Source organism: Mastomys coucha, unplaced genomic scaffold, assembly GCF_008632895.1.
Source record: "Mastomys coucha isolate ucsf_1 unplaced genomic scaffold, UCSF_Mcou_1 pScaffold20, whole genome shotgun sequence".
Lineage (NCBI taxonomy): Eukaryota > Metazoa > Chordata > Mammalia > Rodentia > Muridae > Mastomys > Mastomys coucha.
The window spans coordinates 1,055,612-1,127,700 of NW_022196903.1; the positions used below are offsets into that span (position 1 = coordinate 1,055,612).

Below are 72,089 nucleotides of genomic sequence, written 5' to 3' on the forward strand. Positions count from 1 at the left end.
TTGGAATTACACAGCTACTCCAGATGATCTTATTCTATGTGAGGATAATCCCCTTGCTTAGTGATTCATTTAACTACACCTTAATTCCTTAAACGATACCTGGCTCCTTCCAGCCATTGGTGTGGCTAAAATTCTGTAGCACATGGCTCATTGCCTCACCTCTCTCATTCTATTTCTCTATCCTGGATTCCACTTCAGGAAGGTTCCCTCACCAATAGTCTGCAAGATGATGTATATACTTCCTTCACCTTGATTTGGCTTCTCAGACAAACGTGATCCTTTGTATCCCCTCCAAACCTGTGCCCACTTCCTGTGCTGGAGCTTGTCAGCATTTTTGTTTGTTTGTTTGTTTGTTTTAGTTGGGTATTTCTCCTATTATTCTCCTATTCCAATACACAAATGCAACCTACAGGATTTCATACCATGACATCGGGAATGACGTGAGCTCCTTTACCTATCAATCAAGACCAACGTGAAGTGTGTACTTCAGACATAGGCATTGTCTATGAGACCCATTTATTTGCTGGCTGAGTCTGTATTTGAACTCCTTGTCTTCTCCTTTCTCACCATAAACATCCTCTTCTCAAATGTTCTTCTTTCAAATGCACTCTAGCTTCGGCTGCTTGCTAAAGCCAGAAACTGGGTGCTGCTGCTGGCACCCTTCTCTCCCCTCAGTTTCCACAATCAAACATCAGAGCAGTTTTCTTCCACCTCTAAGGTATTCCCTGCAGCTCAATATCTGCTCTCAATTCTAGCAGCACTCCCCTACACCGGGCTCCTCCAATTTCCTTTGAATTACTCCTCACTGGTTTCCCATCTCTGCTGGGCTCTCCTAATCATTCTTCCAGCATGTGGCCAAAGCCCTTGTTTTTAAAACATCCTTTGATGGCATACTTTCTCCACTCAAAATCATCCATCCATATACCCTCTCAAGGCTTAGAAAAACACAACCACCTAAATACAGCTTAAAGTTCTGTTTTAATATGATCTCTGTTAAACCTACCATTTTTTTTAGCTTCTCCTCGTTCTGCCTTTTGCCTTCACAATTTTGTCAAAATAAAGTGTCTCAGACTGACAATATTTCTAGTGCTTCTGTGTGCTTTTTTGTTTTGTTTTGTGTTTTTGTTGTTGTTAAGTAGGGTCTTGCTACATATCCCAGGCTGGCCTTGAACGTAAGATCTTGCTACCTAAGCCTTCCCAGAGCTAAGATTATAGGAGTTAACTAGCATACTCGTTCTCTATCCTCCTTATACAGGTCTTTATACGGAGGCTTGAATAAGATGTTGCAGCTGCAGAGAAACCTGACTTGATTCTGCCATCTAAATCTAGACCTCCTATAAATTCAGAACAATTTGCTGCACTTGGCTCCAGTTCTACTTAGACCTTCAGGGGAAAGAGAATGTCCTGTTTGGCATGATATGCACCAGGAATCTCCAGGCCTTCCAGAGAAATATAATAGCAGAAGGAAGGCAGCTGTCAACCCTGCTCAGCTTGCACCAGGTGCTAAAAGCTCAGGAGAACTTCTTTTCTCTCCTCTGAAAATGGTGCAGGGATATGAACACAGGAGTCCCCCCCACCCCCTGCCCGTCTAGCACCAAAGTCACAGAAAGCTCTGATTTTTCCCTGCTCTTCCCTCTCTTTTCTTACATCCCATCTGGACTAGCACAGTCAGGTCAGTTCGGGTTTTGTCTCTGTCCTCCCAGTTCCCTCAGTCTTGCCCCCAACTCTCAAATGACAACAACTAACTAAAAATGTGTTATTTTATCACATAAAATATTTAGCCAGTATCTAGAGGCAAGTATTAGAGAAGGTTAGAGTGTGACTGTCCCCAGTATGTGACAAAAAGTCTGTCCAAATTATCAATAACTGGTTGATATTTCTCTCTCTCTCTCTCTCTCTCTCTCTCTCTCTCTCTCTCTCTCTCTCACACACACACACACACACACACACACACACACACACACACTCACACATACACACAACACACACACATGGGAGGGGGAACAGAGATACAGAAAGACAGACAGACTGACAGAGGAAGGAGGTAAAAACAGAGGGAGAGAGAGATAAAGAGAGAGATGAGACTGAGAAGAGACAGAGATAAAGACAGACAGAGGGAGGGGTGAGAAGAGAAGGAGAGGGAAAGAAAAGACACGAAGACACAAAGAGACGGAGACAAAAGAGACAAACAGAGAGAGGGAGGGGTGAGAAGAGAAAGAGAAAGAGAAAGAGAGAGAGGAGATAAGATAGACACAGAAAGAAACAGACAGACAGATAGAAACAGGCAGAGAGAGGGACAGAGAAAAACAGGGAGAAAGAGGGCTCTTCCCTTGCCCTCACTGTTCTGTCTAGGGCTTTCCACCAAGTGCTGACTCTGCCGGCTGCAAACCCTGCCACATCAGCAGGGAGGGAGCCCTGCAGCATTTGGTATTTGCATCAGTTTTCTGGAATGCTTTACAAGTTATCAGTTCACTTCAGCCCAGGGTGGAGGGGTTTATGCACTTGTGTTTCAAACTTGGTTTCTCTCATTCTTAAAAACCAACCAAGTAGATTTGTCTTTTTTTTTTTTTTGCTCTATTTTTTTCTAAAAAGGAAAATATCCCACTTTCAAACACTGTTCTAGGCTTGAGACTATTGACAACCACAGAAAGCCACTGAGCAAAGTGGGGTGTTTAAGGCATTGAGTACTTAGTGCAAAGCAAGGGATTTGACTAAGTTGCCTCAAGGAGAGTTACCCAGTAACTGCCCTGAGGGACATTTAGGGGGTTTCTTTCATACACTTGTTTTCTTACGTACCTGAGTCTCTTGCTCAGAAATAACTCCTGACTTTCAGGAGCCTAAGACAAAGACAGGAATGACGGTCTCTAAAGGCGAGCCAGCACATCGGCAGAAAGGATAGCTTGTGCTTCTTATTAATGTTAAAAAAGAAAAGAAATCAGATGTGCAGTCTTGAAATGTTTTCTTTGCTCAGTACTTTTTCAAAAACCTTCCCCTCCACATTTTTCAAACAACAACAACAACAACAACAACAACAACAAAAAGGCTTTTTCACCTAGCCTCCAGGAGACTTGAACTGCCAGGGTGAGAGAATACTGAGGGGAGGGGCACCCACTCAAAAGAGAAGGGGAGGAGGAGGGGGGAGGGGTTGTGGGGGGGTGATCGGGAGGGAGGCAATGAGTGGGATTTAAAGTGAATAAGTAAAAACATAAGTAAATAAAATTAAATTTTAAGAAAATGCTTCTTAACTTGTCTCTCAAATCAGTGTTTTTAACGGGATTGAAATAACTTTGTTGAAATGTTTATTCTCTTCTACTTCAAGTATTTTTTTTTAATTTAAAAAGAGAAGCCAATTAGCAATATCCAGTCCCTTTTGCTTATAGCAGCTGCTGATGGAACTAACCTACTTCTAAAATCTTCCTAACCAGGAAGCAGAAGGGGGGAGGGGGGAGAAAGGCGAAGATTCCCAAGGAGTTTACCCATTCCTGCTTCATGAACATAAAATTTGCCTAAAGATACTGCTTTTGCTGTGACTTTGAGGCCAGAATGAGACTCTGAGTAGGTCTCTCCAGCCTCATGGTGGATGCTTGGCAGGCCAAAAGGAGCCTGGGGCCCCAGGGGAAGTTGGAAGACATTCCAAGAAGCTTTGGGAAGGAAGGAGCACTCACTATGTCTCTGCCACCATCCTGGACAGCCAACGTCTCCTACTCCAAGTTCTTCAGAGTCAAGGTCTCATCCCAAGGTGTGGGGGAGGGGAATGTGGGGAGAGGTTGCATCTGTTCTGGAGGGGACAGCTTGGGACGTTAAGGAAGAGGTTGTGTATGCCCTAGGGATGATGGGAGGTGTGAGGATGAAGGCAGAGATGCTTGGCAGTGGCTGTGGAAGGGGTCATGAATAGGGAGCAAGGCCAGAAAGGCTGGGTGTTCACTGATGTGTTATGTGGTCCAGGCTCAGCTGCTGGGTCTGGCTGGTAATTCTTGGGGGGGTTGGGAGGGGGCCTCTGTGCATGGGGCTGGAAATGGAGCTTAACCAAAGTAGATGTAATAATGCAAAGTTTATTTCTTGGTGCCTGCTCCCTTCCTCAGAAAGAGAGAGAAGAGAGATTGTGGGCACACAGGCCCCAAAGCTGCAGAAATTAGGGGACAGGAGCCAACCCTGAGAGGGTAGCTCTAGAGCTCGCCACGCTGTCAACCCCCACCTCTCACACCCCAGCCCCCTCCCCCCCTCCCCCCCAGCCTGCAGACGGCTCGCAGGGCACAAAGTGAAGCAGGCTGGACAGCTCCTGCCTTTTCATCTTCTGCCTCCAGGTCCTTCAACACCTGCCCCGCTGCCCTGGAGATCTGTAAAGTGCCCACGTAGGTGTCCTAAAGTGGTTCCAAACTTTGGAAGGGCAAGAGAGGGCGGGTGGCTGGGGAGGGCGGAGGTATGCAGACAGGGAGTCAGAGTTTCCCCTCGAAAGCCTCAAAAGTGTCCACGTCCTCAAAAAGAATGGAACCAATTTAAGAAGCCCTGTAGCCACGTCCCTCCCCCCTCGGCTCCCTCCCCTGCGCCCCCGCAGTCTCCTCCCAGAACTGAGGCCCGGGCCCCTGGCCCCAGTCCTCCCATTGGTGGAGACGTTTTTGGAGGCACCCTCCGGCTGGGGAAACTTTTCCCATATAAATAGGGCAGGTCTGGGCTTTATTATTTTAGCACCACGGCAGCGGGAGGTTTCGACTAAGTTGGAGGGAACGGTCACGATTGCATGCCTGCGCCCGCCAGGTGATACCTCCGCTGGTGACCCAGGGGCTCTGCGACACAAGGAGTCTGCATGTCTAAGTGGTAGACATGCTCAGCTTTGTGGATACGCGGACTCTGTTGCTGTTTGCAGTAACTTCGTGCCTAGCAACATGCCAATGTAAGTGTCTTCTGCTTGTTTGGGGGAGATGAAGGAGAGAGGATGGATAGATGGGCACCCTGATCTCAATAGAGGGAAAGTTCGCCCTTCATTTCACATACAGCCTGTGAGGTCACCCTCTGCTCTGTGGGGAAAACACTCAGGTTCATGAGGTATGAGAAAATACTTTAAAAGAATGAGTATGGAAGGCTTGAGTGTTGCCAAGAGTTGGGGAAGTTTTTCCCTTAAAACTAGACTGTTAGCCTGGATCTCCAGGTTGCTGAAGCTCACAAGGAGGCAAAGAATGTCGCCTCAAGATATACACCCGACTGACAGATTGAACGACTCAGAGGGTTCCATTCTTCAATCCGCAGAATTGTGCTCATGGTCACCTTGTGAAACTTGAGGCCTAGTTTAGGAAGCCCCTTAACAGAACAATACCAAACTCACAGGACTCCATTTTCTTGTGGGCGGCAGAGTTGGTCTGGATGACGTTGATGAAGATAATAATGAAAATACGCCCCCTGGAGGGGGTAAAGTACAAGAACAGGGATCAGGCCTTAAGCTCTAGGAATTCCAGTTAAAGACTTCCCAGGTCCATAGAGTAGTTTACCTTTCTGGGCCATATGTAAAGAACCCAGTCGATGTTTCTCGAGAAGCAGGCTTCTTCAGCCTGAGCTTTTATCTTCTAAATAGTAAAAGCAGGGTCCCAATCCATTACCTGGTCATGGAAATGGTAACTTTTAACTAAAATAAGCTCTGCTCACTTACACTTCAACATGTTCCCACCTATAATCAGACATGAAAACAACAGATGTGAGAAATATCAACTTTGTCCTGAGATTCGAGAGCCTAGAACTCTTCCCATGAGTCTCTTACCATGTGGCTTCAGATGAATCAATTGGTCCATTTTCTAAAATGTGCCAACTTCAAGGCCATATTCCATTTCTAGGTTGAATAACTAACTAGAATTTCCTGACAAAAGAATGAAGAAAACCAATTGGGTTTCACCTTTAAAAATGGCTGCCTAATTTAACTAGACAAAGATGTTGGCTTGATGAGGGTTTAGGAGGGCATGGCCACACCCAGCCCTTCAAAATCTATCCCCAGCCACATGCCTCATGTCTACCACAGCCTAATTTCTAATGTGTATATGTTCCCTTCATCAACTTTTATATACCCTCCAAGGATAGTAAGAAGTAATTGCATTGTACAAATTAATGTTTCAAGTTTATTTTATATGAAATCAGAGTAGAAGAGTGGACCCCCACAGAAAAATAGAGTAGACCTAGGGAAGTAGAGATTTGAAGGTCAACATATATCCTATTCAACATCCAACCACTGTGAAGAATAAAGGTTATCGAACACACATTGTTCAAAATGGCTCACAAACTGAGTAATTAAAAGGCAAGTTTTCAAAGCCTATAAAGGCTTACCAGCTTCGCTTAATTCAGGCAAACTGTTCTTCCTCCAATGGACACAATAAACTGAACATACTATGTAGATACCATTTATCTAATTTAACAGTGATTCTCATCAACTGCCCTTAAATGTGATTGCATAATGTGGCCCACTCTTCTGAGTGGTGACCATTTCAACAGATGTTCTCATTCCAAATGACACACTTCGTGACCACCAAATCCAAGCCAGTTTTAGGGGTGAATCATCCTGAGCAAATCTGGCCACAGTTATATACCACATTATCCTATAATTATTATACTGTAGGAACGAAACTCAACCTTTAAAGTCTTAGGGTAATTGTGGCAAAAAAGTGGGTATTTATTTTTCTCATTGTTTTTCAAGATTTTAATCCATGGTTTTCTCTTTATACAAAGCAGCACTTCTTAGGGAACAAATGGGATGCTTGTTAGTCAAATGACCTTCCCTAATTTAAATGAATTATTTATAGCAAAAAAAAAAATCAGACTCCTGAATCAATTTGCTTTTATGTATGTAAATTAGACCTTTGGGGAAAAGGGCTAAGTCACTTCAATGTTTTACGAAAAACAAGCTCAGCTTTAGGGTGCAGGCTCTCATAAGTTTTCTCAGATTCTTAGGCACTATTTTCTATCAGTTGGTAAGAGCCACCTATTCATCTGTGCCACTTCCTCCATAATTGCTGAGCTCTCAAGATGTCCTCCAGACATAGTAATGCTTCATGGCATTTTAAAAATAGTAAATAATTAACTACTTAATTAAAAAATATATTTACGTATCAAAACCGTAAATAAGTCACCACTCAGATCCCTGCTATGTTTTTTTTACCTGAGTAATTTGGAAGTTATTAGAATATTCTGAAGGAGAAACAGAAGGGATCTTTTAATCAGGTAAATCAACTGTATACGACCGAGTTTTGTTTCATTTGTTAATTACTGTTATTGATCTATGGAATGATACCAGTTGATGAGATGATACCAATAACTATTTCCCATTCTCTTCTTTCCTCAACAGATTTACAAACGGTGAGTAAAACTACTTTTAGAAGAAATAAGATCTTTGTACTTTTTCTTGATCACAGTGGTATTGTTTCTGGGGAGGGAAGTTGGCCAGTTTGGCTTCCGAAGGAACTTGTGAAGGGGTATGGTAGTAGGCCAAAGCTCTCTGGCTTCCAATGAAAGTACCCACCCCATTTTCTGAAGTGGGTGGTGCTAAGTGAGGCTAGTCTCATAAAACACCCATAGGGAAGAGAGAGTAAATGGGCCAGTGGAAGTTTGGGTTTTAGCACCAGCTACTCCAAAGCACAAGAGTGCACTGAGCTTGAGAGATTTTTGTAATTTCCGAGGATTCATTTGCAACGAATTATGAATAAATCCTTAGCTCACAGATTGAAATCACAACATAGTTACAGATAAGTATATACAATTGGTTTTGTAGATAACATTTTGTTGACTTGTAAAATTTTACATTTTATTTCAAAATATTACATTAAGATAATAGGAAAAGAACAATGCAGTATTACATCTATAGATATATTTATACATAATATCAAAATAAAGCCATTTTAATATATAGATGTATATATAATTCTTATAATAATCATTTATCTTTTCTATTCTAGGGATCTGTACGAAAGGTAAGAGGCTACATTTCTCTATAAATATCTGAAATTACCAAAATAATTTTAGTTAGACAAAATTTAATGTGAACTACAGAAAAAAATACTTTGACAAGATTTTACCTATATGAGTATGTATTCACCAAACCATAAAACAGAGTACTGTCAATTTTTGATGTAACAAAATTTTACTATCTTCCAGGTGCATCTATAATTACATTTATGTTATATGAATGAATGATTTACATACTAAAAGACTGTAAATATTTGTTTATATTCTTATAAGGGATGCATATTATATTAACTATAGATAGTAAATCCAAGCTTATTTTAAAGAACCAACTCTATAAATGTGTTGTGAAGGTATAATAAATAGTTTTTATCTATAACTATTATCTTATTAAAAGTACAATGGATAATTTTAGTTTGACCACTGCAAATTATAGCATTCTCTAGTCCTCCAGCTTCACAAAAAATTACATATAGTTTCAACAAAATCAATTCTCTGTCATCTATTGTTTTGTGCCAGGTCTTCTAGCTGCTGTTTAATAATATTTTAGTCAGATCAGCCTTAACAACTAATTGTTTTCAAAATTGGCTTGTTTGTTGAACATCAATTTCTTAAACATATGGCCCTTTGCCATTTTTGTCTTCTTTTAGGGCCCCACTGGAGACAGAGGACCACGCGGACAAAGGGTATGTGACTTTTAAACCATTAAAGGGCTTTGGTTCATATTTGAATAACTGCATATTAGAAGCTACAGAAGACTGACAATGTGTAAGATTATTTTGTATTCAGATAATTATACCACCTTTTAAGTAGATAATGTCCTGCAGAAGAAGTAAATTAACATTATTATATATAATCAATATCCCCTTTCAGTCAAGATTACTCTTTCATAAAAAGAAACACTATTACAGGCAGCCACATTCTTTGCAGGGTCCATTTTCCTTTGTTTAGTTTGGCCTGCCCAATACAGGTGTAATAACAATGTATCCTCGACCACAGAATCCTCTTTGTAACCTGTTTTGTTTCTTTGGAAAAAAAAAATCTCTGTATAGATTGGAAATAATTGTGAAGCAGTAACATGTTTCTCTCTCTTCATTCAGACATGAACATACCAGACTACTAGTCTATTTGCTACATTCTTGCTACATTTTGTTGATATGTGTCACTAAACCATTTTTGCATGATTTGCATTATCTAATAAATAGCTGCATCATGTATCGGTGGTGATAGGTGGACTTAGATGTGCTCTACTCAATGTATTAGCTGTATAATTGTATGGGATAGTTATCCTAACAACATGGATAGTGTTAAAGCAATCTCCCCATCTCTGTGATAAAATGATCTAAGCAGTTAATCTACTGTTCACATAACACTACTAAAGCAACTGGATACCTGTACAAAAGTCAGAAAACAGCTTCAATGTACACAGTGTCCTTTTATACAGCATGGAATCTGTGAAGTTCACAGAATCAGCTCCGTCATGAATTAATACTCAGGGTCTACACTGGCTTAGCTGCCATTTCTTATCTTTACACACCAGGCCTTAAATGTCCTCCTAAATGAAGCCTGTGTCACAGTGACAGATACAGCATCTTATATTTCTACCCTTTCACATCAACAAGTCATATGAACTGGCCTTAGCATGTGTGTTCTTAGGTCTCTTTTCACATGCTATACAGGGTCCCACAAGGTTGCTCTAATCCTATTTCAATTCCCTCTTTTTATAACAGGGTCCAGCAGGTCCCCGAGGCAGAGATGGTGTTGATGGTCCCGTTGGCCCTCCTGGTCCCCCTGGTTCTCCTGGTCCCCCTGGCCCCCCTGCCCCTCCTGGTCTTACTGGGGTAAGATATCTTATACATTCTTAACTTAAATCTGACTTTAGTGTCTTGCTCTGTTGGAAAAAAAGTGCTCACTGTGAAAATTTATTTTTAGCAGTTAAGGAAAAACTTCAATTTGGAAATTAGTGTATTTTATTCCATTTTCTTTGGTTTCTTAGTTTAAGGTTCTGCTTGCCCATCTTCTTTGAGGCCTTCTCAATTACAGACTTGGTCTTTGTGTTCACTGAAGGTAGCTGCAGCCTTCTGCACCATTATTTAATTTGGGGATTTAATATCTTTTATCAGTACAGCACAAATAAGAGGTGTTGCATTATTAAAGAGTTTGATTAGATTGAATTACATAAGTGAAGCCCCTGGTCTTAAGCAATTTCACAAACATCCAACCCTCTCTATTCTCCTTGGCTTGGAGACTGCTGAACCAACATTCAAAGCAGTTTTAGGTTTAATTTGCTTGAAACTAAATTGAGAAAAGTACATTTCCCTTTTTCATTAATATCTTCTTTTAGCTTTATGTCTTTGACAATGGTATGAGTGCCAAATGGCCTCACTGCAGGAAGGAAAACATATTTGCTTAATTGGTTAGCACTATGAATCAGATTCCTAATTCTAATACCCAACTGTATGTCAGTAAAATAAGACCTTTCTCTCCCAAAGATCTTATTATGATTGCTTATCTACTGGTTGCATTAAAAGCCCCTTCTTTAATACAGTTACCACTCGAAGAGAGATCTTTAACAGGGAAGTTATTACTGTGGACTATTTTTTAAAAGTTTAATCTTCTAAGGGACATTTTCATTTTCCTGTAACTTGAAAACTCTTTAGATCCCTTTTTGAAACGCCAGCCAGAACAAAGAAGGATCTTAGTGACTTGTGGGCTAGGGTAACAGCTACCAATACAGCATGTTCCCCTGAGCTCTGTTTCACTTGTGAGGGTTCTGGGGGACTCTGAGGTTTAGGAAGCCATCTTCCCTTAGCCTCAAAGGAGGTGATGAGTGTGCAGGAACAGATTTCTCAAGAACAATAAGAGTCTGAAGAATGAGAAGGGGAGGTTCTCCATTTCGGTCTCGGTGGGGGACTCAGCACAGAATCCTAAGTCATTTCTATTGAAACATGGCTCTCTTTTAAATAGTGTCAGGGAATTAATTAATTAATTAAAGTATTAAATATGATCAGAAAATTAATTGATTGATTGATTGATTGATTTAAAGAAGAATGGAGGATGGAAGTGTATGAGCACTGACCTATATACTCATGTGTGTTTTCTTCCCTCCAGAACTTTGCTGCTCAGTATTCTGACAAAGGAGTTTCATCTGGCCCTGGACCAATGGTAGGCTTGTCTCCTTTCATCCTAGAGGGGAAAAAGCAGCTTATGTAAGGGAATTCATGTTACATCTCACAATACTAATTAAGTTAAGACTCCCAAGGTTAGATCAAATGAAAAACAACTCCTTTTTCTACGTTTAAATATCAAAACTGAAGTCCAGGTTAGGAGTTTCAATTGTCTCTACCAACATGCCTCATAAAAAGAAGGTTCGATATCTATCTCTGGAAAATAATCTTTCGAAATACAGACCATAACTCAAGCAAATGAATTTAACTCAAAATATTAACATCTATACACTTCTCTGTGTCTTTCCACATTCCTTAAAATATAAAGCATCACTAAAAAGCAGAAGGATTTACCCTGTTCCCTGAGCCTGATGGAAAGGACCGAGAAGGTCTAGCTAGGTCCCTTTCTTCATCACATAACAGGAGAGTCTGGGGCTGTACTTTTTGCTCCTCCAAATCACGCAGGTAGCTGAGAGATCACATATTATTAATGTATTTAGTCCTTGAATAGAACACTTTCTTAGTCACAAGAACTTACCAGGTGCCCCCAACAGGTTTGGAACTACACTGTGGGTTTACACAGCTAGAAGCAAATGATAGCAGTTCTGAATCACCTTCAGGGACTTGATGATATAAGGAAGGTTCCCTCTCTCTCCGTTCTGATGAAAATTCCTTGTCTTGACTATTTATTAAAAGCCAGTATAGAGGAGAATGAGTCAAATTTAGCATTTGTGTCACTCTGCACACATCCTGTCATTTCTGTAACAATTTATAAAGCTTCCCTGTGTATCAGGATGATGACCTAGCTGACAAATGAAGCCTCTACCAAACATTACTGAGATGTGATAAAGAGAAAATAGACATGATCATGAAAAATGTACAATAGTTTATAGGAAAGAATGAAAATGTCCCAGAAGTAAAAACATTAGATTGATTAACTACTGCAGAATTTAATACACATGCACACAATTTGGTGATTCTAATTATCTGTTTTCTAAAGGCATTTATCTGTTAGTTATCATGGTCTTTAAACACAACTTTTACCTGGGCTCTACATCAGTGCTCTGTCTGCACCAGACATTATTCTGAAGCTAATGGGCCGAAGGAAACTAATATACTATAAAGGCAAGACAATATTTTGTGTAAATTAAAACTCTGACTTGTAAAATAATGTAACTTTAATTGATGATTTCCAATTTCCTGATTTTTCCTGGTAATTTAAAATGTTCATATCTGAAGTGAAAAATTGAAGCATTCTTTCAGCTTTGTTTATCTTAGACATTTGAAATGAGTTGTTTCTGCTAATGCCAGACATTACTCAGATGTAAAGTAGGATCCATTTCTCAAGAAGAGACAAAGTGGGAAGTAAAGCAGGACTAGATGTCCTTTTATTTTAAAAATTGAAATGGTGAACGTACACCTGAGAAATTAATATGGATTTCAGATTCCCCTGTCTTTGAAACTACTTTCTGCAGAGTATCAAAAAGAGTATTCACGTTAAAATATCAGTGAAATATAATTTAAGCATGCACATCCATCAGCATCCACAGACAGATGTAACCAACAGATATGTGTTTAACAAAGAGAGAAGATGGGAAGCAATAAAGTGTTAAATAATTTCCCATGTTGGAAAATCAATAACTACAAAACCCCACAGGGTTCATCTCACAGCCTCCACAAAATAAAATATCCTTTATGTAAATGAAGTTGCTGCAAATATGGGGAAAGATGAATAAATATAATTAAAAATTCATGATGTCAAAGAAAATTATACTTAATGGATACCTAAAAAATATTTTTATTGAAAAGTGACAGCTTCTTTTAACATTGAAGCCATTTCTAAAGCAAAATAAATAATTCTCATAATTAAAATAATGTGCTTTTTAAATAAAATATGTAGTGTCTCACTACAGTCATTTAATAAAGTGGATAAGCTCAACTGCAGAGTCCTCATGGTTGATGTATTATAAGCAAATTACTCAAGACTTGTGCATGAGGTATTTTTAGCTGTCTGAGAGATGGGTCCTACAGATGAGCTTACACAAGTGTTGATTACTACAGAGGCAAAACAAAACTACATTTAGCTCAAAAACTCATAACATTCTGTTTTACATTTGTGTTCCACTAAAAAGAAGAAGGAAGAAAAACTACTGTAATTTTGTTGTTTTCAAGATCCTATGATAGATTCCTCCAACAGGCTCCCTCAATAATAATTTATTTTTGCTTTGCCCCTCATTACATCCACAGTCACTTGAGATTTTCATCAGTCATCAACAGGCCTGAAAAGAGCTTTGAGGTTATAATAAACCTCCTTTTAATCATTAAGAAGGACTTTTGATCCTTTTCAATTTGTGGCCCAGTGGCAATAAAAAAAAATATATCAATTTCTTAGCTACATATGACATGGAGAGGTGACATATGAGGAAAGGAATCTAACTGAAATTCTTTGTCAACCATTATGTGTTCTGTTCTTGTACAAAGATCAGTTCTCTTCATTGCCTTAGAACAATCTCTATATGATCAACTTTGCACATCTCGAGGAAATTATGACTTCCCCCATACAATTCTCATTGAGTTCAGAAGATTTGGCTAGCTTAAAAAAGAAGAAGAAGAAGAAGAAGAAGAAGAAGAAGAAGAAGAAGAAGAAGAAGAAGAAGAAGAAGAAGAAGAAGAAGAAGAAGAAGAAGAAGAAGAAGAAGAAGAAGAAGAAGAAGAAGAAGAAGAAGAAGAAGAAGAAGAAGAAGAAGAAGAAGAAGAAGAACTGAAGGTCAGGAGAGAGTGCAGGAAATTTGGTTCATCTGTCCATCAAAAAAAATCTCCAGGGGCTAAGTGATATCTTTTGCAAATCCAGACTACTCAGTCCAGTTTATGAGACTCCCAACTAGGACATGACTTCTTGTTGTTAACTATGTGTATGCTCTTTACAGGGTTTAATGGGACCCAGAGGCCCTCCTGGTGCTGTTGGTGCCCCTGTAAGTATCAAAATCCTAGAATCATTCTTCTGTAAAAGGAGAACATTAACCATGACTCTCATGCGCTGAGGATGTTGGTAGATTGCAAAGGACTTGTCTAATGTGCTTGACATGAGCTTGACTCCAGAACTTCCAGATAAATGTTCCTTCTCCTCTACCTTAGGGCCCTCAAGGTTTCCAAGGACCTGCTGGTGAGCCCGGTGAGCCCGGTCAAACGGTGAGAACATTTTCTGTCTGTTTTACAAAAGAGAAAGCCTCTGAAGGGCGGTTTGTAAACACAGTCTTAACTTCAATGTGTCTCCCATTCCCTTAGGGTCCTGCAGGTTCCCGTGGTCCAGCTGGCCCTCCTGGCAAGGCTGGTGAGGATGTAAGTGTTTACTCTCAAGCTCCTCTGAAACAACTTTTACACACTCTCATCTCAATAGGAGTATCTAGAGCCAAATTAAGTTCCATACTGAATGCTCAATATGCCTGAGTCTCCCCATATGGGAAATATTACTTTAATGAAATACTAATTAACTTGCTTATGCTCAAGAGACTTAATTGTTAATTAAACATGTATTCTAGCCCACATAATGATGTGTACCTTTTTCTCATGATGGCTTACTTAGTGAAGGATGACCCTAGGCTGCTTTCCTGTTTTAGGGTCACCCTGGAAAACCTGGAAGATCTGGGGAGAGAGGAGTCGTTGGACCACAGGTGAGATTGTTGACAACGGGATGTGGCCCAGTGCTAATTATGAGCATGCCTCTGATGGAGGCTTGGATGTCATTCACACTGGTGGCATTGATTGAAGCCATCTGACAAGAGAAAGAACCAAGAAAAGAATGCAAATATTTTATTCATATTCATAACATAATATCGGTGACAACAAACAAACTATGGCTAACTAAACTGTTTTTTTTTTCTACAAATGCCATCATAGCTATTAGTTTGTGGCTCCGTGCTTAACAAACATAACACCCTTTGAACCCAAGCTTGAGTTTTGAGGAGAATTAGTTTGGAAAGAGGAATGCATTGTGTTTCAGTTTCTAAGAAAACCTTACTCACCTTGCTCTGATTTTTTTCCCCAAGGGTGCTCGTGGTTTCCCTGGGACTCCTGGACTTCCTGGCTTCAAAGGCATTAGAGTGAGTGACTTCTTCCACTAAATGAGAAAAAAATGCTGCTGATGGGGGTGGTAAGAACTCAGCTGCATTTAAATTCCTGGGTGAATCATCCTAGCTTCCATGTCTCTGAATTTTGAAAATGCTAGAAATTAAAGTGGAGCCAATGCTCATCAACAACTGAGATGGATGCAGAAGCACTATACGGATTATAGATTATATATAGATTGTATATGTTTTTAAGTACTTAGAGCTATCTAAAACCAGAAAATTGTTAGGGCAAGAGGGATGTAAAGAAGCTTGTCCAGCACCCTTCCCTTCTTAGCTGTGTGCTGACCAAGTGATTTGCCTGGGGTAGTGGAACCAGCTCAGATGAGCTGGAACACTGGCTTCTGTTCTTCTTCAACAACCATGGGATCTTTCTAGAAGATGTAATCATTGCAAAGATGGAAGATTCCAGTCTGACTAAGATAACAACATGACAGCATTTTAAAAAGTGTTCATTGCCTTTCAGGGACACAATGGTCTGGATGGATTGAAGGGACAGCCTGGTGCACAGGGTGTGAAGGTAAATGCTGATTTAGTAACACTGTTAAGCAAGTCATTTAAATCTTCCATTGCTATCAAAAAGGCTATTTCACTGAAGACAACCCACATTTCAAAAAGTATCTTGTCTCCTCATCTAGCCTTCAGATCCCTCAAAGGTGGGACAGTGAGGTTCTATGACATAAGGTCAATTGCTAATGTTTATTTAACTTAATATTTATGTAAATAATCAAATGGAAAATAATATTGAAATTTCTCCCTCCATCTCCTTCCCTCCTCTTATAATGTAATTGATTCTCTGTAGCCAAAATTAAAGTAAATAGACATAGAACCAAATATTAGAACAAAGTGTGCTACTTTAAAGTGTAAATTCTCCTTTGCCTTGCACTAATTAGACACGTACATTCATGTCACAATACACTTTTCAACTTCTTTCCTCTGATTTATCTGTGTACACTCAAAAAAATTTTTTTAATTAGGTAATTAAAGTCTCAGAAATGTATTACCTCTTGGCTAGCCTCTTTCTCTGACAACATTTCGAACCATAAAATGTTCTCTCTCCTATTAAGGAGATAATGTGATATTAAAGTGAATACCACTGTAATTACAAATTAATGAGTAACAAATGCAGGCGAGACCAGAGATGAACATGAATATGGAGAACCTGGTTTATCTTCCCAGCTGCCACACAAATGGATAAGGTCAAGTCCATTCTCCCATGAGCCCCCAGTATTATGGCTCAGCTTACTGATCACAATATCTTAAAATTTTAGAGCTAAAAAGCACGTTGTAGTTGCCATCATTTAGGAGAAACTGAGGTTAGGAAACGCTTATGACTTGTCCAGAGTCATGCATCTAGTGGTTAAAAGGCAAACTTAGAAATCTCCTTTTTTTTGAGACAGGGTTTCTCAGTGTAGCCCTGGCTGTCCTGGAACTCACTCTGTAGACCAGGCTGGCCTTGAACCCTTGAACTCAGAAATCCGCCTGCCTCTGCCTCCCAAGTGCTGGGATTAAGGATTCTTCACATAGAGCCTTAGACCTAGAGCTGGAGAGACAGCTCAGTAGTCAAGCACTTGTTAAGTAAGCGTATGCCAAGCCTTTGATTTAGTCCTCAGCATCTCTCTACATCCCCCAAAATAGAAAGTGAGCCACCGATACCCAGCTCTTAGAATAAGAAACAATTCTGATGGCCCTAAAAACTCTTATGATGCCTCGACTTTCCACTCATCTGAATAAAAATGATAACACCGGGCATTCAGATAACTCTGAAGATGGTAAACTTGGTTACACTGGAGAAAATGTATCATTTGTTTCTCTTTTCAATTAATATTCCTAATCTATGGAGTTGGTTCCAAATGTCTAGAATATAAACGGAAAATTAAGGAGGTGTATAATTAAATCATCACAACTTTTAGTACCTTATAGCCTTTGGTGTATTTAAATAAAACCCACATCATATTTTGAAAAAACATATGTGTCTGAGATCATTGAAAAATAGTCTATAAGTATAAAAATATGTTTAAAATGTACAAAAGACTCAAACTGATACAGTAGAGTAAAATTTGTGCAATCAGAAAAATTATATATGTATATATATATATACATACATAACATACACACACATATATATGTACATGTATATATATACATATATATATGTACATATATATATATATATTGAACAAAGATTCCATTTTTCTTCTACATATAGGGTGAACCCGGTGCCCCTGGAGAGAATGGAACCCCAGGTCAAGCGGTGAGTATTGATCAATTCACTGGAAACCTGAGTGACATTCCGAAACGTCTTTAGAGTCTTTGATAATTGCTATTTCCCTTGGCATTGCGTTCCTGATATTTTTCTTATATCTCTGCATATTCAACTTTTATCTGGTGTTAGAACAAGACTTGTATTCCTAGTGAACTCTTACATATGTTAGAAATTGGACAAAGTAGATGCTGCCTGTGACTCTTTAAGATCAGCATTCTGAACTTTATTAACAATATTTCTGCTTCTAGGGAGCCCGAGGGCTTCCTGGTGAGAGAGGGCGTGTCGGAGCTCCTGGTCCAGCTGTAAGTAGTCTAGTTTTTTTACTTCCCTTTTAATCTTTTTTAAACACTATCTAATGGGGGTTGCTTGATATCCACCTGACCGTCTGTCCTTCCTTTCTTCACAGGGTGCCCGTGGCAGTGATGGAAGTGTTGGCCCCGTAGGCCCTGCTGTAAGTTCTGACACTGGGGAGTAGAAAGGAGTTTTAAAGCTCTCTGTTACCTTTTATGAAATGAAAACATTTTGGACATTTTTGCCAAGTATTTCCCCCGGGTCTTTGGAAGCTTCCCTTTCTAAGTAGCATAGGCTATTCCAAATGCCTAGAGCTACTGAATGATGCATAGAGTAAAACGCATCCAGTGTTGGAAACCTTGAACATCTTTCCTTGATAGAACTTTGTGTTTGTTTTTCTAATCTGCTTCAAGGAAATTTCTTATGCCTTCTGCTTTGATTTCAGGGTCCCATTGGGTCTGCTGGACCTCCTGGTTTCCCAGGTGCTCCTGGTCCCAAGGTAAAAGGCGTTGTTTGCTATCACCACCTTGATAAATCCTTTAGAACTACCTGAAATATCAGTACTGTTTGTAGGACAACTGCAGAGCAATTCCCTTAATCAACCCCACCCTGGAAAATGCCACAGAAGAGTTTCCTTGCTCTACACTTTGCAGTAAACCGTTTCTCTGTACACGATGTATAGTTAGAGCCTCGGCCTAAAAACTGACTCCCTGGAGGGCCTACAAAATGTGCTTCCCAAGCTAGGCTGGATTGAATGGGAACCACTCTCACAGAGACCCAACCACACAGCAACTGTAGGGATAATGCCAGAATGTCAGATGTAGGCCTGCAAATTAGAAAGACAAGCCCACACTTTGTGATGATAAGCTAGAGAAGCTAAGTGGTTGCTGTTCTGACGAAATTCCCTACAAGTTGGTGCTATGGTCAATAACGGAGTGTGTTGTCTTGTTATTTACTGCTAATTCCTCTCCCTGTGACTTCCATTCTCAGGGTGAACTTGGGCCCGTTGGTAACCCCGGCCCTGCTGGTCCTGCTGGTCCCCGTGGTGAAGTGGGTCTTCCAGGTCTTTCTGGCCCCGTTGGACCTCCTGTAAGTAGTTATTGACATAAGACAGTTGATGAGAAAGACTGAAGATAGGGTCAGAGAAGGTAAGAAATATTCTCATTCAGTGAGTTTTTCTTTTACCTTTCCCTCATAGGGCAACCCCGGAGCAAATGGACTCACTGGCGCCAAGGGAGCTACTGTAAGTACAGCTGAGTAGCTGACATGTGCTGCTCTGGGTTAGAGGCGCTTAAAGAGGGTGGCCTCTACAGCCTGCTTCCTCCTGAGGGACTTTTTTTTTCTTCCCACAGGGACTCCCTGGTGTTGCTGGGGCTCCCGGTCTCCCTGGCCCCCGTGGTATTCCTGGCCCCGTTGGTGCCGCTGGTGCTACTGGTGCCAGAGGACTTGTTGTAAGTGGTCACTGCTATAACATATTTTATCTGTACCTTGACTTTTTCTTGCAACATTTTAGTCTTCCTTCTGTAGTGTTGTGCAAACGTTTATATTTCTTATATAGCTGCATTATGTGCCTGCATAGTCCCTCCTCTGTGTGCACACATAAGCTTCTTTCCTTAGAAGCTTTTTAAAAAAAACAAATCGATGAGGTAAACTCAGTGTGTGAATCTTATCTTTCCACCAATACCATTTTAGAGAACTTGTGCTTAAACAACCCAAGAGACTTGTCTGCTGGAGAGTCTTGACACATTTCTGTCATTTGACCCCTGTTTCCTTTGGATCTTAGGGTGAGCCTGGTCCTGCTGGCTCCAAAGGAGAGACCGGTAACAAGGGTGAGCCTGTAAGTAGTTTTACAATCCCAATTGTGTTAACTTACCCTTATCAATTTTCAAATCCAATGTCAGTAGCTAGGTATGATATAAAAAATATTTTTTTTTTTACTCTTGTTATTCTTTTTTTAAAAAAACAGGGCTCTGCTGGAGCTCAAGGTCCTCCTGGTCCCAGTGGTGAAGAAGGAAAGAGAGGGTCCCCTGGAGAACCTGGATCTGCCGGCCCTGCAGGGCCTCCAGGGCTTAGAGTAAGTTCTGAATACTCCAGACACAGAAGACCATGATGCCACCCCTTGGCTGGTAATTGGTCAGCATTTCTGCATGTGTTTCCTAGATGAAAGAGCATCTGCCTTCCATCTGTTTTATTAAATTAGCAACTCTCAATTTGGTATGTTATTAAATTGGTCTGGAAACAATGTTGACCTATCTTTGCTGGATGTTCATTTGTGCATTCCCTTGGCATTTGGGGAAAATGTTTTGGTTTGGTGTACACCCATATCTTCCTCTAAGGAGAAATCGTGCTCTGTCTTAAGAGACTCCACCCCAATGGGATCTAAAGGTTTCTCTAATGCCCCGCTGTCTCACACCCTATCCTACAGGGCAGCCCTGGTTCTCGAGGTCTTCCTGGAGCTGATGGCAGAGCTGGTGTGATGGTAAGTCGCCCATCACTTACTTCCCAGGAAGGATCTTGATAATGCTGGTGCTGGCTGTGTCCTCAGCATTACATGAGCAGCCTCCTTCTTTGGTCCCTCTCCTATTAACAGGGGCCTCCTGGCAATCGTGGTTCAAGTGGTCCTGCTGGAGTCCGAGGTCCTAATGGGGATGCTGGTCGCCCTGGGGAACCTGGTCTCATGGGACCCCGAGTAAGTTTCAAATAAATCCTCATAAAGTCCTATCTGAAATTGGTGCCTCCTTTAAAGGACTGCTTAACACTGAGGGGCACAACAAAAACATCTCAAGTAAGTTTGCTAGTAGACTTGCTGACATTTGCCTTTTCAACCCAACTTTATCAGAACCCCATAGAAGGTTCCATGCATCGAGCTAGTCCATAGATTTCCTCTGCATTGCTTGAATCAATGACAGGGAGGGTTTTGGAAAACTATATCTATTTTAAAATATCCAAATTAGTTTGGATCTCTCCTCAGCATGTATCCTTTATCTTAAGTTGTGCATTTTGTATATGGTATTCATGATATGTATTAAGGCTGTACATTATTAGTTTATTAGATTCATCAGTGAAGCCATTTTTCCAGCAATCACAAAGTGCTATAATGCATTCAGCATCACACCAGCTATAGAGGAGTGGCCTTTTGATCCAGAGATACTCAAATCCATAGCAATGGGATAATTTTTTCCCTCCATTATCTCTTATGGGTGAATATCAGCTGTAATTTTATGTCATAAACAAGTAATGGGGAACAACAAATATCCCAATGAAAAATCCACCTTGGAAGTTGATCACTAATTTTTTTTTTCTTCCTATCATGGAGTAAAATAGCATAATACATTTTCCTCATACAATAAGTTGCTTAACAGTTTCTTCTGATACCTATCAATCAATCAGTTGCAAAAAAAAATAATAATAATAAGTACAAAAGATCACACACACTCACATCACAGAAGAAAGATTTCAGAGTGCTTTTCATACTTTCCAGCAAGGCTGCTAGCTCTAATGAATCCCCTTCAGCAGCAAACAAAAAGTGAGAAGAGAGGGCTGGGTGAGATTTCAATTAATTTAAGCCTTGAGTGTAGGAGCTAACATACCCATATGAAAGGACCCTCATTTATTTTACAGGGTCTTCCTGGGTCTCCTGGAAATGTTGGTCCATCTGGTAAAGAAGGCCCTGTGGTAAGTATTGCTCATTTTCCATTACGTTTTCAAGAACACTTATTGCACCCTCCTCAAGTCTATTTTTGAGGCTTATTTATACATGAATACATTGAAAATAAATATCAGCCACCTCGACATCATCTGGGAACAGAAGGTAATAGATTGTAATTATGGAGTCTAAATGGATGCAGGACTGAAAGCAGGGAAGGGGTAAGAAAACCATGACTGAGAAAATTGAAGCAGGTGACAAGGGGACAGAAAAGGAAGGGAGAGGGGAAGATTGTGTGCATGCAAGATTGCACTGTCTGTCTGTGTACTGACATCCTATTTAGAACAGGGGAATGGAGTCATAATTTATTGACACTTTATAAGGGAAGCTTTGTGCATACAGAAAACTACCTTGTTTGATCATTTAACAAAATCCTCATCCTGATAGCTGGAAACCATGGGGATGGGGAATAAACTTGAAACTCTGGTTTCAGGGTCTCCCTGGTATTGATGGCAGACCTGGCCCAATTGGCCCAGCTGGACCAAGAGGTGAAGCTGGCAACATCGGATTCCCTGGACCCAAAGGCCCCTCAGTAAGGATCATGACTTCCTCTCTCTCAATACCTATTTGCTGAGTCTCTGCCACAATCAAGTATTTCTCCCCTGCTCCTTAGCACAGTTTACCTCAAGGCAGATCCTCTCACCACACACAAACTGTAGAACACTCATTCCACTAAAACTCTACCTGCACTATGGCCTGGCACATGGCTGGGATCCTGAATTCCACATCTCAACAAATAGAGTCCTTTTGTCCAGAGCTTCACAGCATTGGGTTGTGTCTTGAATAAGAAATTCAAAGCAGAGAGAGAGCAGTAAAATACACAAACAAGCAACAAAATCAACATTTCGAAACTGTCATAGAAAATTGGACATAGAATCTTCTCTTACATAGGTTTTCCCTTCCCTGACCTCCCTCCCACTGCTCTGTTGTTTCTGCCCCTGACTTTGTTCCCTCTTGATATCATGGCCTCTTTTCCTTTAATATGTGTGAAGGTTTTTATAATTTTTAATAATTTTTTTAAATTTTTATAATATACATATTATTTTTATAGGGTGATCCTGGCAAACCTGGTGATAAAGGCCACCCCGGTCTTGCTGGTGCTCGGGTAGGTGTTAACTTCTGCAGAGAAATTTCTCTAAAAATACCCCTTCTTTGAGGCTATTTAGCATCATCGTTACTTTCCAAAGTAGCATCCTAAGGGTCCTTTGACCACGATGAAATGGTTGTATTTTGAACTACATGTAAAAGACAATGAGCTATAACAAATTACAACATGCCATTCAAAGATGCAGATGCATCTGGTCCCTATTTTATTCATATTGTTTAAGAGGTTATGAACATGTGCTAGTATTCTCTGCCTTTCAAAAACTGCCTCCTATCTGTGAACTTCTCTTGAACTACGTCAGAAGTTAATAGGCAGCATTTAGAACTTGGCAAAACTCACAATGAGTTTCTTTAACTCTAAAATGATAAGCTCGCTTTGAGGAATTAGCTTTCGGGGTACTTTGAAGCTTTTCAAGCTATGTAACTTGTGTATAACAATGAGCCTTTTTATTCTATTAAACATTTAGGGAGCCCCAGGTCCCGATGGCAATAATGGTGCTCAAGGACCTCCTGGACCCCAGGTGCGTATTTCTCCCTGCTCTTTTCCAAAGCAGTATAAGCTCTGCTCTTCAGAGCAGCCATCTTTCCCTAGTTAAGGCAGTAAATTGACAACAATGCTACCTCACTTTCTTCTATGGGGCTATTGTTTGTGTGGTTTTGTTTTTCAATTAACCTCTGGCTTCCTACATATGTGGTAATTAACACTGTAATATGAATGCTTTGATTTAAAAGAAAAAACAATTCAATCTTTATAGCTAGGCTAAAATGCATAGACAAATAGCTAGTTTTTCCTTCACAAAACTGGATTCACGGATTTGGCTTTAGAGTCCCAACATCAGTGCATGATACCATGATGTCAAGGGGGCAGTCACTAATATCCATTTCTATCTCTTCTGTCACTCTCAGGGTGTTCAAGGCGGCAAAGGTGAACAAGGCCCTGCTGGTCCTCCAGGCTTCCAGGTGCGTCAGCATGCATGCAGGACTTTCACCACACTGTTCCTATCCAACTTATTGTAACACTACCAGTACCTCCAGCACCACCAGCGTCACCAGTACCATCAATACTGCCAGTAGCCCCAGTACCATCAGTACCACTGGAACTCCGCTCCACCACAGCACCACCACCCAGAACCTGGCTTTAGAACTCAAGCAAAAATCACAGTTATCCAAAGCAGCCTTTTTCAGAATTCCTTAATAACACATAACAATGCTCATGATGTTATTCTCAGTTATTAGCAGCTCCCCTGAATACAGCCGTAAGATTGAAATTCTCCTGTCTCTTCATCTAGGGTCTCCCTGGTCCCTCAGGTGCCACTGGAGAAGTTGGCAAGCCCGGAGAAAGGGTGAGTGGGATGACCTGACTAAATCTAATAATTTCCTCCTTTATAAATGCCTTATTGCCACATAATTACAATACAAAAACATCATATCTCACACACTAATGATAGCAGTCTACCTTGTTGGTATTGAGCAAAATAATGAAACATCTTATTTATATTTTGTTCAAATTGCCTTATTTTGTGGATTGACAGAAACATCACAATAGAAAACAAAACCTATTGACTGTTTCATGTAATAGCCTTACTTTTTGTTTTGTTCTTTGCTATATTAAAATACAAATTATTTCCTTCTCCATAGTGAAAGCATAAATGCACCAATTTTCAATCAAAACCAGAGCCTGGAAAAAAATTGCCTTTAATGTTTTTCTTGGCATTCAGACATGACACTGCTATCCACAATCAGAGTCTGAGCTCTGAGTCATTTTCTCTAATTGTGATGAATGCGCCTCAATCTGGTTACATTCTGTAGCCTCGTCTCCTTTGTCAACAATGGGCCACATTAAAGAGACAGCTGGTCAGTAATAAAAGAGATACACATGGGTATACAATTAACTAGGTAATGTACAGGATATGATAATTTCTATTAAGAAGGCAGTGGTTGTATAGCTAAGATGTGCAAGGCCTTGTTGTGTTTGGGACCCTCATCACATTATCAGAGAAGATAGGCTGCTTTGTCAGTTTTATAAAAGATAGTAAGCTAAATAATGGCTGATTTTCTGATACTGGGTCTGGCACAGACACATCTTTGATAGCAGCAGTAGTCTCTTTTTGAAGTCTTCCTATAAAGCCAAAGTTTTTGTTGTACATTCTAGCCTGTATACCAAAGCATTGATGTGAGTAGAGCCCAGACAGCTTTTCTAAATCAGAATATTTTAGATATCTTAAGAACAAGTAACTGTAGGAACTACACATAGATTCCATGATTTGTTTATTATTGTGTTTTTACCTAGGGTCTTCCTGGTGAATTCGGTCTCCCTGGTCCTGCTGGTCCAAGAGTAAGTGCCACCTAGTTAAATTTCACTAACAGTTGACATGTTTTTAAAAGAATGACTGCTTGCCCCCCATACTACTGGGCACCTTCCTTAAAAATAGTTCCTAACCTCTGCCATCGGATTTCTAAGCTAATAATAAAAAACTCTGGTTAGGTGACCCTATTTCCTATCCAATAACCTTATAGTTAAAGAAACATAAATGAATAAATGTATGTGCTATAGTAAATAATTTATATAAACAAATGTGATGTACTTATTGTAGATGCTAGCTTTGAGCCAAGTAAATTAATATCTAATAACTAAGGTGAATATTTATAGAATGTGTTTCTATTGAGAATCTAAAGCTAAATTCATGAGTCTAGTATTATGAAGGAATAACTACTTTTGTCTATGCACATTAGCATAGCTAGAAATACTACAGTGATTTTTTTTAAATCAAAGTATTCCATTATGTTGTTAGTTACCACATACCTAGAAAGCCAGATGTTAATTTCAGAAACCAATGGTGCCATAGAACAAAGTTAGAGCAAGACCCTCTGATATAATTGCAATGTGGATCTATGATATAAATACTTTGGGCCATAAAATGCACTGTTGTGGTGAGGGTTAAATGCAAAATTCAGAGGCATTCAGCTAAACAGACACAAATGAACAAACACACACACACACACACAAAACCTCTGGTGACTATCCTGTTCCATCATTACTACATGAGGTTGTAAAGATAGCAGTGACGCAACAGTATAATCCTATCCTATCCTAACAACTAAAACTCCATCATCTACCCTTTGACTACTAAATGTATCTGGTATCTGACTTTGCCTGTGAATGTAGCACAGAAGAGTCCATCCCTTTGAAAGTAAATGGACTCCAAAGGTTGAGAATAGTGTTTCCAGATTGTGGCATTGCAGTCTCAGCATTAAGAAGTATATGATATCTCAGCAGTTGTCTCAGGCCTTCTCTCCAGTACACCAGGAGGGAAATGAGAGATGACAATAATATCCTAATTTTGCTGAACTGTGGTAGAATGTGATCTAAAACTCTGAGCATGTAAGGCTGTGTGAGACAGTGTCTGAGTGACTTCTAATTGCTCCATTCTAGGGAGAACGTGGTCCCCCTGGTGAGAGTGGAGCTGCTGGCCCTTCTGGTCCTATTGGAAGCCGAGGTCCCTCTGGAGCCCCAGGGCCTGATGGAAACAAGGTAAAACTATTATTTATAGATCAGTGGAATAGGCCCATGTGCCCCGATTAAAGAGATCCAATAGAAGAATGACCAGTTTTGAAAGTTTTTATTAATTTCCAATTGTGTGACTTCTACCTCAGTTATAAACAATGATTTCTATGAATATAATTATTTCAAAAGATCACTTGAAGAAGGAGAAAAATATTTGTCTAGAATGAGTTAGTATGGTTTTGCACTTTTCTGATTTCACTGTTCATGCTTTTGTTGAAATCTAGGACTACCCTTTACATTTCTAGAAAGTAGTTTGTATCAATATCCAAGCCCATACAGTCAAATTTCTACAAGTAGTCTAGATTTTACTAGTGGAATTTACAATGATTTAAATTAACTAAATACTACATTTACCCCAAAGGCACAAGTCTAAAAGTTTGTGTTCCAAAGTAGATTTCTAGTTTAGGTTTAAAAAAAAAGAAAAAAAGAAAAAATATTGCAACTCTCTGAAAATCAAGCCACTTATGTGACTCCCAATGCCAACCTTCAAGGGGAACAAATACAAAGACTAGATTCAAAAAGATATTTCATTCTGTAGAAGGTATTAGAGGGGGAATAAAAACAACATAAGAGAGAAAAGAAGAAAGGAATATGATGACATTCAGCGGGGCTTTTAAAGGGATCTATTTATCTCAGTGGCTAGCCAACAGGTTTTCCATGTAGAGAATTATGAGGCTTAATATAAAAATGGAAGCTACATTTTCCACTCTTATGGAGACAATCATCCCCCAAGTTGATGAGGTCTCTTTCTATATCACTTGCCTGGGCTAAGAGACTTATCATTGAAAAGGTTTGTGGGCAAACATTTTTCAATCTCTCCTTTCTATTGTCCCACCTTCTTCTTGTCCATGCTTGTCTTCCTGAAGAGGACAAGATTCAGGTTATAGAAGAATAGCAGACACCTGCTCTCTGCCCTCTTCTCTTTAGCCATTGTGTCATTGATAGCAGGCCCCCAGTTACATCCTTCCGCCTTTCAATGATGCTCCTCTGTGTCTCTATGTAGCCAAGAATGCCATCTATTAAATGTTTAAATTGGAATTCTTCAAGAGTTTCAGTCTTGGCTTTCTTCTTTTGCTACTGAAATAATTGATTTCACATGGTTTTCATTCCAGGGTGAAGCTGGTGCAGTCGGTGCTCCGGGCAGTGCTGGTGCCTCTGGTCCTGGTGGTCTTCCGGGAGAGAGGGGTGCTGCTGGAATACCTGGAGGCAAAGGAGAAAAGGTACCACTCAGTGATGGGTCTTGATACATAATACCCATGAACTCCAGGAAAGAAGGCTGTGCAAGATGCACAGGTGTTTATCATCCTTAGCAGGCGGTCTGGTAGCATTTTGACATCTATAATACACCTCCCTCTGCCACCAGGCACCTACACATGTCTAAACTCACTAATCTGGCAAAATTCCTTGCTACCATGGAATTTCATGCAAGCAGATGGTGTTGAGTAATACATGAGGCTCATTTTAATGCCACTAACAATAATGCCTCATCCTGCCCTAATTAATGGAAGAAGCTATATCGAACAGCTGTCAACCGTGCTACGGCATTTGTTATGTTCTAAGAGTGACCAGGCACCACCTCCCATCGCCATGTTGTCTTGTGATTCCAACCTCATCAATTTGAAACTTGCTTCATGATGAATCAGAGGGATGTTTATTTTTTAGTGTTCAGTAATCCTCTGAAAGGGGCCAGAAAAGATGAGCTTCCTACTGTTTTTCTCATTCAACATCCTATAAAGTGGTGGGAAATTGAAAAACACTGAAATTCTTAAAGAGTGGCTAGTGCAATAGAAATTTTTGTCAAAGCACTTTGCAGTTCATTTCCACTCAGAAGTTTAGTTGGAAAGCAAAACATGGCTCTTGCTTTGTACTTACAGGGTGAAACTGGTCTCAGAGGTGAAATTGGCAACACTGGTAGAGATGGTGCTCGTGTGAGTAAAAACTTGTTTTTAATGTTTGTTCCTTCTTAAATTCTTTTTTTGTTTTTTGTATCTCATTCCATTTTAATTCAGCAAATTTACAAAGGAAACCTACAAAAGAATTCAATTTGAGTAAAATCGCAATCCATTATCTCCTATATCACAAACAATATCATTTTACATGCGCCAAGAGAAAATGGAAGCATGACACACCTTTGAAAAATCACACCTTGACTTTGTCTACCTTCTTTAGTGCTAAGTATGGCAACACTAAGCTGCACACTGCAAGCTGCAGGTTTTGAAGACTACTCATAGATAACAGAGCTTTTAGGAAAACAATTCTCTCATTTAAAAAAAAAGCCACGGCCCCCACCAATGTCTTACTATTCATTTGTCCACCCCAGGATCTGATCTAAGGGCAGCTCGGAAATTAACTGTGACTACCTTAAGGGTCACAGATGGCCCCTAAGGAAGTCTAATTAACTTCCTGAGCTGCATTGGTCTGCTCTGTCACCTCTCCCTCCAAGATGATAAGTCACTGTAACACATTCCTGGTATTCTTTGCCATGAGTCACCTCATTCTCACAGTTCCAAATAAGGCTATGCATTTGCTTCCCTCCAGGAAATCTTACGAGGGTGAAGGAGTACAGATCATCCAAATCCTTCCGCTCTGGCCTTTCACATTCCCCGAACTCAGTTCTCTTTTCCTAAACTGACTTCTGAGAACCTTGATAACAAGTACCCTCATGGATTAGGGGCTTTCTTTTTCTTCTTATTATTACAAGTGTGTGTGTGGTCTCATTCACTTGCACCCATTGAGTAGATACATGCCTGTACCATGACTAAATGTGGAGGTCAAAGAGCAAGTGATGAGTGTTGCTTTTCTCCTTCTATGGATCCCATATGAATCCCATGGATCAAGCTTGCGTCATCAGGCTTGGCTGCAAACAGCTTTACCTGCTGAATCATCTTGCTGGCCCTCGGGAGTTTTCTTGATGTCCTACCACAATGTACAATACAGTTGCCCTGAGCAGCAGGATGGAGTTCAGTTAGGATGCTGTGTATTGTTTTCAGTAAGACCTATTTCCTTCCTTTTGGGTCCTAGGGTGCTCCTGGTGCTGTAGGTGCCCCTGGTCCTTCTGGAGCCTCAGGTGACCGGGTAAGTATGCATTTGAAATGAGTTGTAACTCTCTAAGCTGATAGCACTATGTAAAGTTCTCTGCTCGCCCTAGTCCCAAGGAGCCTCAGCAATTCATTTTTATGGCTGGGTCTAAAACCCACTTTTAAAAAAAAAAAAAACCTAGCTGTTGCAGGAAACAAATGCTGCTTGTTTGGTGTTCTCGCGCCCTGCCTATGGGTATGCCAGCTGTCTGATCTATACCTTAATCCCTATCATTTGTTTTAAAGACTTTCCCTGTTGCCCATTAACAATATCCTAATGCACCAAGCCTTCTCAAAGCCTTCAATTGTAAAAAGGAAAAAAAATCAATAAAATACATAGTGTGCCCATTTCACATCGAACAGTCCATTTAAAATAGACCTTATTTATTGTATTGCAAAGATTGCAGCAATCTAGATCAGTCCTGCATCCATCTAAAAATTAAAATGTCCTCCTCCTGGTATTATGGGGACTGATTTATAGTGTTTCTGCAAGTGAAGAACCAATACCACTCCACCTTTTAAAATGAAGCCAGCCTTAAGTAGAAGAATTCGCCTCATTTTATTCTCTGAAATATCCATTAGTCTCTTCCAAGGTAACTGCAAAGTGCGAAAACAACCCTCTTTCTATTGCTCTTCTCCCCCCCCCCATCTATGTGAGGCCCATTAAACAACTCATCACTGCTCTTTGGTGCCATTGCAGGGTGAAGCTGGTGCTGCTGGTCCTTCTGGCCCAGCTGGTCCTCGTGGTAGCCCTGTAAGTAGAAACCAGAGCTTTTGGGATACTCATAGTTCATGGTTTACAGACATCTAAGAAGCTGTGAATATGACATCTTTATCTCCCACCTAGGGTGAACGTGGTGAAGTTGGCCCTGCTGGCCCCAATGGATTTGCTGGTCCTGCTGTGAGTATCACATAAGGGAGATTAACCTTACATCACAATGAGTCAGAAGGTCAGTGCTCACTGCTCTTCCTCCCAACAGGGTGCTGCTGGCCAACCTGGTGCTAAAGGAGAAAAGGGAACCAAAGGGCCTAAGGGTGAAAATGGCATCGTTGGTCCAACTGGGCCTGTTGGAGCTGCTGGCCCATCTGTAAGTTGAATTCACTGTTGACCAACATACCCAAGTATTTTTATGATCCAATATGTGCCTATTAAGTGCCTACTGTCCTACTGTCTACTAAGCATTCCAGATAAAAGATTACATACATACAGATACACACACACACACACACACACACACACACACACAAACACTCGGTGGGTTTCCAGACAGGGTTTCTCTGAGTAGCCCTAGCTGTCCTAGAACTCACTCTGTAGACCAGGATGGCCTCAAACTTAGAAATTCACCTGCCTCTGCCTCCCAAGTGCTGGGATTAAAGGTATGGGCCACCACACCTTACAAGACCTTTTTTTAAGTCACATTTAAACACCATGTAAACGTTTTGTAAATATCTCGTTTTCATTCTTCAGTAATCCACAGGGTGTTACTAGTTGGAACGGAACATTTATTTCATGTGACATAGATAACTGTGTTTCATTTCTAAATTTTCTTCAAGGGTAGAAGAGATAGATGAGAATGAGCCATGGGAAAACAAGCATAAAGTATAAGAGTTACTTGTTTTGTGATTTGAAGCCACCTTTTTTGCTTGCATTTAGGGTCCTAATGGCCCACCTGGTCCTGTTGGAAGTCGTGGTGACGGAGGGCCCCCTGTGAGTATTTACAATTGACTCTTCTTTCTTAGCTTACATACTAGTGACAGTTTGAAAGTTTTAGAATTCTGGTAAATTTGAACTGTGAAAAAGAAGGGCTTGAGAGTCCTGTTCAGTCTAATCTAATCAGAATTATGAAGTTCGCCAGAACTGACCTTAAAGTCAGCTACATAGGCATTAACTCAAGCCCAGCAACAATCAGGGCAGCAGAGGTTGCTACCATAGTCTCACAAGGGCATAAGAAGGTCAAACTCAGGCAGTTTAATTGGGAAATAGAAAATGGAGTTCTCTGATACCTCGTATCCTTTTGTTAATGTCTCAATTCTTCTGACTGACCAACTCTCCTCATCCCACGGTTTCACCCCAACTCCCTAGAGACTCAGAGGTCTCCAGGAATGAATCCCTCCAACGTTTCCCTCCTTAGGCAATACTTAGTACCCTAGCTCAATTTCATACTTCCTTCTATAAACACTCCTTTTCCTAGTGTTTCATCCCTCTCACCTAGCCAGCTGGTCAATAAACATTCACATATCTTAATGAAAATTAACTTATATTCTCCCATCTCACCATCAGATAACCTGCTAGCATTTCAGAAAATACCAACAATCTTAGCATAAAGTGCAGGCATTACCTCTAGTAGCCTACTGATAAGATGTATAGACTATTAGAGCCTTCAGGACCCTAGCTAGCTAAGTGCTCCCCTATGTTAAGCTGAGGGATAACTTCTGTGGTCCATCTTTAGTAGCATGATAATTTTCCAAAGGGAAAATTGTCTGATCCTAATTCCTAGAGTTGACTTGACTGAGTTTGAATGTGCTTGGTTCTTAGGGTATGACTGGCTTCCCTGGTGCTGCTGGACGGACTGGTCCCCCCGGACCCAGTGTGAGTACATCATTTCCAAAATATCTGTTTACTCTCACCAGAAGGCTTCTGGTAGGAAATTAGGGGAGAAAATATCTATTAAAACAAATTATTTTTTGTTTTTTTGTTTTTTTTTTTTTGAGACAGGGTTTCTCTGAGTAGCCCTGGCTGTCCTGGAACTCACTCTGTAGACCAGGCTGGCCTCGAACTCAGAAATCCGCCTGCCTCTGCCTCCCAAGTGCTGGGATTAAAGGCGTGTGCCACCACTGCCCGGCAACAAATTATTAATACTTGCTAGTACTGTCCCAATTTAAAATTATCTTTGATGAATGATTAAGACAAAATCATTCCAAATTATATTGATTTTAAAATATCAATCTAAATGCTGTTATTCATGTAAAAGCCAGCATCCTTTGGAATGCACAGTCTCTTTTTAGAAAGAAAAATGCAACAGAAGCTTTGGTCACATATCTGGTATTTCTCTGCCTAATTACCCTTTATAGCTAACATTCTGTCTCCATCCTAAAGCTATAATTGTATCTGAATTTAAAAGTAGTGTGGTCTCTAACTTAATTCTCATTCAGACCCTCCTGTCAGGACTCAAGAGAATTTAATTAATTATCGAGGATTAAGTATTCCAGTTGAGGTTTCAGGGGAAAAGAAATAGCAAAGATGTTGATTTTTTGGAATCTTTTACACATTCATAAGAGAAAAAAATCTTCATTCCTTGTAGGCATTTAATTAAAGCTAGTCAGGAGCACATGAGTTCCTCAGTTATGAACAGAATGCCAGGGTTGGCTTTGCTTAAGGAGAAATGGGCAGAGTCTTCAAGAATCCAAATTCCCTTTCAACTCAGACTTAATCAGCAGACGTAAATCTCTTCCTGATTCTGATCCCAATATACCAGTGCTATAACATGTCTTGCCTTCATCACTAAAATTTCCCACTGATTCTGCCTCATCAATTAGCTTTATTACAGGCAGGAAGAAGAATTTTAAAAGTTCCAAAAATGGGTGGGATTTTATTTTCCAGAGTGACACTGTTCAAATCCTAGTATCTAGGAGCAAGGCAACTCCCCTCCAGGTCTGTAACAACTAACAGAAAACAAATGACCTTATACATTTGATCACAGGGTATTACTGGCCCCCCTGGCCCCCCTGGTGCTGCTGGTAAAGAAGGGATTCGTGGTCCCCGTGGTGACCAAGGTCCAGTTGGCCGAACTGGAGAAACAGGTGCATCTGGCCCCCCCGGATTTGCTGGTGAAAAGGGTCCCTCTGGAGAACCTGGTACTGCAGTAAGTGATTTCAAGCTCCTTTCTCTCAATACTTACGTTGAGTTAGAACAAAGCCCCTTTACAAATCCTCAAGTGGTATATATCTATTAGTGAGTAATGCAGGCTCTCCAGTTGAGCCAGGAAATCTGTCCAGCATGCAATAAGGTGTTGTGGTGGCAGCAGATGCACAGAAATGACAGAGGATGAGGGAACACAGCTTCACTGCAACATCCCTCTCTGCTCTCAAGGGACCTAAGAATTAGCACAGAATCCTCCTGCTGTGGCCAGCCCTCTATAAATTAATCAAACTTCATAAGCTGCTCATTCCTTAAGCATTCCTGGTTCAGAGTTACTGCAGTTCTGCAAACTGCCCGTGTTAGATCTTCAAAGTCAAGGTCAAAAGTTTCTTCCCTGCATAGAGTCTATAAAGATTAAATCTGCATCTCCAAAGGCTCTATTAATCTCAACTACATATATACATATCAAAATGTAAATTTACTGTCATCCTCAGAAAAAAAGACATTCAAGGATGTGTCCCACCAATTAGAAGTCATGGCCTATTCCTGAACCTAGGAGCCCTCATTTTCACAATCCTTGGGCTAATCTGTATTATGAGATAGGGTCTTACCAGTAATAATCAGTATTTTTTTTCTGTCATCTAGGGACCCCCTGGTACCGCAGGTCCTCAGGGTCTTCTTGGTGCTCCAGGTATTCTGGGTCTCCCTGGCTCTAGAGGTGAACGTGGTCTGCCAGGTATTGCTGGTGCTCTGGTGAGTTTGATGCCATCCTGATTCTCATTAACATAACAAAAGATTTTAAAAGCTGCCACTTCAAATGTGACAGATTGATCGCTGAATAACTCCACTTAAGATTTTCTACTCATGGCATTTTCTTTATACAGATTACATGTCACCTATCCAGGAAGCTTTAATACTACCTTACTTAGACACACGCTAGAAAGACACAGCTTAACATTATGCAGAATGATTTTTGTTCTTTCTACACGCTTAAGAATGATATAAGCTTTAATTGCATTTCCTTCTCTGTGATGTGAAATCCTGGCATCATTTATCCCCGCAAGAATGGGACTGTTCATGGAAGTTCATGAATCATTTCATTTAACCCTATGCATGATAGCAGCTTGAAACCATCTTTTATCCAGAAACTATCAGCTTTATGAATTAATTTTATTTGTGGTGCATTGGATGCCATCAGACCCTCCTCTTACTCCCATACCTAGCCACATCCACACAGCTGAAGCTCTAAGTGTAGGGAAGACAGAGCAAGCCTATCTTGCAACGGTATGATTCCTACAATGTTGTGACCCATCTACATTTGACTTGCCTTCACTCTTTTAACTAGAATTCTCTGCATTCTGTCTGATGATAGTGATGTTTCTTTATCTTCTCTGCCTCTCTAGGGTGAACCTGGTCCTCTGGGCATTGCAGGCCCTCCTGGGGCCCGTGGTCCCCCTGGTGCTGTGGGTAGCCCTGGAGTTAATGGTGCCCCTGGTGAAGCTGGTCGTGATGTGAGTGCAATACTTGGTTTGTAAAATAAAACCAAGCAGGATTTCACTGTGTGTCAACTTCTAGTGTTGCAATGAGGTTTCATACCCTGAGCTTCTAAACTAGATAATCTACTTCTCCATATAATGATCTTTCTTTACAATAAAGCTATGAGGATTGCTTGGGTTTGAAAATGGGCTTTAACTGGCAGACAGTAAAATTGAGGCTTCAATATTTAAAATATCTCTAAGAAATTAAATTAGGAGGTTCTTGCTCCCCCCCTTTTTTATTTAACTGAAAACTGGGAATAATGAGGGCAGGGTAGCAGAGACAACAAGGCTAATGGATCACAGAACCTCACCAAAGTGTCTTAATTTGCATGGTGTTCTCATAGGGTAACCCTGGCAGTGATGGTCCCCCTGGTCGAGATGGTCAACCTGGACCCAAGGTCAGTATACTTTTTCACTTTTCTCTAATTTAAGAGTGATCAAAATACCGACAGATTAATGCTGAACTTCACTTTTCCCTCTGGTAGGGAGAACGTGGTTACCCTGGCAGCATTGGTCCAACCGGTGCTGCGGGTGCTCCTGGTCCTCATGGTTCTGTGGGTCCTGCTGGGAAACATGGAAACCGTGGTGAACCTGTAAGTATGTAAATGTTGTCACCCTTGTGGACTTTACTGCGGCCTCACACTTGAGCACTGAGGCCATCAAGAGCATGATCTTCAACTTGGCTGATGAGTTCTGCTTTTCTTTTCTAATTCACAGGGTCCTGCTGGTTCTGTTGGTCCCGTTGGTGCTGTTGGTCCAAGAGGTCCTAGTGTACGTACATGGTGATGACTAACACTTAAGAATTAAGAATGATTCTAAGCCATCTACTTAGACAATAGATAATATAGAGGCTACACTTTGGTACTTTAGTCCATGGTGAGAAATGATTCAGATGACTTTATTGATTTTAAGTCTATTCTGCTTGTTTGTATTACTTAGTCATAACTAATTGCTCAGTTAGAGGAGATGGCAGAGAAGATGGCAACCTAGTTAGGCCTTTGCATGACTCAAGTTTTCTTTGTAAATGGATTAAAGAAGAGAAATAAGTTTGAAGAGAAATTTCCTTTGAAGAGAAATAAGTGATATTGTTCTAAAAGAGTAGAAACACATCTCTTTCTCTGTCTTTATAGGGTCCTCAAGGTATCCGAGGTGACAAAGGAGAGCCTGGTGACAAAGGGCCCAGAGGTCTTCCTGGCTTAAAAGGACACAATGGATTGCAGGGTCTTCCTGGTCTTGCTGTAAGCAAAAAGTGACCATCTTGCATGAGTTCTAACCTGAATGGCCTTCAGGTTCCTCCTCGGATGCCCACTGTTACTGTGTAAAACACCCTACCTTCTAGATCCATTCCAATTCTCCAGCTAACTCCACCTCTCTCAAAGAGGATCCTATTTCATAGTCTAACACAAAGAGGTAAGGGTTAAAGGAGCCAGAAATGTCCATGTATTAACATCTCCTGGCAACGGCGATGTCCTTCAACTGCACTTAAAATAAATATAATTAGAAGGATGACTAATATGGCACTGTTCAAATAGCTTGTGGAAAAAAATAATTGAGCATAATAGATATAATGGAAGAAAAGAGCTCCACTTTACATTCTCAATTTTCTCAATCTAGAGTCCATTGAAACGAAAGTTTTCCATTCAATTTGGGAAGAAAAAAAAAACCTATCTACTGACTCATGTTCTGAAAGTATAATTTTTTTTCTCTGTTCTCTCTTTGAAGGGCCTACATGGTGATCAAGGAGCTCCTGGCCCCGTGGGTCCTGCTGGTCCCAGGGTAAGTGAATCAAAATTAAAGTTCTTTTCTTGAACCAAAGAATTATCCAGTCAGTGAGCCCTAGGCTACTGCAACTTGTGGGGTTTTACTCATTCATAAGCACTTGGTATCCTTTCTTTTTAGGGTCCTGCTGGTCCTTCGGGCCCCATTGGCAAAGATGGTAGATCTGGACATCCTGGACCAGTCGGGCCTGCTGGTGTTCGTGGCTCTCAGGGTAGCCAAGGTCCAGCTGTAAGTATGACTTTGGAGGGATAGCTTAGGACCTCCCTGACCAAAGGAATGCCTCCTTCAGCCTAAACTGACAAGATTTTGATAGCACACAGGAGTATATCCACTTCAGTAGCTCTCTGAAAGTTTGTTAACTGTATATGATGGGCGTTTTCAAACCTTCACTTTGTGACTGAGATCAAGTAGTCTATTTACTTAAGCTTGTTCCTTTTTCTCATATTAGAACGTGTACTGATACAAAAACACACCTGAAACTTTCCTGTCCTGATTGCCTCTCCAACTATGAGCCAGTTTAAAACCGTCTCTCTGCCTCTTCCTTCACAGGGTCCCCCTGGTCCCCCCGGGCTTCCTGGGCCTCCTGGTATCAGTGGAGGTGGCTATGACTTTGGTTTTGATGCAGAGTTCTACAGGGCTGACCAGCCTCGCTCACAGCCTTCACTCAGACCCAAGGACTATGAAGTTGATGCAACTCTGAAATCTCTCAATAACCAGATTGAGACCCTTCTCACTCCTGAAGGCTCTAGAAAGAACCCTGCCCGCACATGCCGGGACTTAAGACTCAGCCACCCAGAGTGGAACAGCGGTAGGTTAAACATTCAAACCACACTGGTCCCTCATATGCCGACCTTTCCAAAATCGATGTCCACTGATGTTTATAACAAACATGTATTTGGGCCCAAAAACTCTATACTGTCATACCCAGTTAATAAAACATCATTTTCTTCCTCTACCCACATTCATCCTTAAGGCTGTTGAGTTGGTTATTCGTTTACTCCCAGGACTAGGGATTAAATATCAGACCTTAGACATGCTAGGCAAATGTGTAACGCAGAGCTCCATCCCCAGGCCACGTTTTACACTTTGTTATAAGACCAGGTCTCACTACACTGGCCCTTGAATTCACTCTAATCTTAGTGGGCCTTTTAAGTTTTGATTCTCCTGCCTCAGGTGGTCTAAACACCCTGATTGGATGTTTCATGAAGAAAAAGGGACTCTTAAAAATAGTCACCACCTTCCCACTAACTGTGGAATAGGTGATAATGTAACAGCACCATCAAAATAGATTTTTATGGGAATCAATATTATTGACAAGTTATTATTACTAGAACCTACATTTTGCAGTAAATTTACCAGCTGTATTTTCTTTTCTAAAAAGATTACTACTGGATTGACCCTAACCAAGGATGTACTATGGATGCCATCAAAGTGTACTGTGATTTCTCTACTGGTGAAACCTGCATCCAGGCCCAACCTGTAAACACCCCAGCCAAGAAGGCATACAGCCGCGCCCAGGCCAACAAGCATGTCTGGTTAGGAGAGACTATCAATGGTGGCAGCCAGGTACAGAATCATCCAAGTACTCCTCATTCTCCTAAATATGATTTTCTTAGTAACATTCGTTTTTTAATTACTTGAGCTTTAATCCTTTACCCTCATGAGTTTATTAAAAGAAACAACTCTTTTCACAAATTCCAATTCTATCCTAGATCACATATTAAAAGATTGGACTCATCCATCTAATTCAAGGTTATTATTCAAATTTGAGTTAATGGGTAATCATTGGAGAAATAGCTAATGTGATTTCATGTAAAGGTGCACCGTCCAGCCAATAGCCCCCCAGCTATGCATATATATTGCACAGTATTGCAGAATGTGAGCAGCTTTTCTGAATTTTTAATTGAACCTCCCCACTGATGTTAGCAAATGACACTAGAATCCAGGAGGAAACAAAATGAGGTCTGACTCCATCTCACAGCGGCCAATTCTAATGAGGGAAGCATTTGCCGTGATGCATACCTGAGTCAGATGCTCTCTTATGATGACGCTGCCCTCCCCAGGTAGATCTTATGGCCCTTAAAGCTACTGAAGCTTTAACAAGTGTGACATTTCCTTTAAAGCACCTTTTTCCTAAGCCAGACTCTGACTCCATTATGTCTCCTTTATGTGTTTTGACTTTTTTATTTGAGTTTTTGTATGAGGTGGCTATTTAAGAGTTCTCACCTTCTTCTCCATAGTTTGAATACAACATAGAAGGGGTGACCTCCAAGGAAATGGCAACTCAGCTCGCCTTCATGCGCCTGCTAGCCAACCGTGCTTCTCAGAACATCACCTACCACTGCAAGAACAGCATTGCATACCTGGATGAGGAGACAGGCAACTTGAACAAGGCTGTGCTTCTTCAGGGTTCCAACGATGTCGAACTTGTTGCTGAGGGCAACAGCAGGTTCACCTACACTGTCCTTGTCGATGGCTGCTCCGTAAGTGATGGGAAAATGGAGGGAGAACATTTATTTGAGGATATGAGGTGACCGATTCTAGCTTAGGCTATTAAATGAACAGATGAATGAGAGACCTAACTTAATTGACCTTTCTTTTTTAAACGCACTTAAATGCATCCAACATTTCTGATAACTACAGGAATTCATATTAGATACCACCTTCTATTCCACTTTCATACACTGAGCTGACTCCTATGCCCACATAGTCTCTGCTTGCCTCCTTAGCATTTAGAGTTCCTAGATATTAGCACCAAGAATTGAAAACTTAATGAGCTTTAAAATGCTTCAGTTGCACCTTAGAATATGGACTACATTCAATTTTTTGTAGACTTTTTCCTGTATAAAAGTATATAATATGTTTTATATGATATGCTGTAAGTAGAATAAAATTTTAAGTGAAAGTTACTGCATACCTACCCAACTCTCTACACACACACACAGACATATACACAATATGCATACACACAACATACACAAACATACACAAGATACACATACAACATAAACACACACCGCACACATACAAGAGACACAAACACACCACACACATACACATACACACACACACACACACACACACACACACACAGACCATACACCTACCTTGAAAAGAATATGTATCTAAACATATTTGAAACTTATCCTAAATGAGAATCATTCCCTGAAAGATTTCCTTGACACTTGTATGTTAATGCACTTCTTAATCAGGAACACCTATATGGACCTGCCAAGAAATGGCTTTCCTACTCTCTGATGCTTAGATGTAAGTCAGATGCAGCTGGAGTGGCCTTATGTATTTTCCTCTTTCCCATTTTTTCTATTATACAGAAAAAGACAAACGAGTGGGGCAAGACAATCATTGAATACAAAACAAATAAGCCATCTCGCCTGCCGTTCCTTGACATTGCACCTCTGGACATCGGTGGTGCTGACCAAGAATTCCGTGTGGAGGTTGGCCCTGTCTGTTTCAAATAAGTGAACTCAACCTAAATTAAAAACCAAAAACCCCTGAAAAAACTTTCTTTTTGCCATTTCTTCCTTTAAAAAAAAAAAAAAAAAAAAAAAACTGAAAGCTGAATCCTTCCGTGTCTTCTACGCACCTACATCTTAAACTGTGGGCAATAGAGAAGGATTGATCAGAGCAGTGTGCAATATGATCCAACTAAGTCTCCTCCTTGGCCCCTCCCCAAAATGTTTGCAATGGTTTTTTTGTGTTTTTTTTTTTTTTTAACACTCTGACACCTGTTGTGGACCTTGTCAACCTTTGTAAGAAAACCCAAATAAAAATTGAAAAATAAAATAAAAAGAAACCCATGAACATTCGCACCACTTGTGGCTTCTGACTATCTTCCACAGAGGGAAGTTTAAAACCCAAACTTCCAAAGGTTTGAACTACCTCAAGACACTTTCCTGTGAGTGTAGACCACCCCACTGAGAGTTGACCCAGAGAGACATGAGCTGAGGTACTTGTTTTGTTTTGTGACACAAAGGTGCTAATTAGTAGTATTTCAGATACTTGAAGAATATGGCCGATGCTGGAAGAATTACAGAAGAAACGATCTTCCACATTGATGTGCATTGTGTGGGATTCTTAATTTGACTTAGTGGTCCTCTTTCTCATCTTATCCCCAACTAAAGGAATGCAGGCCACTTGCCCCAGATTCTCTCTTCTTTAGATTCAGCATTCATTCTTTGCCAGCCTCATTTTCCTTCTTCCCCCTGGTTCTAAAAAAGTCTTGTTTCTTGGACAAGCAGAAAAATTGAATTGTACCTATTTTGTATATGTGAGATGTTTAAATAAATTGTGAAAAATAAAATAAAGCATGTTTGGTTTTCCAAAAGAAAACATTGAGTAAAATTCCTTGTTTCGATGCTCTTTGCTATGTGAATCTAGATCTCAGCCAGCCATTAGAACAAGTGAACATCAGTGGAAAGAAATTATACATAATAATAATAATAATAATAATAATAATAATAATAATGTAGAAAGAGCTCAGAACAAGGAAGGACTCAGGAAGAAACTAAGTTCCAGTTTCTGCCATGTTCCTTAGAGCTAAGTGACCTTCAGCCTCTGTACCTGGTTTCTGCTTCCAACTTGATAACACGGGGAGGAATTCTGTTCTGCACTGTGATGCATCTGTGACTCCTCAGAATATATGGTACCTAAGCAACATGATACTGTTGATCTCTGTTTTCTATAAGCAAAGGTCCATAGAAACGTTTGCCCAATTATCCATCAAGCACTTTGTAACTATGGCTGAAAGTTAGTCTATGCACAATTAATATTATTAACTAAAACAGTTTCAAATAGTCAGTAAAAAAAAATGCCACACACTTAAATATGCTGCAACTGAGTACAATGCCTGTTGAGAGGTAATGTGTGCGCTGTCAATCAGCACAGACAGTTGTGGATAATAGTACCCAGAACACCTACCTGCCAAATCAAGTTCATTTTCCTCCCCTGCACCTTTCAATGACATCTTTAACACATTGAAACATAGTAATGTGTCAAGTAAAATGTTAAGATTCATTTAGAACTTATTCCCTGTTACAGAACGTAATTGTTATTGTAATATTTGCCTCCTGTTATAAGTCACCTCAAGATTCAATTAGTTTAAAAGCAAAAGACTGAACATGAGGAAGATTTTAGCATTAACTCTAAGAAGTTAGCAAGGTCTACTAACCAAACAGTAATATCAAGTTGAGGCCTTCCCCCACTAGAATCTGAGTACTGGAATACTTGCTAAGGTACAAGTACACAGTCATTATCCCCCAAGTCCAGATCCTCTATGGAGTCGGTGTTTGTACTGTGTCTGCAATTCTGATTCCTATACCAAGTAGGTGACTCAAGTCTCTGTACGCCCTTGATGTCTCTAACACTCCATATCTTACGAAGCCCAAGTCGATACACCCAATCAATCACACAATATTAAAAAAAAACTAAAACCCTGTTATCAAAATGCTATGACTCCCTCAAATTAATCATTGGAATAGCAAGGGCAAAGGTGTGTGATAAAATTGTTAGAAGTCTCTGGGTTGAATATAAGTATGGCTTCTGGCTTGTGATATGAGGAAGAGAACCATCATTTCATGAGGACCAACTGTGGCCCACATGTACATTAGAATGGCTACATCTGAGCCTCTTCTGCTAACAGATTTCCAAGCTAACAGTCTTAATAATCACTCTATCTCCAATGCATCATCACTACATAAAAAGGAGGAAATAAATAACATATTTAATAGATAAGTGCTATGTTCAAGATACTAATAGAATGAAAAATTAAAGTTTTGATACCCAAATAACAATTAGAGGATGGCTAAAACAAAAGAAAACCTGCTTTTAAAAGCCTGTCTTTGCAGGTCTATTAAACATGTTTACAAAAATACCAAGAGTGTATGCTTGCAGAGCAATCACGTCAAGACTGGTTTTTAGTCCTATATGTTCCAAATTTGCTATAATATAATTTTATGACCTATATCATTTACAACAAATTATCTCAAGAGAAATTAGTAGCAATCTTTATGGAAGAGTGGTCATCTCTAAGAAGGAGATGTCTACCATCTCACTCAGCTTCTTCCTGAGACTATGAGGAAAGCTCACCTAGTCGTCCCCTGAGCAACACTAGGAAGGATGCCCAGAGCTAGCTCCACCTCAGCTAAGAGCAATTTCCTTAAGGTTTATACAGCTCACTTGCTAAGACAGAATAAACCTATGTATGAATACTATTTTAGACAAAGTTCCATGTAAGGATAACAGGACACTGTTATCAATTAGAGGGTCTCTTGGGAGACTGGTCTCAGTCTCATACAAAACAGTGATATTTGGCCAACTGGCCTCTTATTGCAGATCTCACTCCTCCTATAAGCCCTCTCTGGTTAAATGCTTCTATTCAGAAACCATTTATTAAAACAATCCAGTACTGGGCTGGTGAGATGGCTCACTGGGTAAGAGCAGCGACTGCTCTTCCAAAGGTCCTGAATTCAAATCCCAGCAACCACATGGTGGCTCACTACCATCCATAATGAGATCCGACGCCCTCTTCTGGTGTGTCTGAAGGCAGCTACAGTGTACTTACATATAATAATAAATAAATCTTTGGGCCTGAGTGAACGGGACCAACTGGAGTGAGAAGAGGTCCTAAAAGTCAATTCCCAACAATCATATGAAGGCTCACAACTATCTATACAGCTACAATGTGTACTCATATACATAAAATAAATAAATAAATCTTTGGGTAGTGGTGGCACACACCTTTAGTTCCAGCACTTGGGAGGCAGAAACAGGTGGATTTCTGAGTTTGAGGCCAGCCTGGTCTACAGAGTGAGTTCTAGGACAGCCAAGGCTATACAGAGAAACCCTGTCTCAAAAAACCAAAACCAAAAAAAAAAAAAAAAAATAGAACAATCCAGTACTTACCAACTCAGTTGGTCCAAAGTGAATATCCCTAGAGTCTAGGCTAAGAAAATGGCTTCATAGTTATATCCAGAAGATTTGACCCTCCCATGATCAGTCATCTCTTCCAGGCTAATCACCAGCTCTCACAAAGTCTTCATGGGACTTTCTCTGACCCTTTGCCAAATGAAGGTTTAGCCACCTCCACCTTGAATGTGAAAGAGAAGAAAGTGGCACGTGAGAGGAGGATCCTTGGAGGGGGATTATTAATCAAGTTATTTAAAATTCTAAATTAACAATAGTTAACATACTAGACAAGAGGAGACACCCAAGTAACACTAGATACATTCATTGTCTCTCATACCAAAAAAGTTTTTAAAAATGCTATTCTCTCTAATGTCATTGACAAGGAAGTTCAGAAACTGGATTATAGATAAGAAAAGTTGAAATGTCATTCTGGGTCAGAACAATAATCCATCCATCAATATAGTTCTCAGCCTTCCTAATGCTTCAACCCCTATTTAAAGTTCCTCATGGTGTGGTGACCCCGAACCATAAAATTTTTGTTGCTATTTCATAACTGTAACTTTGCTATTATGAATTATATGTTTCCTGATGGTCTTAAGTGAATTCTGTGAAAGGGTCGTTCAACCTCACAAAGGGTACCCATCCACAGGTTGAGAACCGCTGATCTAGATAAAGGTTTTACCTTTGACAGTGGAACTAGGGAAAATTGGAAGAAAGTGGTTGGCAGGTCTTATTTAGCTAGCCTTAGAACTCCCATTTAATTACCTAATTGTACATCTTTTTTGTACATAGATATATCTAAATGATTCCAGAGCCCTCTATTGGTATTACAGTACCAATAGGCAAAAGCTAAAGCTGACTTCCTAGCTCTGCTCCCTGGCCCTCTGATACATAAACAAAAGGCTTTCTTCCCTTTGGCTGAACTGGCGGAGGATTCAATAGCTCTGTACCGTTAGAGGCGCCAGTAACTGCAACAGTGGTACAGTCTTAGCCGGTAATGACTGACTTATCCAGATGTCTCAAGAAAATGAGCAAGCACTTTGTGGTCAGGATCATGGGTTTACTAGCCTGGAGGTCTTGGGAAAGTCTCTGAAGTTAGGGGAAGGTAGAGTTTACATTCTGGGTTTTGACTTCTTTATCGCGTATGCTCTACCCATGTCATAGAACCCTGGGTAGCCCAGTAGGCACACGCAGAGGCGCTGTGTAAAGAGACCCCTGCTTCTCTTCCAGTCACTCACAATAGCCTTTTCATTTAACTTCTAACTCCTGGCTCTCCAATTTAGAGAGAGTCTTGAATTTTAAATTTAATTAGCACTGCTCATTTACTCAGAACATGTATCTTACAATGTCCCACTCAACGTTGCTCCTTCACCTAAGATCTGAGGCAGTCAACCAGCATCGTCCAAATTAAAGTAGACATTTCTCTTTCATCCTTCTACTTCCCTGGCATTAGACCTTTGTCCTGTCCCCAGACAGGCTTGATCAAACCAGCCTTGGACTCTGTCACATCGAAATGAACCTACCCCTAAGAACCTCTGTAAAGAAGAGCAAATGAAGTAAATAACGGTCAATAATTGGGATGCCCTCCCCTTAGATAAAGTAAGAGTTTGTTATTTAACTGTAAACAAACATTTAATCTACAAAGGACCGCAAGGTTTTAAGAACATGCTGGTAGGACATGCCCAACCCTCTGAACAAACGAAGTGTGGGGAGGGGGCACCAAGGGCGGACATCCAGTGCTACATAGCAAGATCCTGTTTTTAAAAAGACAATAATTGCTTCTCAAAACTTTCAAATGTCTTATTACCTACTGTCCTCAACTGAATTCTCCCAAGCAAAACTCTTATTCTAAGTTCAAGCTATGGAGACAGTTTGGGCCAGAATTAATGATTCTACTGGAATCTAGAAAGAAATGTCAAACTGGCAATCACCGTGTATTAAGATAAATTGATCGATGCAAAATTTGTTTTATCATTGGAGTGAGGGCTGTTTTGGAGTGTAGGGCACCTCTACTAACCATTAAAAGGTAAGAAGAAAACAGAAGCAATCGTTTTTGAATGGAATGTGTTGACTGAGAGGCAAGATAAGATCCCTGACAAAGACACTTATCTACTGAGTCGACAGGCTTTACCCACAGGACGGCACTCCAAGTCCACTGCTCCCCCTGCTGGCTGGATAATAGAATACCCCCAATGCAGACCATTTAAATGGAAACTCAGTTCCTGTAAGAGAAACAAGAGCTTTCCTCTTCCTTACCTGCCCCAGATGTACCCCCCTTTGTCCAGTTCCTTTCTGGTCTACTTCCATGCACTCACTTCCCCCCCAACTCTTGCCTACCCCCTCCTTTGGTTGCCTTTTCTATCAATCGCTAATCTCCCACGGAACTGATAAGCAGTCGCAAAGCGGCAGATGTTAAGTCCCACAGACAACAACCATCTAGGTGTAGAGCTGACCAATTCTGCAGAAGTTGTCCCAAATTGTGGTGAGTTGAAGTAAGCAACCAACCACCGAGTATTTAGACAAGGGGAAGGAATTGGGGATTGGAGGAGGAGAAGTTGCAAAGGCTATTTCTGAAGAGAGACAAGAGAACGTTGGGAAAAAATAAATAAGAACAAAGCAAAACAAAACTAAGGGCTTCAGACTTGGAACCATCTGCACTTTAATCCTCTTCATGATCTCCACCTGTAAAATCCACATCCACTGGTGTGCTCAGTGATGACAGCTGAGTTGTGAGGATAAGACCGAGAACCACAGAACTGCTTTGTGAGGTTGGTAAAGACTAGGCGCTCGACCATCGGGACCACCTGTGTTCTCGGCGGCACAAGAGCTGAATCTCCAATTAAAGACCTTTACTCCACCATCAAAACTAGCAGTCACCTTCCGTGGGTACCATCCTCTCAAGGCATAGTGAGAATAAATGATAATGTATCTGTATTTCAATTACACATCAATTTCTCCCACTATATATAGAGAGACCTGCTAATCCCTAAACCCTGCCAAGTCTGTTGAGTTCTACCACCTAATAAAAACATACCAGGCTTTTATTAACAGTTTCAAATATTTAATATATAAATTTATACTAACCTTCCCATCTTCACAATTTGAAAGCAATTGTAAAGTAAAATTGCCCACAGAAATAAAGACTTGCTGTAAACTGGCGGCTGCTGCTACATGCCATTCGTTAGACACATGCGGTTTTGAAATAAAGTCCCCAGAACTTAAACCTAGCCTTTGTGCTGACTGGGGACATCTTCCGCACAATGCACTGTAACTCGCACATCTACCGAACGACTGACACTTGAGTTCTTCAATTTGATTTTTCTAAAAACTCTGGCAGTGGAAATACTAACTCAAGTATTATCAGCCCAAGAAATGATCATAATTATTAAATTCCTGTCCTCAGGGAACTCTCTTGGCTTATATGAATTTACTCAAGGGCTTTAAACATCATTAAATCACCTATTATCCTGGTGCTTTGCATGGCTATATGAGTGATGTTATAATGTATTCACTTCAAAGAAACATAGATGATTTGATTATAATTGTTTCCATCATGGTTTTTCTATCACTGATTATAGATCTACTTTCCCTTATAATACAGAGGTCTGGGATAATGTCTAAACTGTTATCAATATAACTAAATTGAAATTTCCATGTACCACTTTGCTCATCACCATAAGATTTGTTCCTAATCAAATGAATCGAAGAAGAAGAAGAAGAAGAAGAAGAAGAAGAAGAAGAAGAAGAAGAAGAAGAAGAAGAAGAAGAAGAAGAAGAAGAAGAAGAAGGAAAATTGCTTCAGATATGTCTAGAGATGTTCTCCTTTTATAAGTTTCTCCAGCTTGGTCTCAATGAATATTTACTCTCAGTTATTGCTCAAGGTGATATATTAAAATTGTAAGGTCTACACATTTTCTAAGATTTTTCCTTCAGCTAAGCTATCACAAGAACAATCACTCAAACACTATAAAGTATAAGAAAGAACCTCAATTTTCCTGCCTCTACAGGAGAGGGCTATCTATCACAATCGCTGCTAACTCCACTAAATCCTTTGAAGCTTTGAAGAGAGAAAGCCAAAGTGATGCCCAAAAGGTGTGTTTTCTCACCAAGGCACAAATCAAACAGTGCATTTTGTAAGATTTGCAGGGTTGCCAGACCTTTCTTCATTCTCACCTTTGTGAGGAATTCATAACTTGAGACTAATTCAATAAAACAGATTGATTTGGGGATGGTTAAAAAAAAAAAAAAAAAAGACCTAGCTTCTTTTTCAAGCTAGAAAAAAAGTGCAAATGGCTTAGCCGCCCCATATCACAGATATTATGATGGAATTGGTCCAAAATATTGTTTTTAAAAGTCCTCTTGTAAATTAAAATTTGCAAGCTATCTTAGTGAAATTAGTCTAAAGCCACAGGGCTCTGAAACCCTCCTTCAACTCACTGGCTAAATTGGATGTTTGTACATATGCTTTTATATATACAAACAGTATGCACAAGGCTTTCCCGGACCCTACCAAATACTGTCCAAACCCGACTTTCTGGAGTGAGCCCAGGATACCCCACATTGTTAATCAGAGTAACAAGGTAATTCTCACGTCTGAAAATAGGGGCATGCTACTGTCCCCACGTTCTAAGATGATCCTTCTCCAGTCTTTCCAAAATGTTTAGGACAGTAGCTCTTGGATTGTGGACTCTCTAAGTGGCTTTAAAAGAGAACATGTAACAGCTCATTGAACATGTGAGCAATTAATTTTGGAACAGTTGCAGTATTACAAATGTGATTACTTATTGCAAACCCAATTAATCTAGTCAGGAGGAATGTTAATTACAAAGGAGTGTGAAAATTAGCATGAGTGCATGACTAAGTGCCCAAATTTTAGCTTATTACATTGTCTGTCTGCTAATTTACTTTCAGAGTCCTTCTTGGGGAAGTCTCCTGTATGTTCGTGAATGTGAACGATAAGATAACATTAGTCCTCACTCTGGGCTTGATTAAGTCATCTTGGGACTCTCCCAATTAGGAAAGCTCACAGCTTTAGAAACGGCTACCTTGGCATTTTAAATAGAGTTACTGAAATTTACATCTAAGGAAGTGTTAATCACATCAAATGTTTAGAAGTAACATTTTTATTATTGAAGTAATGGTCTTGAAGCTACATGGTTAGCCAATAGCTACTTGGAGTTAACAAAATCATCCCTATCTTTCTTCTACTCGCCCCACACAAGATCTTCAAGGAAAGCCACAACTCCTATCTCCCTCCCATCTCCAGAGGGCGCTTCAATTCACCCCAAACCCTTGAAATGGCTAACATCCACTCACAACATAACTCCAAGAAATTAGGAAAAAGCACAACATGAGATAGGCAGGAAAATGAAACACAAAGCAAGTCAGAGTGTAATTGATTTTAAGAAATGAAATGAAACAAAACCCAAAACAGTAATCTCATTTCTTGTATGAGCAATGAAATATGAATCAAAATTAATCCAGATATAATAGAGAGCAATTAGGAAGGCTGCCAAGCTCCCATGAAACCAGCCCTCCAACAGAAACAGGCAAAATTTACTAGGGCTATGTGTTGGTGACCAACCCCTTCTAGATATAAGTGTAAATCAATGGGGAAAGTTTAGCTAAGCTGATGCACTTGGCTTCTCCCTTGTGAGAATTTAAGCCTGAGAGGAGAGAACAGCAGAGAATAGTGGAGCTGTTGATGAAAAGGCAAACCAAAGGAGATAGTCAAAGATGGCTATCAGCCCCACACCAAGGGTCCCTGAGCAGCACTAGGCTTGGTGATGTTTCTTAAACTAGAATTATTTGGAATCCTCTCAGTAACTTCCCTTTGTGCTTAAGTGAGAAAAGGTTTCTTGATGTTGAATGAAACCAAAGTATTTTAAAATAACCAGAATATAGACTACAAGGGAATATCCAAACAAGCAGAAACAAGAACGGGCCTTTGAAATGGCTGCAAAGATAAAGCACCGGGGGAAGGAGAATTTTGGGGGGATAATGGATGTTTATCATTTGTTCATTCACTGCAAACCAGGGAGGCACTGACGACATTTGTCCCTCTCTATCTGCTCAAGGATGTTTATATAATGATAGCAAACAGCCTTGGAAGACAGAGATAGTGTTTGTCTCCAGAGCAAAGAGCAAGTGACTGTCCAGTATATCAAAGATAATGTCTCTCTCCAGGACACATCAGACAGGTTGGCTCAGAGCACATTGTTAAAGCTAAGTCAGCTTCCAGATGAGCTGCTATTCAACTATAGCATGTCCACTTGGGTTACTCAATATGGTTCCCATGGGACATGGGGGCAAAGAACCCTAGAGCAAGCAGAAAGCTTGCATTCTTTGTCTTCTTGCAATAAAGTCCTTCATCTCCATGACCCCAGGAGTCACATGTCTCTGTCAGCATTTATTAAACTGTGACAGGCTAATATCTTAATGTTAAAAATCTAGGAAATTTTCAGGCCCTTCATGGTTTTTACAAACATTTCAAATAATTCATCTTGGAATGAAGCCTCTTCCACTCTGTATTCCTGTCTTTCAAGTTGCCTAGCAACTCCCTGGTCACCATCGATCTGACAATCTGCAGTCACCACACTATGCAGAAAAGTGTGACTCAACCATATGCTTCTGGAGATCACTTGATTTCTCTTCTCTCCCTAAGAACTCCTGCAGACATTAGTGAGCTTGATGGTTTTATGCTGAGCTATTGTTAAGTGAAAGAAGTAGCCATGAAAATGACCGTACAGTGCTATGTTCATACAGCTACATTAACTGATATTTCAAATCCATAGCCAACATTTTGTTTGTTCCTTCTGTTTTTTTTTTTGAACAGTAGATAACAGAGACCCACTTGGGGGAGTTCAAGCCAGGGAGCTAGAGTAAGGAAATGAGCACAAGACATCCTGCTGTGATCAGCTCTCTCCCTCAGGCACACAGTGTAGCTTCAGGGGATCTCCTCCTCCTCAGCAGGAACTTGTGACTTTCAGCCCTTTCTTCCACAAGCTCAACCTTTTATCTGGTTCATTAGTCTTCTGTGTATTTGTTCTTTAAAATTTGCTATTATAAAATTGTATCCCTCTTCTAATTCTGTGAAAAGGATTCAGTCTCAGCTCACGCAGCCTCAGCAGCCTCTAGATCGGTGTCTTTTTAGTTAGACATCCCTTCCTAAACAGCCACAGGGTACTCAACATGGCTACCGGGACAAAGCACTCCATAGTAACACAATCTTTAAGAAGATGAAGCTAGGAAAGCAACGGCACAAGGACCAACTACAGTACCAAAGTTACTGTGTTCAAGATAAAATAAAAACAGCACCGAATTCACCTATGTTAAATGGGAACACCTATGTGCCCTTCTCCCATTCTTCCCACTTCCTGTCTCTTCTGAAAAAAAAAACACATATTTGTCTTCACAAATATGAACCTTCTGTCTTCTCACTAAATCTTACAATACAAATGGGTCTTAGATGAACATTTTTTAAAAAGTTTGGCCATGACGCAGGTCCAAAGAACACAGCATAGCATAGGGAAGGAGAATGCTGAAATATGAAAAAAGAAAGGTACAAATGCTTTAGTAAAGTAAGAGGATAAGCCAGGATATCAGGGAACACTTGTAATTCCCGAACCTTACACACGGAGGCAGGAGGGTGGCAAGTTCAAGGTCAGCCATGGCTAAATTAAAGACATGGTCTCAAAAAAAAAGGATGAAAAGAAAACAAACAGAAGAGAAGAGAAGGATACGAGGAAAAGACAGAGAAATGAAGGGGGAAAAGGTAAGGGGAAGCTGGAAGGGAGAGATGAAAGGGCAGAAAACACAGAGAACAAAGATCATATGGCTATACTTCTTTAAAAAAAAAATAGTTCTGACAAGAATTTAGGCAAAAGGTGCTTTCATATACAATTATTGTAAGTATAAATTGGTTCAAATTTTTTGGAAAGGAACTTACCAGTAAAGAGCCAAAGGCTTTAAAAGTGTTTATACTTCTAGCACATTTTATTTTACACCCTACATGTTGGTAAATGGCAAATCTTTGATTTTTCTAAAATGTTTTGCTCACAGGGCCTGTAAGAAGGTGTTGGCATAAAGGAGTGTGACTCTAGCTTTCTCTCCACTGCTTAGTCCAGAGCAACTCCCAGCTGAAGGCCAGAAAGGCTTGTCCAGAGCATCCTACACCACAGAGGGCCAGCACCGCTATCCAGAACATTCTATATCAGAAGGCAGGCTGTGCAAGTCACAGAAACACCACAGGAAACACAGACAACTTCTAACTTTGGGAGGTGCCATGACTATTGGCAGCACAAAGCCAAGAGAGAGAACAAGAAAGCCTCCGCTCTCAAAAAAGGAAAAACAAGCCCGATGGTGGTGGCGCACACCTTTAATCCCAGCACTTGGGAAGCAGAGGCAGGTGAATTTCTGAGTTCGAGGCCAGCCTGGTCTACAAAGTGAGTTCCAGGACAGCCAGGGCTACTCAGAGAAACCCTGTCTCGAAAAACCAAAAAAAAAAAAAAAAAAAAAAAAAGGAAAAACAAAATACACTCTGAGCTGTGACCACTATCCATGTAACCCTCTGAACAGATATGATAGCAAATGGTCTGAAATGAAGTGTGTGTGTGTGCGTGTGTGTGTGCATGTGTGTGTTATGTTTTCTTGCTTTTGTTTCCATCAAAGACAACCCCTAACGGGTTGCCATAAGGTCATCCCTTGTCCTCCCTACACATTCTCAGCAACAGAGGAGTAAATGAGTCTCAATGATTGACTCTCAACAGCCTTGAGTACGTGTGCAAAAATAAGAGCTGACCTTAACATTATGTCTCAGGCCAGTTGTCTTGGCTTTATTTATACCAACCTTGGAAATTAACCAAATGCCTAATAATAGTGGACTGGTTAACACAGACATGGGGCGGCCATATGATGAATGGCGGGACAGTTATTTTGAATGTTCTCAAAGTATGGTTAATGATGTGGAAAAAATTAATAACCATGCTCTAAAATAAACAAGTAAAGCACAATGGAATTGCTTCTAGTGCAGACGTTACACTTTGAAACTAGCATGCAATGAGGAAAAAAAGTCCTACCCAGTGAGTCAATATTACACTTGAAAATCTAAGATGAGATCCCAAGTACCATGTGAGCTACCTGGTTCTCTTTTTTATACTGGATAGCTAGCTGCCTCTATGAATGAGCATCAGAAACTGCTCAGTTTGAAGTTAGGGCATATTGCAAAGGAAATATATATTTATGTAATATATTTTATATATTATTTATAATATAAATAATATTTGCAAAATTATTAAATTTTACATGTTTATGTAAATTTATAAAACATATAAATTTATATTATATACTATGTTTATTTTATTATTTATAAAATATATAAATTTATTTAACTATATATTATATTTATAAAAATAATATAAGTAATATGTATTTATATATCATATATTCTATCTATAAATTAGGTATAGATAGAATATATATTCTATCAAAATAATAGTTACTGGAACAAAAATACACATAATATGACAGATACAGAAAGTGGAATTGATTTAAAAATACCAAATTTTAATAATCATCTCTTGGTTATTCTGAGCATACATTCATTAGATAAAGAAATAAAGAAATTTAACATAAAAGTAGAACTTTAAAAATGTATCTAAATCATCTCTTGTGCACAGCATATGTGTGAATGGTGTGTAGTGATTATCTATATACCTCATTATATGCAATGTAAATTCAAACATTATGTTTGATGCAGATATGCATAAAAACCCAGAAAGCATACGTACGAAAAACATTTATATCCATCATCACTAATGACATAATAGATACTGCCAGACAATGAGTTCTTTTATCTTTCTGTAGCCTTCAGAAGCATTAAATGAATATATATTACTTTCATTATAAAGAAAAATGATTATTTTTAAATGGCATTCACAAAACATTGGTATCTTTAACATTAAGCTTTACTTTATTATAAATGCTTAATATGTAGTTTTCAGTGGACCAATTCTGCATCAAAAGACAAATGATGTAGTTAAAATTTTACTGCTTAATAAAGTATAAGAATATATCTGTGGTCAAGGATGCTTCCATCCACGGGATGATGTTACTCTACCTTAGCAAAACAAAACTTTAAAGAAATCTGAGCAGGAAACAGGAAAATCTACACACATGGAGCTGAACATTAAGTTGTTCTTGTTAAGGCTAAAAAAAATTCTATGTAGGTGTGGATTATGTAAATAGACCTGTGGAGTCTATAAAGAATTGCTTCAGGGAGACTTTCTAGGCTTCCATAAATCCCTACTGTGTAGGTGTCTCCCTGAAATACCATTAATACACACATCACCCCAGTACCTTCTCTCCCATTCATAAAAGATGCATAGATGCATTCAAATAAGTGGACACTTCTTACTGAAATACAAATGTCACTCTAGTAGGTCCGATTCCATGATGGGAAAGAATAAATGCCTCATAGCAGAAGGATTTAAATGAGGTCAGTTAAAATTCCTTCTTGATTATGCAAAATTACTAGTGGCTGAGCCATTGTGTCAGATGTGCAATGAAGATTAAATTGTAAGAGTGCATTTTAAATTATCGGCATTAAACAGAATTAATAAATCGAGCAAAGACCTGGTTCAAGTAGGATTGAAAGCTTCTGCAGAACTAGGCTGTTTGGAGCCATTAGCAACACAGCTACAAAGAAAGAGTATCTTATCAGAAAGCTGTAGAGGTTGCGGAAAATTAATAGAGACTCTTAGACCCAATCTTGGTGTAGAATTACATGGGAGGGATTAGGAAGTGAGGGGAAGGTAATTAAATAGAAAGAACAGCCGGAAAGAACCAAAAAGCAAAAGATCCCCTCACCATCTGTTGGCAATCATCAAAATTTATTTGATCTTATTGCATATTTACTCTGTAACGGGGGAAAAATAAACCTTATTCTAATGAATGAATAAGTGAGGTGAACAGTGAATTTCATTATAGCAGAGCTCATTAGTGGAGCAAGGAAAATCTCTCCCATTGCAACAGGACAAAAACAATTAATGCAACCAAATTGTTTCCGTCTTTGTCTTGGCCCCTGATATCTGAGCCACTAAAAGATTCCTCTGTTTTCCCTGCCTTTTTTGTTGACATCGGACATAGCCTTTTGCTCTGTCTGTCATTTCATCGTCAGTGTTTATCATGTGTTTGTCTATACAATCTGCTCTTATGAAATTTCTGGGGGACAATGTGTACCCATCGTGAAAGTAGGTCAATGTGCCACTTAGGTCTTCCCCATCTAATTGACATCAGCACCTGTGATTTCGTTATCAGTTAAGGGGTTGCTGGCTGCACTATGTGATTCTATGAAGCAGAAAATTCAATATTTTCCTTTCCTTCTAGCCCTTATATCTTATCAAATCCAAAATCCTCCTGTTTCTCCTACCTGCCTTGTGGTAAATATTTGGTGGCTTCTCTCCCTGCCCCGCGCCCCACACCAGCTCATGTTCAACTTGCCTTTCAGGCTTTGATATCCATAAGGACTTTATGTTTGTCTCATTCCTGAAAGTCCATCTTCCATTACCCATCTGGAGAAAACACAAAAACACACAGCTGATCTTTTCAAACCCCCTTTAGAATATTTGTTTCCAGGACATATACAGGGTCATCCCAAAGGCTTCCAAGTGACGAAACAAAGCAAACAAAAATTAACCTTCAGTACCACCAAATCCCCTGCCTATGAACCACCCCCTAGGCTCTTCTTCCTCACCTCAGAGTTTACACCCTCCAGCCAAACCAGAGTAATTTATAAAGCAACCACTAATAAATAATTAAGCATGTTTTATCATAATCAACTCCTGGCATGCCTCAGGGGTGAATATTCCCATGTGTTCTTGAGCCAGAGCTAATGCTGTGCATTAGTATTTAAAAATTAGCTGCTTTGGTTAGAGACGGTGAGTAAAGCCTCGCAGGGAACGCAGGGCAGACTCTGCAGCCAGCTGTCACTCGGCTCATCTGTATAGAAGTCTTCATGGCGCTCAGCCGCATCTCCGTATCTCTGAATACATATTAGTGTTGCCCACTAGTCAAGCCGAGCAGGGTGCAGCTGCACAGAGAGCTGTAGGTTTTCCTTTATTAAAAAATGATTGAAACGATGTCATTCTTTGTCTAACATCATCTTTCACATCCCTGGCAACACTTCTAACATGCCGGATATTTGAAAGCTTTTATCAGAAAACGCCGGGCTCCCTCAAGTCAAAGGTCTGGAGTTGCTTGAGAAAAATTAATTTTTGTTTCTATTAATTCTGCAGCTATATTTTGTGTTGCAGATGGACTATTTAACAGCTCACATAATCAGTAAAATTACTGCTACAGCATGGGACGTATTAATCAGAGACTCTCACATATGAGGTTGTTTCTTTCTTGTTTATTGTCTCAAGATTTTCCTTCGCAAGAAACTGCCATCTTGGTGTAATCCAGGTAGAAAAAAGCCTTTCACAAAGTTTTTGTCTCCAAAATCATAAAGGCAGCCATATTGGTGAGAAACTATGAATGTAGTCATGGTGCTAATGACTTTCACTGCCCCACTAGTCTCCATAACATAAAAGATCCCATACTGGAAAGAAATCTCATGAATGTAAACAATGTGGTAAAGCCTCTGCATGTCCTAATCATATCTAAATGCATTGAAGAAATCATAAAAAAAAAATTGATTTAAATGTGCTTGGCCCTAAGAAATGTGATTAATAGGATGTGGGCCTTGAGGAGTAGATGTTACAGATTTGAAGGAAGAGAGTTACTATGGTGGTGGTCTTTGGAGCTCTGGGCCATGCAAAACAGCCACTCCTACTACTTGACAGGAAGACAGTCTCTTCCTGATTGCCTTTTCATGAAGATGCAGAACTCTCAGCTCCTTCTGCAGCTTTATGCCTGCCTGCGTGCTGTCATTCTTTCTGCTATGATGGTAGTGGACTAAAAATGTGGAAATGTAAGCCAGGCCCAACTAAATATTTACCTATGAAACATTTGCCTTGGTCACTGTGTCTCTTCTTAAGTACTGTTATGATAGGAGTGACCATGTTTTTGATTAGAGTAATGTGGATTTTTAGACTTTGGATGTTTACATGCATTAAGTGGAACTTAATGGGCTATCATAGTAGGAATATAGAAAATATTGGTACTAGGGTGTGATTGGAAGTTTGTATATAGGTTTTATGATATCTTCCTGAATATTTTTGCTGTCTTTTACTCTATTTTGGAGTGCCCTTGAGGCTAAAGTAAAGAAGTTTAGACTAATTACTTTGACAAAGGAAGTCCAGAAATTCTCGCATAACCTTTCTTCTGTGTATACTCTCATGATGATATTTTTGAACATGTATAATAAACTTTATGATACCTCTAAAAAAAAAAAAAGAAAGAAAGAAACTGCCATCTTGTGATGGCAACGCAATGGGATGTTACACAAAGCAGTGTTTGTTCCTCATTGGAGACTCACATATCCTGACATGTACTGTCACTCAAAGCCTTCCGTCACCTTCTACCATTCTTGCATGTGTGAAGCAGGCCACAGTATCTATTGGTTATCGTGCTAAATGCCACTAAGAAAGGTGCTCAAATGTCTGGAGTATTCTACAAAGGAGATGAACTGACAATCAACTTGAAGAGAGTGAACTACACTTTGCAACATTTTCCTTTGTACAGAAAGTAGACAAGAATCATCCATATGCTATTGGGTAGTACTATCTTTTAACAGCTGAACTAAGATGTAACTTACACAGCGGTCTACAGATATTTAATACACAATCTTGCTATATCTACTAATGTTATTGTTTTAAAATAAAAAGTTAGAAATGAGTGAAGAAAACTGTTCTATGTTTACACTACAGAAATCACAATTAAAATCTTTGAACATGCCCCTCCAATCTTTAAAACTAAATGTGTATATATATGTATATATACATGTATATACACACATACAAGGTAAATAAGGGATTCTTTCTTTATCAAAATGTAAGCCGACTGTGTATATTGTAGTGTATATTTCAGATATTTTACTAGTGTCATGGAAATTTTTCATGTCATTAGATATAACCCAAAAGATGATTATTAGTATATAATCATACATTTTTGTGAGTTTAGGAGCATGTGAGATGCAAAACAATTACCAAATGAACAATGAAGAAAATAATCATTAAGGGAAAATTTAAATCTCAACAACATTCTAAAATATAGAAGATATTTTTCACAACCTTTAGTGGAAGGAACTATTTATACATTATACATTTATACATTTACATTTATAGATTTTGTGGGCCCTGTGTGTGTGTGTGTGTGTGTGTGTGTGTGTGTGTGTGTGTGTGTGTAAAGTCATACACCCCAGTTTGGCTGTGAGGCAAGATGTGTGTTTCAAATGCTAGCAGGCTTTTTGCAGAGATGTGTTTTTCTTCTCTGTCATTGATCCTGCAAAGGGTATTTTCTCATAGATTTCATGAGTGATGTTCACACAAGGAAGTTTTCTTATATATTTTCCTTGGCATTTTTGCTTTGCTTACACATTCATGTGTACATTTCTATTTGTATAACGTGCAACCTGTCCCATCTGGAAAGTGTTTGGCTGTGACGTGAGGTAAGCAGGTATCTTTGCCCCCAGGCTGACACTGGGTCTCTAGCACATCATAAATTCTTGTGCGTGCATTCGAATTTTGATTTGTGCCGGTGGAGTGACGAAAGCTGCGGCTCGCTTGCTGGACTTTCTCCCTTTTCTACTTGTCTCTTTTAATGTGGCTGTGATTTAAAGCGGTGGGCTTTGTTCTTACACACCATAAAACATCGTTATTAAAGGCTTACATTTTGATTTCTATACACACATGCAGCTCTGTTCCTGGTAAGGTAGAACAAGCTTTCCATAGCAGGCATACACAAAAAAACAAAGGCAGAGAGGAAGTAATGACTGCTTTCATCTTAGAACTCAGTAGCAAACAATGATAAAACACTGCCGCCCTTTTAATTCTGCAACTATTTTTCACTTTCTGGATTTGTAGAGGTTGGGCGTGGGGAGGGGGAGTGCGGAGATGTAAACAAAACTCTTTAAAAGGTTTCCAAGGTTGATTGTTTTCTTTTTCCAGCCAAGATACTAACTGTGAAATTCCTTATTCTTCTAGTAGAGTTTGAAACCAGTCTTTGAAAGAGTTTCAACATGCAAATTCACACTCTGAAAACAGAAGGCCCCCCATCACCCAAGCCCAGTCACTCATTAAAATGGAAATGCTCTGCCTTCACCAGTGGGTGGCAACCTCAACATACAGGGCCCCATCTAGTCAATGGAACCACTTCATGCAAAGACGAAATTGACTCCCAGTGTCTGACACCCTAGCTCCAGCCGCTGTCATTGCCCTTTAGTTGTGATAAAAAACCAAAAAGGTCAGACTTGAAAAACTAATCACAGCCAGAAGCACTCTGAAACAGGCAACCAAATTACCCCCATTAAATGTGGTTCCAGAAAATCAACCATCTCTTTTTGGTTGTGAGTCTAACCTTTAATGGCTAAGCCATTTCTACAGACACACACACACACACACACACACACACACACACAGTTTGGCAATCTCACAGTTGTATGATGCATAAATACAAAATAAGTTAAAATAGTCTGTGTATGTGCCAGCACATGTATGCCTGAGCATATGCATGTATGTGTGATGCAATAATAGTTAATGAGAAAGAGTGAAAGACAAGAAGAGAAGAAATTTGAAAGAGAGAAAGGAAGACAAAAGAAAATATGTGGACAGTTTAAAGGGAGGAAAGAGATAGGAGAAATGCTGTAATCATGTTAAGAGAGAGAGAGGGAGAGAGAGGGAGAGAGAGAGAGGGGGGGAGAGAGAGGGAGAGAGAGAGAGAGAGAGAGAGAGAGAGAGAGAGAGAGAGAGAGAAAGAGAGAGAGAGAATATGCATCTCACATGCTCCTAAACTCACTCTTACATATTTTCAGATAGGATTGAAAAGAACATTCACAAGAAATCACCTGTAATTTTAACTGTTGCTAAAAGGCATTACAGAAGGCGATGGGGGAGATCACTGTGGCAAGCAACTCATACATTTGAATTGTGGGGGGAAATATGCGAAGCCCTTAAGTAGCCAGCTTTGTAGTCCAAGGCAGTGGGAGTAAAGGAGAGTTCACAGAGACCGAAGCGACCTCCTGGGCAAGACTTGAGAAAGACTGTGTGAATCAGCCCTTTCCATATGTCTCAGAAGCAAAGCAAAGATCAAATTAAACTAATTGTTTCTTTTTCTTTTTTCTTTTTTTTTTAAGAGCATAAGTCTATAGTACCAAACATCAGATCATGAAAGGACAGCAGTGTGGGACACTTCCAGAGACTATTTGATCTATATATTTATATGTTCTGTCTCCAAGACAAATAAAACAGACACAGGGTATTAGTTGGGAGTAGGGGTTAGAAAACCTACCCCTTTCTTGTTCTGGTCATTTTAAATTATCTACATGGCCATCATTTGACTAATCTGAAACCTCAAGGCCAAGGTAGACTAAAGGGCAGAGAGCAGGGCCAAGAGGGACGTTCTCTTCAAATTTTCTGTGAAGGCCTGGGCTTTGTGTTCATTCCATAGAGCCAGTACTCTGCAGCTAGCCCCGAGCCTAACCAGCCTATTGGTCTCTCTTCTATCTATTGAGGCTGAAAGAGCAGAACAACAACAAATTGATAGAACATTTGACAAAATGGTAAGCATGCCTTCAAGCTGAGTTAAGTCAAGGCTCAGTTTAAACCACCAACAACAACAAAACCTCTTAGGCAAATAACAATGGCAAAGATGATAAAATTGAAAAAAAAAAGAAAGAAATTGAAAAAGTTATCCTATCTACAAGAGTAAGAGGCACTGGAGTAGGAAGTCCCTCAGTTCAGCCTGCAGGTCTCTACGCTCAACATCAAACAGAAATCTAAAGGCTCAAAGAAAGACTTGCTCACACAGCGTCCATTGGGGCTCTAGAGTGATGTTGCCTTTATCCTAACCATTTTGCACATCTCACAATGTATCTAAACCCTCCCATTAGAACCAAGCTCTTCTGCCAACAGTGCAGTTTTAAAAATGAAAAGTTCCAGGATGACATCCAACATCTAAACAAAGGACTTCCATAGTTGAATATTTTTCTTCATTTATAGAACACCTGGGCAGGAGTGGTGGCGCGTGCCTTTAATCCCAGCACTTGGAAGGTAAAGGCAGGCAGATCTCTATGTTTGAAGCCAGCCTAGTCTATACAGTGAGTTCCAGATCACCCAGGGAGGAGTACAGAGAGAGAGAGACTGTCTCAAAAAAAAATAATTATAAAACACCCAATTCTTTGATACTTTTAAATATTGAACTGGAACTTGAGTAAACATTGGTTAGAAATCGATTTAGTTGCAAACTGCGCTAACACTATCAGTTCAGTCAGTCTTTCAAGCGCTGTTTAAACCACATGCAGCAATCTAGAGGCATAAAGATTGCCTGGGTACACAGTGATGAAGGAAACACCACGTGATTGAGCTTTCCACATGCCAAGAGCTTTAGTAGTCCAGAGTTGAGGACTATGGTGCTTGTAGCCAGCAGAAGGGCTTAATAGCTAACTTCCACAGGGTTTGCTTGGTGCCAGACCTGGCCCGTGCCCTCCAAAGCCTGAGCCAATCCTGTCCTTACAGCCATCCTGTGAGCTAGACACTATTATTATCTCTGTTTTACACATAAGGAAACTGAGGCTTAGAAATGGTAAGAAAACCTGTTCAAAAAAACACAGCAAGAGTTACTGGGGATGTGTGGGTCGTCAACTCAGAGAGCAGAACTCCAGAACTCTACGTTTTTGAATCTCTGCTATGAGTGCGCTGGGCACAGCTGCGGGCCCCATCCATCTCAGTCATGCCCGAGAAATCAGAGGTGTCTCATTTAGCTCGGTTCATGTGGCTGCTTTCTGATCTGCAGGGGCCGGCATTTCCCAGCTCCCTTTTTATGTGAAACCAGGCAAACTGGCCTTAATGAAAGAGTCTGAAGATTTGTCACATCTGAGTCCACTGCAATCATGAGTCTGGAGCTCATGGTGACAGGTTAGGGCTCTGTGAAAACGAGCAATGGCAACATCAAAACAACCCATAATGGAAGATTTTTGAGAGGGGATGATAAAACGATGCATTTCTTAATTCTAGAAGAGTAATGCGAAGCAGTCAAGGCCATTTGCATCCTTCTTATTTAAACAACAGGCAAAACAGGAAACAGTCTATGCAGAAGAAAGTCTGGTACCAGGCTGCTCATGGCAGATAATTCCTTAAGGTTTTTTTTTTTTTTCTTAAACTGGGACTTAAATTTTGAATTCTAAGCACATGAAGTTAGAGTGAGAAGGAGCTGGATGTGGAAAGTTCTACAGAGTACCAGAAGGAAATAAATAAATCCACAGGGAAGGAAAGGCTTGCCCAGGTTAGTTGAGATTTTTTATGTTAACCAAAGGCCTTAGACATATTAAAATAATGTTCACAATCTCAAAAAATAAGGTTCTCTGAATAATGCAAAAGGAATTTCAGCTATGGAAACAAAATACCTGGTCCTCGTATATTGCTCACAATGGAGAAAATAAAACAAGATTTGTCCACAAACACATATCTAGCTCCAATTAGGCTAATGAAAAGTGAGCAAAGCTGCCTTGACAACGTGACTTTATGTCCTTTGGTAAACAATCTTAAACATTTCTTTAGACAGTGCAATATTTAAGGGGCCAAATTCTGCCTCAAAGGGAACCAGCTGGCCATGAAATACGATCTCCCGGTTGGATGAAGGCTAAACAAAGTTGAGTCCTTCGTGCAGAATAAGCAAGGAAGACAGAAAGCATTTTGGCCTGGAATTCATCCTGAGCAGGTGTCAGTAGCCTCTAGGGGCTGCCAAGTCTCTATTTATCCCCCCTAGCAGGACAGGGAGAAGAAGGATACTGATGTCCTTAGGTCACCCACACACATGTGTCCAGAAGTAGCTGTCCTCTGAGGCAGCTAAGCTACATCTATAAGCAGAAAAATGGCAAAGAAATACCCCCGGATGGTTTCTACTGCTCCCTAGAAAATATGAATCTAGAACTTTCTCTCGAGCAACCTCTCCCCACTCATCCAAGATGCTGCTTTGTGGGCTGGTTAATACCCTTAAACACACAGTATAAACACCTTTAAGGCAGATTCTATATACCTTTCCTTTATTTCTGTAAAAGCCAGAGAAAAGCTGACTCCCAGGTAACACATCAGCCTCCTTAGGATAATGTTCTCCATTCAGATTGTGCCGTTTGTGCTGGAGCACAGGAGGAGGGGTGCTGGCCAAAGGCCATGATCTCTGCTGGTCAGGATAGCCAGCAGCTGCCTGTACTTATTCAATTATTCTATTTTTATTTGTGTAAGACCCCAGAGGAGAGGTGTCACAAGTCCATATGAAGACTAGATTGTTACACTACAATACTATTTTACATAACTTTGTGTCACCAGGGCAAGACAGTAAAACAAGAGTAACTTAGATCTGATTTTAAAAAAAAAAAAATCAAGAAAACAGTCTTCTCTATGTAGGATTTATAGGGAAACCATGTCCTTTGGCTTATGCCTAGTGTGGTAGCAAATCAGATGTTTTAACTTCTATTTACCTTCCAATCAGTCAAGCGTGGCAATGTAGCTATAGTTTTGCTAGTAGTCATAATAAATTAAAACACCCAGCTTTTATCAATTAAAGACACAATTAACAATTGTGTGTTCTATTTTATTCCAAGTATTTCTTTCTTTTCTTCTTCTTTCTTCTTCTTCTTCTTCTTCTTCTTCTTCTTCTTCTTCTTCTTCTTCTTCTTCTTCTTCCTTTCTTCTTCTTCTTCTTCTTCTTCTTCTTCTTCTTCTTCTTCTTCTTCTTCTTTTTGTTTTTTTTGTTTGTTTGTTTGTTTTGTTTTGTTTTGGTTCTTGCTTGACCTTAAATAAAAATTCTTATAGAAATAAGCAGAAAAAGGTAAGGACAGAAAACTGGAAAGTTTCAAAACCACAATCTTTCTAATTTGATTATTTTTGTAACAAAACAGACACTTTCAAATTTTACAGCCACTAGCTAACCGCCCCCACAGCCCCCCTCAAAAGCATGCTTTCTGTGTCTTCAAAAGCCAGCCACGTCTAAGACATTTTACTGTTCTTAGTTCCCACCATCTGTCTTCTGTTTATGAACTGAGTCCCATAAGCTTCCATGAGAGTTATCTCTCCTCATGCTGCCCCAACATAATCTATGTTTTGAGTGGCACCTCATTCAGTCCCTAACACCATGAGTCTGGGTCAAGAACCATATGGCCCAAGTTTGTTCCCAGGATTTGAGTGAAACTTCAGGAAAGGAACATTTTCTCCTCTTTCCTCTGGATTTGAACCTTAGAGGGGTTATTTCTAGGTCTAGCCTGAGACTGATGCCAGGTTAAACAGCCTGGAAAGAAGTGACCCAGTTTGACAACTTCAGGACCTCTTCTGACTATTTCTTTGTTAGCAAATTAGATGCCCAGCAGCACCATGCTTCCTTGCTGCTAAAAGCATTCCTTTCCTGGTTTGAGCCCAAAACTCTCTCAAGACTGAGTAATGAAGTAGCTGTCACTGCCTGTGCATACATGCATCCATGTAAAGAAAGAGCCTTGCAATTAGGTTGATACCCTGCTACATGCTTTGCATCGTACAATCTGTGGTTGCACAGGGGCTTGAAGGTAGAGTTCAGATTCTCACCTAAAAGGCTTTCAAAGGGGTTGCACCATGATGATGCAGTAAGATGAAATGTTTTTATTTTGATAGAACCAGTGTACTATAATCATATTAAAATTCAGTGTTCTAGGAAGTATGCATTCTACATAGTGTATGTGACTTTCTATAGATGAGAAGGATTTGGAATTGGATATCAAATAAGATGAGGGGAATGTAAATGCCTTGAAGCCACAGGCAGAAAATGTCATTGCTTCTTAAAGTCATTAACACATAGGAGCTAGGTTTCATTTATACATCCTTGTTCTAAGATTCAGACTAAACATATGTCTTCCTCCATTCCAAATAAGAGACAGAAACCAGGAAGGGGATGGGAGGGGAATGGGGGGAAGAAACTTTATAGATATGAAGCTGTGAAACTGGGAGTTATCCCTAAGAGAAAGACTGGCAGCCATTGCAATTAGTTAAGACTGTAGCTCTAAACGTAGAGTCTCTGTGTGAAGAGCTATCGTAATTGAAAGTCATTAGAAGCAGGAAATCACTGGGACCATTTTATCTGGAGTGTGTCACAGTCACGGCTACTATGTTAAGTCAGCCCAGGCACTCTGAAAGACGATAGTGCTCATGTTACAGCTATGCCTTGTTGTATAAGACCTACATTTGACTCCACATGGACTCAAATTGGATTCAGGCATGAGACAGCCGCAGCCCAGCTGAATGCAGGTGAATTCTGTGGTAGAGATAAATGTCCAAATTAGATTTTGCGAGCCATGGCAACAACATGAAAGATTGTCAATAAACTCAGCCTACCACCTCACAAGGATGAACTTGCACCCATGAAGTGAGTTTGTAGAAAAGATCTCAAAGTATATTGGCTGTTATGGGGAAAATAAAGTGAAGAATTTAATCAAGTACAGAAAGAAATAAGAACAAGAGGTGACACAAATGATCAGCTAAACTTCTCAGACATCCAAAGTACACTCACCCTGATATGCAATTTATAAGGACACTGGGCAACATTAAATCAACCACAGGGTAAGTGCTTGAGTGGGGAATACAAGCCTGGTGAACTCTTGCAGAATTCAAACCAGTAAATGAAGCATAAACTACTGAGAAACCTTAGAACACAGTAAGAATTCTCATACCCAACTTAAAGAATTTCTGTAAATGGAAAGACAGAATTGAATGTGTCGAAAAGCTAGCAGCAAAGACTTTCCAAAAACAAAACATGGTTTAATTCCTTAAACCAGATGATACGTTCACTTCACTAGCAAAAACAAAAGTCTATTCTAAAGTATAACTCCCAAACATGGAGAAAACGTTTCTATTGCTTTTCTTCCTTTTACTTTGGTTTCTTTAGAGATGGCACCATGGAAAGAGCACAGGAGGCAGGAGAGAACTTGAGACAAAGGGTGGTGGAGCTATGGGATCAGCGATGGACTTAAGAGGACACAAGAAAGAGAGGTTTCAAGTAGTCATGGTAACAGAGAAGAGAGGGACCAGGCACAGGGGGTGTAGCTAGTGACCAAAGAGAAAGTCACTGTGGCGAGGACATTAGAGGATGAAGAACAGAAGCAAGTATATGAACAATAGGAACTGGATTTCCCCAGGTGTGAAGGGTGAGGGGCAATATCAAAAAGAAACAGAGGAAAAGCTCTGAGTTGCCACATTACAGTCGGACATGTGAATGTGTTTATACATATGTAAATGAATCTGTATGTATATATGTGTATATGTGTGTGTGAGTGAGTAAATGTGTGAGTGTGTGTTTACACAAGCCCGTGTTTTCTAGTTTCATCCAATGTGAGAATCTAGAAAAAGTCAACTCTAATAACAGCCTGATTGGGGCTCTAAATATCTATCTTCTGTTGAAAAGAAACAAAGGTCTCCATAAACAAAGGTGTATACATGCATATTTGTCTGTATGTATTCAAGTACATATGAGTACATACACACATACACATGAACAATAAATAACTAAATACAATTCATTCTAATAACATTTCATTAAGTGGCATGAATACATATGTATGTATTTTTGTCTTAGCTGAACAATCTTATTGTTCCTTCATTAACAAATAGTTTGAATACAATTTTATCATTTAACTACTTCTATAAAATTCATAATTTTGCTTTTTTGAGAAGTTTACTTTCAATACAAAATGCCTTTCCAGAATAAAAGAATAAATAAAAATAAATATTTATAAGGATGTCATTTCTAATAAACAAAGTATCTGCAAATAATAACATAACCTCACAATGTCTCAGCTCCACTCAAATGGTAAAGAAAAACCTGGCTGGTTTCCTCTAGATCACCAGGTAATCTATCAAGTATCCTTAGATGTCCCTAAAATGATGTAAGAAAGGGAGGAAGAGACCTTATTTTGTCTTATTTCCAGTTTAAGGGGAAATAATTAACATTATAAAAAAGTGGGGGAAACCCAGATTTTTAACAATGTAACTAATGAGAAGTAATAAGAATCATAATAGGATGGGCAGTGGTGGTCCAGCACTTTAATCCCAGCACTTGGGAGGCAAAGGCAGGAGGATTTCTGAGTTTGAGGCCAGCTTGGTCTACAGAGTGAGTTCCAGGACAGCCAGGGCTACATAGATAAACGCTGTGTGGAAAAAAACAAAAACAAAAACAAACAAACAAACAAACAAAATGTCTGATCCATACAGCACACTGATTGTGTGTCCAAGGTCTGGCCTCACTGGGAGAAGAGAAGATGTGTTGAATCCAGCAATTACAATAAATATGAATGAGAACAATATTCAAGTTAAGTTTTAAATAAACAAAGCTCTGTTTATGGCAAAGAAATACTGAGTGTTGTTAATTAACATAATGTGTGTGTTAAACTGAAGGACACACACACAGGTAGGTTTAAAACAGAGGAGCATAGCACACACAATGTTCTCATACGTCACATAAAAGGAAAAGCAGAGGCTGGGAAGGAAATGGAAGAAAAGAGCAGGAATAGGAAGTGAAAGGGGAAAAGGAAAGAAAAGGGGAGAAAGAGGTGTGGGGAGGGGAAGCGGGAAGGAAGGGAGAAGGGAGGGAAGAAGAAGGACAATACAAGAAGGGAAGAGAATGAAAAGAGAGGACAGAGGGAGGGCTACAGAATGGGGTGTAGGTAAATTGGTAGAGAGCTTGTCTATCAACCATAAGGTCTTGATTTGCTCCCTATCCTGACATAAATCAGGTGTGATGGCCCATGCTTCTAATCCCAGCCTGGAAAGGTGGAAGCCAAAACATCAGAAGATCAAAGTTATCTTTGACTAAGTAATGAGTTAGAGATCAGACTAAGCTACAAGAGACTCTGTCAGATAAAATAAACAAAGAGGGTGGGAGGGAGGGAGGAGGGAAGGCCAGGGGGATGACAGAAGAATAAAACAAACAAGAGTTAAAGAAAAATATTTCATTCTTATTAAAGCCATGAAATGTCAAGTATTAATTATTAAAGAGAAAATAAACTTCAGAATTCCAAGAAGAAATTGACAGTTTAGAGAAAGCTCTTGAAGGTAGTTTTCTCTGACAGAAACAGAGTGAGCAGATTTAAAATAAGTATAGATAATGTTTGGAAAAAATAAGAATGTGAATAGCACTCTGATAATAAATAGCTTAATATAAATGACAGTTGGGGGCTGTTTGCTGCGTTGGTTGGTTTGGTTTTTGAGAAAGGGTTTCTCTGTGTAGCCTTGGCTGTCCTGGAACTCACTCTGTAGACCAGGCTGTCCTAGAACTCAGAGATCCACTTGTCTGTCTCCTGAGTGGTGAGATAAAAGGCGTGAGCCACTGCTACCCAGGTTATATAAGAATTTTGTAATAATAAACTACATGCTACCTACCAAGATGCTTCAACAAAGTTTAAAGACCTGATATTATGTACATCACACTTACAGAATGATAAAGATACATATACAACTAAAGATATAGGTAAAATCGTTAAATAAAAATAGGAGCAATGATTGCAACATCCATATTTTGAGCCTCTACCAAACTATTTATTAAACAGATAATGAATATTTTAACTGATTTTTTTTAAAACCCAGGGAAAAGCCAACATGATTTATTCAAAATTCAAAAATCCAGAAAACTCAAGAAATCTGAAGTAATGTTTAACTTACTTGATAGCAAAACAAAGTATAGCCCAAAATCATTTAGTGACAAAATCTGATCTTAATTACCAAGAGAACATTCAGAGTCTTTGTCCTGTAAAATGTGAATGCTCATGTTGGTAATAATATGCACCCATGTGCATGTGCACTATTACACATGCACATACCACAACACACACACACATACAAATACACATACCACAACACAGACACATATACACACATACACACATGCACAGGCACACACACACACACACACACAATCATACACACACACATATACACATACACATATACACATGCACAGGCACACACACACATACACACATATACACATACACACACACATACACACACATACAAACACACACACATATACACATGCACACATATACACACACATACACACATACACACACATACACACACATACACACACGTATACACATATACACACATACACACATACACATATACATGCATACACACATACACACACATACACACACACACATACACATACACACACATACAAACACACACACATATACACATGCACACATATACACACACATACACACACATACACACGCACGTATACACATATACACACATACACACATACACATATACACGCATACACACATACACACACATACACACACACATACACATACACACACATACAAACACACACACATACACACACATACAAACACACACACATACACACACACGCATACACATGCACACATACATGCATGTACACACACATACACACACATACACACACATATACACACATACACACATACACACACATACACACATTTACAAACACACATACACACACATACACACACACATACAAACACACACACATACACATGCACACACACATACACACATACAAACACACACACACGCATACACATGAACACATACACACACATACACACATACACACACATGCACACACATATACACACATGCACACACACATGCACACCCACCCACACGCACAACCACACACACACACACGCACAGGCACACACACACACACACACACACACATGCACACACACAGGCATGCTTTTGACTAAAGACTGATACCCAGACACTCAAGAAGTCAAGTATGTTCTTATACATGTGAATGTATGTTGCCAGTCTAACATCTACAAATGATTTATCTCCAGAATGCACTTTAGATCTCAAGCTGTTTGTGTAAGAGCTTCTAAACCAGATATGTTTTCCTATTTTCTGAACCTAAGAAAAACAGAATAATTCAGGCAAGTTTTAGATTCAATACCAAAGTTTCTGCTGCCTCAAGCCTCCTTATCAAGGACATTTCTATGTCAACCCCAATTTTGTAACTAGTGTAATAACGCAAAATCCAACTGGTTTTCCTTTTCTTTGCTTTCTTCCTTGCAGAGGATAATGGGATAGGCATATTGCTTTTCTTCTAGAGGCACAGCTTGAATATTAAGAAAGAGAACTAATATTTTGGCTTGTAATGATTCAGTCTCTAAAGGTTTCTTCAAGCTTTTTTGTGGGGAGACTAGAACTACACTGGAAAGACAGGGCAGTGCCCGACTGGAAGAGCAATCTGAATAGAGAGCAGTGGCTTTGCCTTCCTCTCCTCATCCTCGTCTAAAAGGAAATTAGGAAGAATCAACACGTGCCAGGGGTCACGGCTGTGCGGGAACTTAGCTCCCAAAAGGCCTAGTGGGGCTTGCTGTGTACAGGAAGAAGCGGATGAGCCTAAGGACCATAGCCAAGGGCACCAGTACACCACCCAGTATGTGGGGATTGAACAGAAGATGAGGTAGCCAGAGTTTTCATAGGCATCATATTGTGTGTCAGTAACAGGAAGACAGGATTTAACCAAAATCCAGTGCTTGACTGGAGGTGTAGCTCAGAGGCAGAAAATTTGCCAATTCAAGGCCCAGCTTTCTGATCCCTGGAACTATCAAACATCCCCAGTTGTTTTACCTACTGTTCTGGGGCTGTGGTGGTGTGTTTTATACTGTAAGATTTTGATGTATTTATTTGTACGCATGTTTCGTGGATTTTGGCTACATCTTGTCCGAATAACACGTGAGCTCATCGCATTCCAACACTTCAGAACCTCTAAACCTGAGCTAAGAACGAGGACACGGTGAGGTTCTAGAGTAAGCAGCCGCAATGGGGATACTGCTCCCTACACTGCCACAGAAGAAGGGGCCAGAATTCACAAATTTCCTTTGTTAGTGTTCTAAATGGGTGTCTTACATTCAGGAGACTTGCAAATAAAATAAACCATGTCCAGCTGTTTTGATACCCCTTTATTGATACAGAGTATCAGAAGTACTCGCTGTTTCCGGTCATGAGCTAACCAGTAAGCTTTCAGATGAGCAGAATAAGAAACAATATTAAAAGGCAGTAGCATATGTATCAGATTCAATACAAACATGACTTAGCCATATACCTACCTAGTAATATTGAAATAAACCTCTGAGCCAATTCTGTTATTTTTTTAATGTACTCATTTTCTTCTCTTATATGTTACATACCAATCAGTTCCCCCTCCCTCCTCTCCTCCCAGTCCTTACTCCCTCTCAATCAGATCCACTTCTCTTCCATTTCCCTTCAGAAAGAGCAGCCCTCCTAGAGACATTAACCAAACACGGCACAAGAAGTTACAAAATGACTAGGCACATATCTCGTATCAAGGCTGGAGATGGCAACTGAGTAAGAAGGAAAAAGATCCCAAAAAGCAAGCAAAAGAGTCAGAGACAGTCCCTGCTCCCACTGTTAGGAGTTCTATAAAAACACCTAGCTATACAATCATCACACACACGCAGAGGAGGTACGTCAGACCTCCTAGACAGACAGGCCCCCTGACTGCCATTTCAGTCTCTGTGAGCCCATATAAGCCCTGGTTAGTTGATATTGTGAGTCATGTTCTCCTGGTTTCTTTGACCCCCTTCTATCCTCTAAAACCTTTCCTCCTCCTCTTTTGTGAGTTTCCCCAACTCTGCATAATATCTGGCTGTGGTCTCTGCATCTCTTCCTATCAGTCACTGGATAAAGCTTCTCTGATGACAATTATGCTATGCTCCAGTCAATGAGTATAACAGAGTATCATTAGAGGGAGTCCATGCCGAACATTGCCTAGAGGTCCAGGAACCAAAGGCAACCCAGCCCAGAGACCCTGAGCAGAGTCAAGCACAACTGAAAAAAAAAGTCAATGAAATGATTGCTAATGAGTATTCTGCTACACTCAATTCTGTTATCCTACAGTATGTTCCTTTTGTTGAATGCCTCGATACTTCAAGTCTGGGAAAGAAAATGGGCTCTGGTTTGTCTTTAATGGATCACCATTCCACCACTTGGATTGTTCTAAATTCCACCTGAATCTAAGTCATTCTTTTTAAAGTTTTTTCCACAAAAGGCCAAGCCCACGGAAGCACAAATTAAATGCTAATTCTCAAAAAATAAATAAATAAATAAAGATATGATTCTCATACAAACGCAAGCTAAGTGCCTAAGGAATTGCATAGGGGTAATCTGCTTGCTGCTGAAGCATGAGTTTCTGAGTTCGATTTTCAGACCATCCCTAAGAGCTGGGCATGGTAACCCAGGCCTGGAGCTCAATTCTGGGGAGTCTTAAACAAGAGGAACCCTGGTGCTCACAGGCCACTCGATCAGCCAATTGATGGACTACAAATTCACCGAGAAATCCTGTTTCCAAAAATAAGGTGCAGGAAGAATAAGAAAGACACATCACATTGCCCTAGCACAGTGATTCTCAACCTTCCTAATGCCGAAACCTTTTTAAAAAGTTCATGTTGTGGTGACCCCCAACCTTAAAAATATTTTGGTTGGGGGATCATAACTGTAATTCTGCTACTGCTGCAAATCCTAATGTAAACACCTGATATGCAGGATATC

General features: G+C 39.9%; 1 protein-coding gene across 1 annotated transcript; it reads left to right on the plus strand.

Moving 5' to 3' along the window:
• Positions 1-4,600: 4,600 nt before the first annotated feature.
• On the plus strand, positions 4,601-40,756 carry Col1a2 (collagen type I alpha 2 chain). Its single transcript, XM_031381102.1, has 52 exons — positions 4,601-4,891; positions 7,322-7,332; positions 7,929-7,943; positions 8,586-8,621; positions 9,666-9,776; positions 11,047-11,100; positions 14,030-14,074; positions 14,238-14,291; positions 14,388-14,441; positions 14,720-14,773; positions 15,149-15,202; positions 15,693-15,746; positions 17,436-17,480; positions 17,741-17,794; positions 17,899-17,943; positions 18,229-18,282; positions 18,774-18,872; positions 18,982-19,026; positions 19,136-19,234; positions 19,567-19,620; positions 19,750-19,857; positions 20,209-20,262; positions 20,374-20,472; positions 21,405-21,458; positions 21,923-22,021; positions 22,541-22,594; positions 23,061-23,114; positions 23,500-23,553; positions 23,883-23,936; positions 24,884-24,928; positions 26,027-26,125; positions 27,271-27,378; positions 28,033-28,086; positions 29,180-29,233; positions 29,936-29,989; positions 30,083-30,136; positions 30,216-30,323; positions 30,890-30,943; positions 31,772-31,825; positions 32,937-33,098; positions 33,740-33,847; positions 34,498-34,605; positions 34,977-35,030; positions 35,118-35,225; positions 35,350-35,403; positions 35,763-35,870; positions 36,355-36,408; positions 36,532-36,639; positions 36,961-37,219; positions 37,793-37,977; positions 38,652-38,894; positions 39,744-40,756. The coding sequence occupies exons 1-52, from the start codon at positions 4,822-4,824 to the stop codon at positions 39,888-39,890; spliced, it is 4,119 nt and encodes a 1,372-aa protein (XP_031236962.1). The 5' UTR covers positions 4,601-4,821; the 3' UTR covers positions 39,891-40,756.
• The last annotated feature ends 31,333 nt before the right edge of the window (positions 40,757-72,089 follow it).

What these genes read in the sequence shown, in the direction of transcription:
- Col1a2 (XM_031381102.1), top strand. Translation starts at nt 4,822, where the DNA reads ATGCTCAGCTTTGTGGATACGCGGACTCTGTTGCTGTTTGCAGTAACT. An exon ending in GAGGACCACGCGGACAAAGG is followed by an intron (nt 8,622 to 9,665) that starts GTATGTGACTTT and finishes TTTTTATAACAG; the next exon opens with GGTCCAGCAGGTCCCCGAGG. An exon ending in CTGGTGCACAGGGTGTGAAG is followed by an intron (nt 15,747 to 17,435) that starts GTAAATGCTGAT and finishes TTCTACATATAG; the next exon opens with GGTGAACCCGGTGCCCCTGG.